The sequence below is a fragment of the Neopsephotus bourkii genome, unplaced genomic scaffold (genome assembly GCF_033783945.1).
Source record: "Neopsephotus bourkii isolate Nb327-2 ecotype Australia unplaced genomic scaffold, CSIRO-AGI_Nbou_v1 NB_1279, whole genome shotgun sequence".
Lineage (NCBI taxonomy): Eukaryota > Metazoa > Chordata > Aves > Psittaciformes > Psittacidae > Neopsephotus > Neopsephotus bourkii.
Window position 1 is genome coordinate 857,646 of NW_026901764.1, and position 72,089 is coordinate 929,734.

The window sequence follows — 72,089 nt, forward strand, 5'->3', positions numbered from 1 at the left end:
CCTGATCATCCTCATGGCCCTCCTCTGGACTTGTTCCAACAGTTCCATGTCCTTTTTATGTTGAGGACACCAGAACTGCACACAATACTCCAAGTGAGGTCTCACAAGAGCAGAGTAGACGGGCAGGATCACCTCCTTTGACCTGCTGGTCTGATTTCTGACCAACAGCTTCTGTTTTAAAAGTAGTTGTATCTGGTGCCAAGTCTCCTATGTCTCCTGCATGTAGAAGTGTCAGAATTTTATGTATGCACAGATCAGGCACTGTACTGTGTCTGTCATTTATTGTGGCAAATGTCTCATTTTAAATCCTCCTATATCTACTCCTCATTAATAAACAAACCCAAAAAAAAGGTGCCGCAGATTTGGCAGTAGACAGCAAGAATTTAAAACTCCTGAACAGAGAAAAAATACATATTAATGGATAGCATTTATTATTATTATTATATTATTATTATTACTATATTATTATTATTATGGGTTTATATCATCTTTTACATCAGTAGTTCTCAAAGCACTTTTTATAAAGAAGTTTGTCATTACTGTACTGTCTTGGCAGTGGGAAAACCTATGGACACCATAAGATCTGACACCAAGATCACATAATAGCTGGGTTGCAATTAGGGCCTAGCACCCTCTTCAAGATTAAAATGTTTTTCTGCTTTTCTTTCTCTTGTTAACTTACTTGGACTGGTTAACGTGGAGATGGTAACCTGACTTCACTGACATTAGTGTCCAAATGCCCAGAGCAGGTGATTATTTTTGGAGTTAAGTCCACTTGTATCTGGAGATGCCAAGACATTTGCAGGCTAAAGAGTTCATTCAACCATTTAAGTGAAAATGTGGAGGCTGGTTTTATGCAGCATTGTGAGAATTAACTGTGTTGCTGTTCTCAGCTGGAGCTGCTTATTGCTACCATCTCTAAAGAGCAAGCTTACCTTTAAGCATCAGAGACATTCTGAAGGGAACTGTGCTTTTGAAAATTTGGTCTGGCTTAATAAATATTTGAGCACTAAGGGTGAGAGCGAGGAAGCTGATAGAGGTGGATCTATCATAATTGCTTTCATAAAATATGGAGACAAGCAGTCCTTTTAATCCATTATTTACTCAGCAGAGTGTATCTAATTATTTAGGCAATTTTTGAAGTCAGTAAAAAGGTTAAACTAATTCCAAACTATGTTTTGACTGATGCCAAACTCTCTTTTGTCTGGGTAAAATATGAGAAACTTTGATTCTTTATGGGTAAAATACCTCCTTCTTCTTCAGTGAGAGCTTTCCTAATTTAGCCAATAGTAATTAAAAATAGTGCTCTTTACAATGGTCTTCTTACTGGTTCATTCTATGCTGTTTCTACCTACTTCTAGAAGGTGTGTAGGGAAACCAAAGATTCAGAAGCCTATAAGGCTGTTTTGTGTCCTAACATTTCTTCTTTCAGTTAAGAAATTATTTACATAAGCCATAAGCGATCGTACTCTATTACTACTAATAAAACACAGTTATCAGTATAGTGACTTGGGCACAAATAATTAACTCTTGTTTCCCTTGAGATTCTTTGTGCATATAAAAGTAGGCTGTAGGCTGATCTTTCAAATATGTCAAATAGACTAGATGTACTTTTGAGCAAGAGCAGTCTTGTAGCCCTTGTAGCTGCTGAGATTAGTCTCAGGACTGCCTGAAATTGCTCTAGCTAGTAGCTTAATTGTTTCCATATAGAACAATTCCTCATATCAAAGGAATTTTGAATTAGGGTAAATTTGTTGTGTGATAGAATAACAGATTTAATGATAAGTGTGTTCTGCTGCATATCCATATAAAGACAAACATTTATCCTAGCAATGAGCTTAGGTCTGTGTTTTTCCCTTGTTTTCAAACGTTCGGATTTTTACTTCCAGATTTGACCTGTTAAAGCTGTGGTGGTTTGGCAGCTTTTGGCTACAAGATTTGGGCCGTAGAGTCATACACATTGCACATCAGGATTGTTAGAAACCAGAGCTTTGTTTCAGACCTGTTGCTGTTTGTTAGTTTATTGAGTGCATAAGATGGATCTGTGCTGAACCTAGACAACTGCTAAGCATTACAGTTTGGTCAGACTAATATAATTGCAACTACCTGAAAATACTTTTCAGGATTCTACAGTAAGAAAATATTTTGGCCAGTTAGTTTTGCCTCCTTTTTTTTTTTTTTTTTTTTAATATGGAACATGCAAGTGGCATGATGAGTTTTATTTCAACTGTAACCCCGTATGACTGAAAAAAAGCTGAGATATATACCTCTAGTGATTGCTTTTAGAGTGAAAATCTTGACAGAACTTAAAGTCTGGTATAGTGGTACTAGGAGAATGCTGCTATAGCTGTCTTTATTATATGGTAAAGAATAACTAAATTCAGATTACAAAAAGTTTTTATGAAAGGATCTTCCCTACTGCTGGTCTAAAAAGCCAGGAGCATCATGTTCACCAGGATTTCTTTGTATTCCAAAACAATTCTGTGGATCAGGAGCTAGGATGAAAGTAACAGGAGCAACTGAAGAGCCTAACCTACATTAGGTTATTCATGATACATGTGCACATATCCGTCATCCAGAGGATTCTTTCATCACCATAAAAGCAAGGAGAATTTGGTGCAAAATCAGTTTCTTTTCTTCTGCCTTCTTTTCCTTACCATCCTAGTGTTCATTGGGAACATTTAAAATCAGTTCTGCACATCAACAGCATAGAGCAATAATAATCCTGATCTGGGCCCCAGATTTGTAGTCATTTAGAAAAGGACAGCCCCCTCCCCCCGAAACTATAGAAAAAAAAAAGAAGAAATATTTATTTGGTGGGTAGAGGATAGTGTTGCATAAAGTTGTCACTAGACGTCCCTAACATTTAGTGAATAAGCAGAAGTTGTATCATTGTGATGACTGAATGCAACAGTGAGTTTGCCAGCCTTCTCCTCCTTTGTTTGGACTTGAAATGGTAAAGATTCCCCCTCATCACTAGGAAAATGGTTCCAATGCCTAGTTTTTTTCAAATGCTAATTTGAAAAGACTCATTTCTAGGGAAACCTGTCTCACTTCAGCTCTCAGCTTTAATTTCTTCCTGTTGTGATTGAAGAAGCACCTGGTATTGGACTTTCTTCTGTTATTACATGCTCTTAACTACCTTCTGATTAATGACATACATGAAATTTGTCAAATTTCTCACTGTGAGATAAAAACTTTGTATTTTTTTAATGTCATTTTTATTAAATGAATACTGGAACAGACATATTTTCTTGATAGGTCTCTCCCTGTATTGAACATCCAGGACTTGAAAACCTGTAATCTGTAGTGGTCTAGGATGTGCAAGTTGTAAATGTGTCATGCTAACCACTAAAATCTTGAATGCAGACACTGAAGAAAGCTTACTACAAAATTTCCTTACATAATCTCTGAATGATGTGCTGAAAAGAGCAAAGCAAATTTGGAAAGAAAACCCTCTGAATTGAAAAACCAAGCAGTCAGAAGTCTTGTCAGAGCTGTACACAGCAGTTAAAGATAGCTTCAATTTTAATTCATAAGCATTATTAGCCAGCAAAAAGGAGATAGTCAGAGGTTAGCCTAACTTCTGACAACAGTAGATTCTTAGGCAGCTTCAAATCTGCAATATATTTTGCTAATTCTGGTAGAGTTAACTAATTAAGAAACCATATGGGAGACATCGGAATGCTGTGTTACACATATATTTGACATGGAGTGATGTATTTTAAACAGAAAAAAAAATCTCTGAAATTTCAGAAGACTTCATTGCATCAATCATAGATCATCTCAGTGTGTGTGGTAAAATGGGAAGAGATGTCCGTAACCTAAAAAAAGAAAATAGACTGCATCTGCGCTCTCAAAGACACTACTGAAAGACTTCCCAGTAAGGAGTCAGTCGGTAGACTTTGATCAGGAAAGGAAATAATTCAGTCATGACTCAAGTGTGTGGCAGTAGGAGAGTTGCTCAGCTAGGTTAGTGAAGGACTCAAATTTTAAAGAAATAAATGCTCATGCTGGATGATGTGTTATTCATTAGTTGGTTTTAGTGTGTGGGTTTCTTTTTGTTTGGATTTTTTTGTTTGTTTTGTTAAGTTCACCTCACCACTCCTACCAGGCTCTCAAGAATAAGTTAATTAGTGTTTTGTAATTTTAGCAGAAATTACAATGATATATCCCACTAATTTTAGCTGAAAGTTGTGAAGCACTTCACAGTAGCTATAATTTCTCAACCAATAGTTAATGAAAAGACAGGTCTGACCAAGGAATGGAGCTATAAAGCTACATTTGTTGACATTATGAATCTTTAATTATTTTTCACTTGCATTTATTTACAGCTTTTTTGTGATTTTGCTGAGGGATCATGTCTACCCACATCAAATTGTTATTTGTACTTTCTCCATTTGGTTACCATTCCAAAATATTTTGGTCACTCTCTTCCTCTCTCTCTCTTTTCTTCCCATTCTCTGGAATCTCTCATGTTCCAAAAATTGCCAAATTTCACAGTAATGCTTTAGACTTCCACAGGTTATTCTGTTATTTTTCATCTGAGTGTAAATTATCTAATTTTGAGGAGTTAAGAACACTGAATAACTTTTCTTAATAACACTTTTCTTATACACCAGCAAAATAGAAAAAAATGCTTAGCAAGTAAGTGGGAGTATACTGCCTCAGCTTTACCCTTATACTAATAGAAATATTTGCCTGTTTTTAATCTTGACTTCTGTTTGGTTTTCTGTACCAATGTCAGATCAGTACCTTTAAGGGTAACTGCGGTAATAAGGGGAAGATCACCAATATGAAAAAATCCAGGATATTTTTGCAAATCATTCCAGTGTGTGATCATATTAATGACTGTTTTCCAAACTTGAAGAGCTAACATTATTGACAATAATATTGCTCCAGGGTAAACAGCATAAGTGAACTCAAAATTGAGCCCTATTCAAATGACTGTCACATGACAATGAATGTTTTGAAATACTCTAAGTGAATTCCTAATCACTGTATGCGTTTTTTTAACAGAGTTTAAAACTATAAACTGTGAGAACTATGGTTTCAGATTTCACTGTGTCTAACAGCTGGATAAAGTTCTTCGACTGACACACAAAATCGTGTTTTATAACCTATAAGCTGAAACAAAGTATAATTAACTTTTTTTCCTGTTACTTATAACTTGTCTGAGACTTCCTATAAGTACGGTATGGCATGTTTTGGTATTTTGAGTAATGGAGATACAGGTGTAGCAGCTTTTAGGAACCTTTGGGGTTTTATTAGGACAAAGGAGCTTCACAAGGCCCTTCAAACAACTATCATTCACATCATCCTTGTTGTCTTTAAGTTCTGATAACATTCCTTCTTGTCACATCACACAGATCATAATGAAAGGGAAAGATTATCCACCTGGTTTACCAAGGTCCATTTACTACTAAACGATGATAACTGCTAATCAAAGTGAAAGGCATTGCTCACTTTAGCATGGTACATCACAGCAGTGACTTCACTTAACAGATATGCCCATTATCACCTTAATCCTCAATAGAGTGTAAGCATGAAAAAGTTTGTTCAATTCATAGTTAAGCAGTATTGGTCATTATGGTATTTTCTCATTGCAGTGTATGTTTTCTTTAACATTCTTGATTGATTTCCTCCCCTCTCTCCCATTGTGCCTACTGTTGTTTGATTGGCAACAGCTTTGTAGTTTCTCAGAAGATGGGTTATATCTAAGCATTAAATTTTGCCCTTCAAATGGTTCCTTCTTTCCTTTTCTTTTTTTTTAATTAAATACAACTTTTTGAAAGTTGATGTTTCTTTTCTGTCGTATTTTCTGAGACTTAAAGCTTTAAGACCAACAATATTATTACATCTGTCAAGTGCCAGCAGGAAAGACTCTTAAAAAAGGCAAAAAAAAAAAAATCTTTAATCCACCTTGACTAATGTTTGTCAGACCAAAGAAAAGGAAAATTTAGCAAATAGAATTTTTAAGGACTTGGAAGGGGGGTTAAGGGAGGAAGGGGGATATTTAATAAAGATCAGGAAATTCAGAAGAGCTTGGAAAAGAGGTTTTTTCCAGATGTTGTAATGTGAGGAGGCCACATGGAAAGTTTATTTGCAGAAATCCTCTCGCACTGATTTCTGTGTTTTGGAAAGAGATTTAGTATTTGTTTCCATAAACATCGCGATTTAAATATTTCACATATATCAACTGCAAATGTGTTGAAACAAGTATAACATACAGGCAGTTATGAAAAGTAATTGGAGTGTTATATGAAACATGACATTTTCCCTTCTATCCTGCCCTTTTATAGAGGTGGGCAGATGCCCTCAAAGTCTATGCTTTTTGTCAGGGCTGTGGATAAAACAAAAGGTGGGGCTGAATCTTCAGGTGAATCCTTTCAGGTGCTCTATGGGAAAGGGACCATTAGCTCTTCTGATGCAGAATGCAGGAGTAGCCACATCCCCTGGCCTTTTGGGAAGTTTTGTAGAATTAAGAGCAGATGAGGGGAGGCAGAAAAGGATAGGAAGACCAGGCCCTGCACAGACCTAAGGATGACAAAGTGAAATGGCTTTGGCTGGTATTAAGGCTCTTTAACTCTGTAGTTGAGAGCGTTCCTGGATTGGGAAATTTAGATAATCATAGTTGCCATCTGCTCTAAGTATCGCTTCAGAAACTTTGTTTAATAAACAGGGCTGCAGGCAAAAGGTGCATGTTGTGGGTCTGGCTGTAGAACATAACGATGAAAGAATTGTGGGCAGCTCTGCCAGACATCCCTGACCTGTACAGCCAGTATATTCTGCCCAAATTATCCCTAGGATGTTCTCAGCAGTGCAATTCCAGGTTGTTGCCTGTTCCCTATGAGGCTTGTAGTACATAGGTATCAGGCTGTGCCTCAAATCAAGAAATGGAAAATTCCACAAATTTTGCATGCTGCAGAAATGTTAAATTGTATATTACATTGTCAAATATTTTAACACAGCAAAATTAAGCAAAAGATTATATAATATCAGTTTTATAGAAATTAAGATACCACATCTTGTAATTTTTCTCCAAATCCTGTAATTTTATCACTTACATTATAATAGTCCAGAGTACTTTTATTAAGTTAAGCATTTTACACTATCTCTATTCTCCAAGGTATATATTTTCATAATTAATCAGCAGTCATTTGGTGAAATTATTTTCAACTAGCAGCAGAGCCACTTTAATTTAGAATTCAGAGCTAACTTAGCTCCAAAATAAGGTGGCTGACAAAAGGCTACAAGTTTCCACACCTTTTGCTTTGTTTATTCTGTAGGTAAAAAAATGATCTCTCTGCTGTTTGTTTAAACAATTCAAATGAATTCTGTTTGTCTGGAATAAGTAGCATAGTACCCAGCAGTAGGTACTGTGCTTTTATCTAAGAGTGTCGAAAGGCATGCACTGTGGGTTTTTATTTGAAAAATGGTGTGTAATTATAGAAATAAAGGAGACATTACAGCAGATGAGGCAGTGTCATGTACACCTTCAGCCTTCGTTTTCTGAGAAATTGTTTGGGTTTCTCAGAGCATACATTCTGTACTTTTAAAATTGTGAGGCTTCTTCAGAAGGATGATCCAGTTTTCTTTTTTTTTTTTCCCAAAGAAAACAAAAATGGAGGAAACTTCCTTATAAGGTAGGCTTTCCAGCATGTTCAGTACTGCATACCTTACAGGTTGTCTAAAAAAACACCAAACCTCCAAACAAGCCAAAATTAAACCCCTCAACAGCTTGTGCAGTTTCCTGCTTCCATGATATTTATTTCTGTAAGATGTCACATTTTTATGAAACAGGACAAGTTTTTCTATATATATCCTTCACTAGTCTTGGCCTTGAAGGCATATTGTGGCATAAGATGTATTTGATCGGTATTACTTTATGCAGCTTGCTCAGTGCTCACAATAAATGTGCTTGGGCACATTTATTAGTAGTTAGGCAGCAATTAATTGAAAATTCAGTTCTTAGGAGCCTGTGTATTCCTCCAGGAGGCACTGTGCTTTTAAATCAAATGTCCCTAACATCTGTGGCTGGCTTAATTTACGACAAGATGGTGTCATACTTCTCTTTTTGAAGAGGCCTGAATAGCTGTAGGAAGCATGATTTAGTCAACTTCTGTTTATTTATGGATAAAGACGCCATAATCCTAAGTATTCTGAGAGGTATGGGGACTAAGAAGACTTTAATCAGCGTGTTTCAAGGAATTAGACAAAACAAACTCTGAGTTTAATTTTGAATTCCTATTGAGAGCTGTAATTCTAAGAGATGAAACGTCATTGTGGGAAATAATCATGTAAACTATGGGGAAAGCACACAAAAATTTAAAACTCAGAACTGAAACCAGTTTGTGAATCCAGGAAGACAGTTGCTTTTGAATAAACAGTTGTGAAATAACTCATCAGGAGGCCTTACGGTTTTAAAAGTCTTAGATGCTGAAGCTTAGAAATCATGTATCAGTCTTCTCATATTGTGTTCTGTACCCTCTGATAATTAATGTGGTCCAGCATAGATGTCATTAAATTATACATAATTTATGAAACATGCAAAGGATTTTTACTTGCTCAGTTTGAAAATCCTACATAGGTTCATCCTAACTACAGATACTGTGTCCACATTTCAGTGTTCCTTAGAATTAATTTCTTAAAATGCTACTAAGAAGTTGGGCATCTTTTTCTGTTTGTACTCCAGCAGCATCTGGAGGCCCTTGGGAAGACACTGGGCAAGCACATAATAACAGAGCTGATTTTAAAAAGGTTCATCTTAGTGCTTTCTCACTGAATAGTACTGCTTTGCTGAAACAGAACTGTTTCTCAGTATTAAGATAGGATGTTGGTGCTGCGAAAGGGAGGCAGAATAACCCAGGATACAGTTATTAAGATATTTTCTAGAGCTGTGTTATAAACTAAGCTCAAGTTTCAAGGCTCAAATCAAATGTTACTTAAACTTCTATCTTCCATATGCTCTCTTGAGTGCCATGACCACTAGGCTGTTATGGGACATATGGGTGTGTCTTTCTGACCTTTATACAATTTTGCTATTATCTCATTTCTATCCTGACAGAGCAAAAGAAGTGCTAAATTGTCACTATTCCCCTTGCCTCCCCCATGAACAGAACTGTTGTTTCCTAGCCAGCCAATTCCCCAGTTACTCTCCTGCTGAGAGATTCAGTAACTTGTCAAAGGTCTCTTGTATAGGCAGGAACTGAGCCAGGTTCTGTTGTCAGTGCAGAGTATTACGCCCACAGCAATTCCTCATTTGTTCCTGTTTGTCTTTCACCATATGATGTAGTGTGTCTGATTGTGTAAGGTATACAGAATTGTCTGTATTTTCTAAATTAGTAAGTAAAACTTTTGAATTAAGAACTATTATTTTTACAGTTTTTATATTCTCCGCTCCCCCTGTAAGTATAGCAGCATCAAATCCATTTTTGTAGAACAGATAATACTGTGCACATTAGTGAAATTGTGTTCCTGAAAACTCATAATAGTTTTTTGTATTGGTAGACATTTGCAGTACCTGTTCTTCAGAAGAAAACTAGACGCCAGACTTCAGTCACGAAACAGTCATATTTAAATGGAAGACAGGGTTTAAAATGCTCCCATCTCATCAATACTTCTCAGTACAATTTGTACTTTTGCTGTTTGTTCTTTTTAATAAGAACCTTCCTAAATCCTGAGACTTGAATAAATGAATATTTAAGTAGAGTGGTAAACTATCCAAGAGTTTGTGTATGCCTGGGGTTATCCTTTGGTTACTACATCTCTGAAAGTTCACTGTGAAGCACAGATTAAACTGTCAAGCATTTCTTTAAATGTTATGGCCTGCCAGATAGGCTCATCAGGCAGCTGGAGGGGTAGATTTTGATGTCTTTAGCTTCTGCCTTAGAAACACAGCACAGATCTGCATAGCAGTTCTTTACCAGTAGATAGAAGTGGAAGCTTAGAATTTGTATTTTCAGATAGAAATGATCATATGCAATTCTCCCTCTAGGTACCTTAGCTTCTTCTTTTACAGTAAAAGCAGCATATATAATCAAGGAGGAATATTATCTGTCTCAGTCAAAATGGTTGGGGTAAGAGGTTTCTTTGGGAGAGATGTAGAATGAGAGCATGTTGCACTTTAGTTCCTCCATGAACATAATTGCAGGCCTGTTCCGAAAGCAGCCTTTCCAAGAGGGTGCCAAAAATACTTCACCAATTCCTTCAGCCTTGCTGAATAGAAGAGCTGGAAAGTGAAGATGGACCCATGCATAGGGCTGGAGAATGTTATTATTCACAGAAAGGGCCAGACTGACAAAATCTTGAATAAGTTACAGCTTGATTCTGGGAAGGTAAAACAGCAGGGGGAAGGTAAAACAGTGGGCTGCCTCTGGGACAGGTGTCGTTGAACACCACAATGACAATCCAGCTGAAATGCAGCTACTTATTGTTTCTTCTGAACATTTAGATAGAAGTTATTAGTAATTACAAACTATGGGGTGGAGAACTCATTTTGGAATTCCTGGTGGAATTTGATAATGAAAAAAGTTATTATCCAAATTGCATTTAGGTAACCCATCAGAATGTCTTTGTAAGCCAACTTTTGACCTCATTTTCCTTAAACACTGCGCTGGTATGTGCTTCAAACAGTCACCACTCTGTAGTGCCTTTTGTTTTCTTTCTTTATATGTCACAACAATCTATGAATACCAGTGTGATGCTATACTTTCTAGTTGTTCATCTGGTCACATGAATTTTAAAGATTTTTTTTCACAGTTAAAATATTACCTAATTTTGAAATAACATTCTTGCAGGGATTTTGATAATGCTTCTTATAGGCATTTATAAAACCAGATACTTAAGAACAGTTTTTGAATAACTGAGATCTTTATACAAAATTCCTTCTCAATGCATCAGTATTAATTAAAACATGTTTAGAAGAAAATGAACATTTTTATAATGATAAAAGATTTTCTTATTTTTACTAGGAGACATCTCAGAGGTAGAGGGGATAATGCTTTCTAGGAATACATATTTCAAATGCTTATGTTTACAACTGGATAAGGTCTTCAGTTTTCCTTGCTTTCTATTCTGTGTGGTATCATTTGTCCAGCCAGAGATAGAGATGATATACAATTTAAGCAGTAATCTGACTGTAGGATTTAATCTTCACCTGAGGATCATTTTTAGTTTTAGTGGGCTTGGTTAGCCCATATATTTAAAGACTTTGTATTTCAGACCAAAGTTTGCCTCTTGCTTCGTATGATTTTATTTTATATTTCCTTTTTTTTTTTTTTTTTTTGGTGGGAATTGTGAAAGCAAAACAAACTCCTTTTGCAGATATTATTTATAGAAGGGTTACAAAAGCCTGTCTGGATGCTGCGTGGATTCATCTTTTATGGTTTCTATTCACACGTAAAATAGTGTAATTACAATCTCCCTAGAATAATTCCCCTGATTTAAAATGTAACATTTCATTTTTATCTTTTGTAATTCAGATTAACCTGCAAATGAAACATTCTTCTGAAACAAAAGCTCTGAGGTTTGTTGTGAAATTTTTCTGGTGGAATGAATCTGATCTAAGAAAAAAAAAAATTGTTTGAAATTCTTAGAATTTACAGAATTTATTGTTTAGGGATCTCAAACTCCTTTTGAATAAACTTGTTAGTAATAAAGGAAAACATGCCCACTTTTCTCCAGATCAGTTGACAGAGTCTGGATTCTGTGCACAAAGTATATAATCTTAAATCATACATTAGTACCTTAATTTTGAATTATAAGGGACTTTATCTTGTGAAGGATGAACAGGTCCTGTGCACTCCTGTAAATGGGGAAACTGCTGTAAAGCTCAGGACTTTGACAGTAAGAAAACTTGATCCCTGTTGATGCTGGTTTTGTTGGGCTTTATAATTGACTTTTCTTTTTCCTTTCTTTTAACTTAGTAATAATGTCACTTACTTCAGAAATCTTTCTACTCCACTCCTCAGTCTCTGCGGTCTTATGATTAAAGTCTCTACTCTGATTTTGTTTTCTTGTGTGTGAAGCAAGGGTGGCACAGAAGCCCTGTAATCAGCAGAACCTGGCTGGGAGGTAAATCCTCTTCAAGGACTGCCATCTTTGTACTGTCACTGCTTCTCAGTGAGATTACAGGAGAATGATGTTTTGGATGGTTAGTCAACCTTGACAGGTCTGTGGCAGAGCTGGTTACAGAATCTATTGTAGAACTTGAGCATTTCTGCTTAATTCTAAACGCGGAGATGAACCAGAGGTACTCCATCTGCGGCTTGATTTTAACTTGTTATGGTTTCATGCATGTGTCAATATTCTCTGCTCTGTAATGGTAACTGATATCTAAGGTATATTTATTTGGAAAATTATTTATCAAAATGTTTGCTGTAGAAAGTGTTTTTTTCCTAGGCTTGCATAATCAAATTTAATTTATTTGCTTCAATTAGATATGATTGCCTACTGCAATCTAGACAGAATTGGTTTTTGCTACTATCTGCCCTGTATTTGCTTTTCAAATTCATTTTTCTATACCAACGGGAGTGAGGAGGCTATTTAACACAATGATAGTTATTCAGAGTACTGGTTCTGTAACATTATCTGCCCCCTCCTATCTTTGAGACATTTTATCCCCTTACAAACTATACCGGTAATAAAAATCATAAACTGTGTCAGTAATAGACAGCTGATTGGCTTCATATGTGAAGAAATACCCTCTAAATTCTTTCATCATGATAGACACAGAAATTAAGATTGGAATAAAAAGAACCCCCAACTTGGGGATCTTTTATTTTAAATGCCTCCTTGAATGTCTAGCACTAAAAGATAAGCGTATTGTCTGTTTTAAATAGCATATTAATGTTCATAGGAAAAAACTGTATTGAAAATAGTTTTCCCTGTGGTAATAATTCAACATCTACCCTCCAGATACAAAATTTATTGGTGCACTGGACCAGCATTATACACTCAAATGTTGGTTGTTACTTCAACTACAGACACTGAAAACGGGGATGTGAAAGTGTGCAGGGTTTTTCATTCCCTGATACTCTAAGCAAATACTTCTCTAACTATATTTAACACTACCAGGAAATGCTGCTAAAATGCAAGATTGTTGCAGAAAGTATAATTTTCCATTTATGCTGACACTGTCCTCTACAGTGGACAGTGTCACAGGAAAGTAAGATTAGTTCAACAGCATCTAACAGCTGGCTCCAATGCAGGCTGAAAATCCTGCCAATATGATAGAGGCCTTTTCCTGCAGAAACAACTTTTTCATTCCCCCTCTAAAAAAATGTTATCATGAAAGGTTGGTTCCTTCCAGCTTTTTCATGGGTGTAGAAGAGGAGAGAGTGTGTAAAGGTCTCATGACCTAGCAGCCAATTTATTGCTCTGACAGCAGTGGAAGTCTTAAGGTGCACATGGATTCTTTCCTCCATATTTACTGGAAGGATTATATTGTCCATTGCAGTGATTTTGAAAAGGGCAGAACAGTAATTTCACTATAACTTCCTCCTGAGCTGGGATGACAAACCTGCAACTGAATAAAAGTCTGAAGTTGACTTTTAATGTTCTCTTACACTCTGAGAAGTGGTCCTGCTATATCCACAGTTCTCACTCTTCCATACAGATGTATACTTCATAGTTTTTTTATTTGCTCAGTCCAGATTCATGGAATTTACTCTTTGAGAGGCAACAGATGTTTGTATGCTTCATGGAGAATTCCAGGATGTTTCTGCAAGCAAATAATGGCCTGCTCAGGCAGGGATTTGTCTATTGAAGGTAGTGCCAAGTTCTTCCTGAAAAGAGCGGTGGTGATGGAAAGGTTAACTGCTTCCAGAACTCACCACCCTGTCTTCTGGATGCACAGCAGCTGTTTCTTGATTTAGACTTCTATCTTTGGAAAGTTTTCCGCACTTGGCTCTGCTGCACCATAATATGGAAAGCACAAATTCTGATCCTATTAGAAAAACACTGCCAGGGTACGATTCTGTGGTACAGTCGCATGGTTACACAGTAGTTTATAGCTGAACATTCAATATCTTTTTTTTTTTTTACCTAGGTCAGATTCATTATTTGGAAATAGAACATAATTTATACTATCAAAGACTGGGTTTATATATTCTGTTAATCATAGAATCACAGAATGGTTAAGGTTGAAAAGGACCTTAAAACCACCTAGTTCCGTCCCCTCACCCTCTGCCATGGGAAGGGACACCTCACACTAAACCATGTCACCCAAAGCTCTGTCCAACCTGGCCTTGAACACTGCCAGGGATGGAGCATTTGCCACTTCTTTGGGAAGCCTGTTCCACTGCCTGTCAAACTCACAGTAAAGAACTTCTTCCTTATATCTGACCTGGACTTCCCCTCTTTTAAGTTTAAACCATTACCCCTTGTCTTATCACTACAGTCCCTAATGAAGAGTCCCTCTCCAGTATCCTTATAAGCCCCCTTCAGATACTGAAAGGCTGCTATGAAGTCTCCATGCAGCCTTCCCTTCTCCAGGTTGAATAGCCCCAGCTTTCTCAGCCTATCTTCATATGGGAGGTGTTCCAGTCCCCTGATCGTCCTCGTGGCCCTCCTCTGGACTTGTTCCAACAGTTCCATGTCCTTTTTATGTTGAGGACACCAGAACTGCATGCAATACTCCAGATGAGGTCTCAAGGGAACACAGTAGAGGGGCAGGATCACCTTCTTCGACCTGCTGGTCATGCTCCTTTTAATGGAGCCCAGGATATGCTTGGCTTTCTGGGCTGCAAGTGCGCACTGCCGGCTCATGTTCATTTTCTCATTGACCAACACACACAAGTCCCTCTCTGCTCTGAATCTAGAACTTAATGTTGGTTTACATAGTTCTGTATTTCCCAGTGCTGGTGTAATATGTGAATTCAGGATGTTTCCAACAGGGAAAAATAACATAATTATTATTTTATTAACTCCTTTAGATTTATTATATATTTAGTTTCTATTGTTTTCAAGCTACTATTGCCCTGTTTGTTTTTTGGGTGTTTGGTTGGGTTTTTTTGCGTACTTACAGTATGATAAAAACAAAGTAGCAGCATTGCAAATCTTGACCTTTAAGCCTTAATTATGGTGCATATTATTTTATGTATTTAAGCTCTTCTATTTAGGGATGAGATTAACTGTGGTGGAGAAAGCTTGTGCCAAATGCACTTGACAGCTTAATAATTTTCAGTTGATGTCCTCAGTTTCTGATGTGCATTTTCGTTCTGCTAATTATAGCACTGGAAGAAGAGTGCATGATGTTTTGCATGCTATCTTCCAGCAGTACAGTAAAGAGTATTTTGCCACAGTACTTTGATGATGGAGGAGAATACCCTTGCTTTTTGAGCAAAATAGAAAAAGCTCCATTGTATATTGTCATAGAAAAGAATCTTTGTCTCTATTTTAATAGTTGATAAGGAACTTCTCTCAAATAAGGAAATAATTTAATCTTGGTTATAGTTTCTTACTATAGAGTTGCTTCATATCTTATACAGTGTTTTTCCTAGCTGCAGGCTTATTGACTTAAGTGTACACATCCTCTGCACTACCGTCTTAGGTTACAGACAAATACTATTTTTCATTCAGTTAGCTTTTAGTTAACAAATCCATAAACACACCAAATACCATTAGATTTCACAGCTTCTTCACTTTTGTTCTTATGCTTTATAAGTACAACCCAAGGAGAAAATGTAAGTAAATGATTCAATTCCTGTGCAGAAATTAAGATGGAAAGGGTGCTTGAAGGATGATTGTCAAATCTTCTTTTTAACTGTTTAGTTTACTCTTCAGCTACTGATGAGTTGAAGAGCAGAAACATAGCTGGAACTAAAGGATGTCAGAGTTTAAGTAGTGTCTGGACAATGCTCTTAGTCACATGATTTAGTTTTAGGTATTCTCATGAGGAGCCAGGGTTGGACTTAATGATCCTTATGGGCCCTTTCCAACTTGAGATATTCTGGTTCTATGGTGACGAACAAAATACTCACCTGCTAAGGGTCATGTAAGAAAAAGTTTAGACAGAAGCATTTTGTTTAATACAAAATATATCTATCCAAAGTAATCCGTGTGGCAACACGTTTAGATTTCTCACTGACAGGAGGTCATACACCATCTGTATTTGATTGAATAATAGTGTATCAAAGTCAACGTGCACAGGGCCTACCAGAAGTTATCAGAATTATCATTTCAATTAAACAGATGGCTGAGGAATCAAATGAAGAGCCTTTGAATGATGGCTACAGAATCAATAATGTCTTTCTGAGCTTTATTGATTTATCTTTGTCCAGGCGGCAGAATTGATTTACGTCTCCAGCTTTTATTTTGATAAGTCAATGATAGCTCAACTATTTCTAAATTAATGTCTTCTTTTTGTGGGGCTTACATTTTTTTCCCTCCTGGTGAAGAGAGAGAATTTTACATCAAGCCAAACTGATTTTGCTAAGTAATTCTGTAGCTAACAGGGCATCATAAATCAAGCAGAAGTATACGTGGGATGGATGACTTAGAATTGTGGAAAAGGCATTTATTTATTTAACCATTCAGATGGTATTGCATTTTTCCTCTTTATGCTAACAGACCAGTTCATGTTTGTAAGCAGTCAGGATTCTTGCTGTGCAGAATACAGTAGTGTGAGGATTGTAATGTCTTTTCACAAATTACAGATGAAAGAGAGAAGAAAAATGTATCTGTGTGTGAGAGAAGAAGAAAAGGGCAGTCCAACTCCACAAATAATCTACTTCTACCATATGGTGCATTCCAAATGTATGTGAAATGGCATAACATGTGGAACTCATAGTCTCGTGTGTTGTGGTTAACAGAGCTTGGTGTGGGACCAGCTTGCTTTATGCAAATCTAGATTCTAGTCTTGGTTTTGCTGCTGTAAGAAATGTCCATATTAGTAAAAGTTTTGTTTTCCAGGTCATTGAAATATTCTTAGCAGTTTTACAAGCAATGTGAAGAATGTTAAGAGCTGCTTGCTTGCTTTTTTCTTTTAGGGTATGTACCCTTGAAATTTTCTAGGAATAGTTATGTTTTTTTCTTTTGAAAAAATGGATAAATTAAAGTTAATAGCATTAACTAACCCCTCCCCCTCATGATATCCTGCCTCCCATTTTTCAGGACCAAATCCAGGTGGGTTGCTCAGTGAAATGTGAGTAAGTGGAACTTTTGACCAGATCTGGTGCTAAATCAACCTGGAGGCTGCTTAGGTAACAAATTGGTGGTGGAGAATTAGATTTTTATTAGTCTAATAGTTAGACTGTAGTAGCTTTTACAGGACCTAGCTAAGCTATTGTTCCCTTTTAATACACGCTTTAAAAGAAACTTGTCATAGCCTTATACAATGTCATATATTATGTGGATCCTCCTATAATTTGTTTTTTTTGTGGATCTTCATATATCGAAAAGACCATGGCTGCAAGTTGCTTTAACTATTCTAATGTGTATATATTTTTTAGAAATGGAGAGGACAAATTAGTATTTGAATTTCAGTGTGTTTGAAAGGAATGTCAGAAGACCTGGGTCACAATCTAGTGCTGGCTGTGCTTGAACACACAGGTTCAAGACTTTATTTCTCTTGTCTTCATAAGTGATTCAAAGATTAGTATATAGGTCCATATCTTTAATTACCTGTATCAGGGACAGCTTTGTGGTATAATTTCTTGAAGGTCATAAATTCAAAGCACTGTTATTTCTGGCATAGGTAGAATAGACAGTTTACATTAAGAAAATCAAGCTAATTATTTGATCTTAAAAAGCATAATAAATGAGAGAACAGTACATGAACAAACTAAAAAAAAATAAAAAACTTCATTGGAATTGTGAGATCAGAAGAAAAAGCACTTTTTCAAACAAAATGCATAATTTTTCATGAAAGTAAAACCACTGTATCTTTTGATTGATTAGTTATCATAATTATCATTATGAAGTAGCATTTGAGATTTGTGTAACTCAATATTCCAGATTAGCTTTGCAATGAAAATATAAACAGATAACTCTAATCAGAAGCATCTAAAGTCAATATAAACATTGTAAATCAACCCACATTTTTCTTTAGCATTTAGTGCTCTGTTACTGTTGAATGTTTATATACTGGATACATAATTTCTTTGCTATTTGGGGCAGTAAATATGTATATACATACAAGCCCATGACTTTAAATATTTGGTCTGAAGAGACTAAATTTATGATAGTACAGAGATTCTTTAATGGGAGACATTACCTAAAGGTGGAACATATCTTGCTAGATTTTTGGTTTTATCTGTATTTTCATGTATTTACTGCCTAGCCAAGTCCACCATCTGAAAATAATGTCTTCTTTTGTTGTCTCAGAATGTTAAGTCATAAAAGGCATGTGAACATCAGTTTGAAAAATCTTCGGAGTTTTCAAAAGGTACACTGAAGAGTTTTACAATGGAGGTAAAACAATTGTGTAGGAACACTTTTTTATTACAGCACTAGAGGATGGTCAGTCATTTTTAACTTAGGTGATCTAATAAAGTTATGTAGAAACACAAAAAGAAAAGGATATAAAAACATTTCGTCATACCAAAATTATCACTTCAGTGAGATTTCAAGCACAATGTAACAATGCTGAACTATGGTTCAGCATGTCAAGCCATTGTCTGGCATTAGCATCTGCATAGCTACTATTGTTTTACTGAAGCAGCTGCCATTCAAACCTGTGATGGAGTGGGTGGCAGGCATTCCATAGTTACAGTTGAATTGTGCTACACAAAAGAGACCTACTGGGATAACTCCCCCCCACGGCTTTTTTAACTTTGCATTACTTTAATACAAGAAATCTTTTATTTGAAGTATTGGACAGGCTGATAAGCAGGATCCTGGAGATGAAAATTACAATACAGAAATGTCTATAGACAAAGATCTGTGTGACAGAGTGTAGATGTACAAGTTGTACTTATCATTTCTATTGGTGGGTGGACATAAGCCATCTAAACTGGAATTCTCCTCTTGTTCTTTATAGAGGTATTTCATTCATATGTGAGTGTTGGGTTATGCATGAAGGAAATTAAATTTGTTCACCTCAAGAGAGAATAAATATATTTTTTGTATTCATACTATCAGAGAGAAAGACAATACAGATAGTTCAAAGGATGGCAGATGTAGATCTGAATTGCGCTTGATGGTCAGTATTTAGTAATCAGCATGGAGTAGCTGTTAAGCTAATGGGAAATAAGTTGGTGATCTCAACTGAATCCTTAAAATGTTGGAGTTTTAATTGCAATATTCATTAGAATTAAAAGGAAACTAGAAACTCCAGAGATAAAAGGACTGAACAGAGAAAAGTGTTTCTACACAATTCCCCCCATGTATCTCTTTCTCCCAGAAAAGATGGATTTTGTTTATCAAGACTAAGGTTACTGGACTACTCATGAAGATCTGAGATCTTTTCACTGTTAGTGCTTGTTGACGGTAGTTTGCATGACCTGACTGAGTGGTGATATGGACACTTAGAACCTCTCTGAAAATGTCAGAGAATAGCTGATACAAGTTTTCTGTCACAGTTTTAGCATGAAGTTACTAGTACAGCTTGTTGAGAGGCATCTACATCTCTAGGACATGTATCTGTGTCTCTATGCAGCCTTCCTAAACTACCAGGCAGCTCAGTTTGCCCTAGGAAAAGTCTCAGAAAAATAGCCAACTTGTGATGGCTCAGCATCTTTGTTGACAGTCTGTGAACCTACTTAACCTTATATTGCTCAGGTAGCCTTTAATATAGTCCTTAAAACTTCCTGTAGGAAGGATGTGGAGGCAGTGTTCTCACAGGAGAATGGATAATTGGTACATAAACTCTGAATAATCCTGAAAGATACAGCAAGGCCATGAGAGGCCCGAGGAAGCCTAAGCAAGCAAGATAAGAAGAAGCTGGAATTCACTGAGTTAATGAGAACTGTGGACTGTTGGCAAGCTTTCGAGGTCAAGTTCTCACACCTGTGCTTAAGCAATTATATGTTAGTCACTAAGGGTCTTCAAGATGTATCCAATCATAATATGCAAAATCACTGTAAGTGCACGTAAGAAATAGTATATAAGGAGTTAAGGCTTTGTAATAAGTGGCTTTTATCCGATCATATTGATCTCTGACTGGGTCCATATAATTTCTGCATCAGAAGGATAAATACTGAAAAGGTAAAAATTCTCTTGTATGCCTACTGTAATTTTAAAATGGCATTTAGGATGATAATGCTAGTGTGAGCTAAAGCAGGGCCAGGATGATGGTGGAAGTGCTACAGTCCAGGTTAGCAAAGAAGGTGGGGAGCAGCAAGATGGTTGTTTGCCAAACTGTCTGTCAAGCTTTTTGCATTCTGCTGCTCTTGTTTTATCTGGAATTCTTAGTAGCACTTTTGGTTTAGCACTATCTTCTGTTTTTCTAATTGCTTTTTATCTTTGCAATCTAAAAAAAGGCACAGCCTTTCCTTATCTCCAAGCACTCTGCCTTTATATATATATTTTTTTTCACTGTCATATTTGCAAAACTGTTGCTTTTACTATAGTAGAAAATACACAGTAAAAACTGCAAAATAAAAAATGCAAAACAACCCAAGCTGCATGACTCTGACCGTGGACAAATTATAGTTTTACAATAGTAAAATCCTGAAGTATGTGACTTTGTAATGGGATTAACAGTACTTGCTCCTGTGTGAGTACAACATGGCTTCAAAATCTCACCATAGTTACATTTGCCAGACCTGGTGTAGAATGGGCCTCCTTCTCCTTGCACATATAAGTAAAGACTGGGTCCAAGGCCATGTTTTGCAGTGACCTGAAGGTAAAGGGGTCCACTTTTTTTTTTTTTTTTTTTTAAGTTTGCACCTAATAATTGTTTTTCCAGTGTAAACCATTCCTACTTCTGTGATTCTCTGACAAGGAGAACCAGGAAGGTTTTTCACGTTCCATGCTGCAGGATCCATTTATGCCAACTTTATTTTTCCATTGACTTTAGTGCTTTTATGAACTAAGCTTCCAGTTTAACTTACTGCCTAGCTGACCACAGTGGACTACTAGGTAGTATTTATTTCCTTTTATGTCCTCCAGAAGTGGAAGGGACAGATAATATCTGCAAATAATCACCAATAACATATCATAGTGCCTAAACAATTTTATTTTTCTCTGAAAAATGAAATAACTTGCAAGGCAGGGTTGTTTTTATTTTTGTTGTTGCTTTGTTTTTTTGTTTATTAACACCACAGTGCTCTTCTGTGTCTCCTGAATAAATCCTTTGTAGGAGTTTAGCTGGAAAAGAATGGTTCGTTAGCAATGACTGTGAGATAGCAAAGTATGCATTGAAGTGCTTCTTTAGGCCAACTGTTGTAAAAAGCAGAATGTTGAGGATTTTCATTTTGGAAAGAAAAGGCTGCAATGCATTTCAAGTTGAAGTCCAGGCTTTGCATTATCAGAACTGTTCTTGATAAAAGGGTAATTATTTGAAAGGGCAACCTTTCAAACAAAAAAAAAAGAGTTGCCTGTCATTACAGGATCTCTTTCTGGATTGATATCGTCATATAGTTCAAATATTGCACAAATTCCTATTTAAACATATAGCTGCAACAATATGCTCAGTTAGGTAGCATAACAAGGGACCTCTTGAATTGATAAGAGATTTTTTTAATGAGTTCTGTTTCGTTTGGATCATATGAAGATAATCAGAAGTAGACAGGAGCGATTACATTATACCTAAGCCTTGTTATTAAGTTTACAATGAGATAAATGGAATATTGAGATTTTATTTTCCAGTCCTTTCTATCCTGTTTCCTTCTTCTCCATCCTTTCACTTCCTAAACAAAGTGAAAGGTGCATGTGGCTTAAATTTGATTTTTTTAATGGAAAGTGATCTGTGCAGAACTTCTAGCATCAAGGGTTTGCTGCCTTTACCATAAGTGAAAGATTAAGTCAAAGACACTGAAAAAGTTGTTGCCAAATCACTTCTGTGGGAATAGAGTCATATTCTCAGTTCTAAGCAGCTCAATGTTATATGCAGTACTAACAAGGTGACCAGCAATGGGCCCAGCAACTAAAACTCTGCTATAGATGGGCTGTACTAAGGAACTGTGGTGCTGCTACAGCACCACTTGCATAATTCCTTAATTTTTATGTATCACACTGTTACATTTTGGAACATTTTAATATTTCTTTTTAGTCCGGATGGAAAGAGTGATGTTTAGTTCATTTCTTTCTCCCCTGCTAGTGATACTTTTGTCCTTTAGTTCCTATCATTTCTGGCATTTAGAGCATTCTGTCACTTCTAAAGTGATAGATCACCTGTTTGCAGAGGTATCATGGCAATGCAGAGATCTTTATAGAAGTCTACAAGCTGGTATGTGCCAGTATTTAGATTATTGCCATTTTGGCAATATTGGCTCACTAAAGAAGAATATTAGAAAGGTTAATTATATCAGCTATAATCATTAGCTAATGTTACTTTAGTCTGAAGACAGTGCAGAGATATGAGGCACTGAAAACAATATTGGCATTCACTGAAAGGAATTGTATTGCCCCATTTATGGTAAAGTCTTAATTTTTAAGGTTGTGTATTCTGTCAGCTTCTTGAAATACTCACATGCACATGCACACAGACAAGCTATAAATATGTATCATTATGACTGCTGCAGTAATATTTGTAATGTGGGGATTTCTTTATTTATATAAGGTGTCACCAAGCTGACACTGAGGAATACTGCCCTAGTCCAGTGCACATAATTAACTGGCATGCCAAATGATCTGCATGCAGAAATACAGCGCAAATTAAAATCTGACAGGTCCTGTGTTGTGAAGGCTGCATACCTTTAATTAGGTTGAAAGGCATGCATCAGCACATGAGCTGATATTCTAATTGTTAGCATGTGCTAATTGTTGATTAGTAATGTAAAGTCATTGTTAGATTGGAAACTGGTTAAAATATAATGCTGCTATTTATATTTATCAAATATCTGAAGAAAACCAAGGACATTGAGAAGGCCCTAATAAAATATGTATTCTAAGGTGCTACCTCTACTTCAGTTTCACTGGGAAAGTTAAAAGTAAAAACCCACAACGGAACCTTTGGCAGTGAGATGTAATGTGGGCTAATGCAGGAGAATGCATATAAGAAAGTACCATTTGTACAAATACAGTATTGAATCAATATTAACTTCATGTGGGAAAGACATAAGTACTTTTATAGGCAACTCATTGTACTATAGGGACTATAAAAACCCAATAAGAGTCTTGGCTGATATAAAAACATAGAGATAAGAGCATAAAATATGATGGCAGTACGTACATGGCAGTCTCCTAGATCTTGCTCTGAATAATGTGCTCAGTGATGCATCCTTTGCAAAGACTGAGGTGGAAGGTGGAGAAAAGAATGGATCTGAATGGAAATGAAAATTTCTCTGTTGCTGCTGGTTTCTCAGTTACCTGTTCCTGTACAGAGCAGGGATGCACAGGTGTGGTCCACCCACTGAATCATCATAGAGCCATTGCACAGCTGTATTACCCTGACAGGAAGTGTCGTATCTCGCTTGTTCCTTCTGCTTTTACAGAATCTTGAAACAGTTAACAGATGTGGGGTCAGAGTGCAGCAGAGAGCTCCTCCAAAAAGTAGTGGTGGTGGTAGTGGGAAGATAGTGAAGGACAGCGAGGGGAAAACATGATAGAGAATTGTATGAACGGTGAAGGTCACCTGGCAGGTCTTTTTGCAGTGTTCTGTAGTGGAATAGTGGAGGAATACCAGACACAGTGGAAGGGAACCAGCAGTACTTGCTTACTCTTTGGAGCATACTTGGTGTGCTTTTGAGACAGGTCCAGGAAGGATTTATGTCTCCATAGGAATTGTGGGGTTTTTGTGGCTTAGCTGACATTAGGAATGCAGCTTTCTTGCATTGGAATGGTGAGCTTACTTCTTTCAGAAGTATTTGTAGAAACACCCAGGCCTGAAGTGGTTGAATGATTCATGTTCTGCTACAGACAGTACTGCAGTTCTGTGCATTGTCATTGAACTAATGCACTTTTCCCACTCTGCCTGTGTCTGGACATATAACCCAGTGAACTGCTGAAATTCTTTCTCATCATATAAGAAACAGACAAAAAACCCCAAAGCTGAAGAATTGTTTGTTAAATGGATGTTATCAAAGCAGGGCAGGGGAAGAAATTCCATGAGCTGAGAGTTCTCTTCCTGCTGCCCACTAACTGTTTTAATGTAGTGGTGTGGTGTGGAAGATAAATACAGAGGGAATCCAGGTATTTTTATAACTGATAGAATTGCTGTTGGTAGCTAGTCACCAGGTGGCAAGCACTACTGGTTTTATAAGTGCAGCTGGGCTTTCAGACCTTACCATAAGCCTAGGCTCAGACATCTATTTCAGTACCTGAATCAGATGTACAAGGGGGGGGGGGGTGTATATGTGTGTATATACATATATGAAAATATTTAATTTGTAAGAATTCTTTAGCTTTACTGAATGAAATCTGGTCAGGTGTTTGGGGAAATATTTTGAGGGTGGCTCCTTTTTTGATCTCTAGTCCTTGTTCTTACAAAGTCATTCAGATAGACTTAAAAACATCAGCTTTTTTTTTTTTTTTTAACAGTGAATGATGTATTTTGAAAGGGTTAATACAAGCTGCTGTACCAAGGCTTTCCACAGCAAGATAGATTCATTGCTGTAAGTGTATTTTTGGTGACTTGCAGGCAAGTAACTGATCAGGGATTATACTTCTGATTATCCTCTTGATTTAGTTAGAATAAAAGCACCAGTGACATTGCCAATGACCCAGATGTTTGAAAAAGCTGTAGATTAAGCTATTGAGGCCTGTACCTCCAAATCCCACAATATTACATTAACGCACGTTCAGAAACTGCAGAATTGGATTTAAATCCAGCTCTTAAACCCTCTTTATAATCTCATTTTGTACTTTGAGTGGTGAAAATAACAGTAATGCAGCTGCCTCAAGAGTGACTGTGTGAGCATTTTTCACATTAAAAAGGCTTTTAATAAAGTAGAAGTGCTTTAAGTGCAGAAGCATCTTTCCTTACTTTCTTGCAGCCTTAGTAACAATGAAAAAATTCCAAGTATTGTAACTCACTGTGGCTGGCGATTGGTGGAAAAGGGGTATGGTCTCTGACTCACAGTGTAGTACAAGCTTCACATATTAAGGCCTCATTAAAGATTGATGATGTTTACATCATTCATGGATACTTTCAGCTTTTGTTGCACATATGACTGTCAGATGGCATTACAGATGAAGATTAAGAGTGAGAGCAGTGGTTGCGTCAATTTCAATTTTGATCCTAGATGCTTATTTTAAAAGAAAGAAGAAGGAAGAATAAAGGTGGGGGGGATAACAACTACATGTATTTATAAAGAAATCCTGAAGTGGGTTAGTATATCATGTATTGAAGTTCCTCGCAAGGGTCATTAATAAATGTAAATGCAATGGCTGACATCCAAGTTCATTTTGCCATGATGCAGGCTTGGCACTCTTCTTGTAAGTTTGATGAATAGGCACCAGTGTAAGAGAATGGATGCTTAGCACTATGCACTACAGGCATGCTTCTGGAGCAAAAGCAAGTGCTAAATCAGATAGCACTTCATTGTGACTTACATTGCTGATTTACCTCCTGATGGTAGAATTAGAAAATGGGGTTTCCAGTACAGGTGATCCTTTTAATGTTAATTTACCATCTGCTAGGAACAGGTGGTGTTTCCCTTTGAACATGTTTCTTTTGTACGTAAATGAAGCAATGAATTTCCATTCCAGGACATTTTGTTCAAAGAAAAGTTAATACTCCGCATATTTTTCAATGGGTACAGGAACCTGCCAGAGAATTACAGCCTAAAGTGGAGAAATAGTTCATTTACAGTAGTTGAATCACTTGGAATACTAGTTTTGAGAATCTGGAAGGGGAATTTCGCATTGGTTTCCTCCCTTGCCCATGCTCCAGATTTGGTAGTTATAGAAAAGATTTTTTTTTCAGTTCTGTATCCTGAAATAAAATGCTGAGAACAAGACCATGTTTTAGGCCATTTTATTTCTGAGACAGAAGAAAAAATAAAGCAAAAGAGGCAGCTCTTTTACAGGCTGTTGTTTTGCTGGTAGAGGATATATGGAAGGCAGAAGTGAGGATTAAAGATCAGCTGTGTAGTTCTGTGTTACCAAGCCTGTAAGCCCAGGAAGAATTATCCATGAACTGTGGACAGCTGAGGCCAACTGTCCAAAGACAGATCTTGCTAAACCCAGCAGGTTTTTGAACAGATTATCTTTTTACTATGGTATGTCTATTATGGATCATTTCCAATAGCTACTGAAGGGACTGTTTCTTCCTCTCTTTGGAAGACATTGGAAAGAACAAAAGAAAACAAACAAACAAGCAATAGACATTGCTGTACTAACTTGTGCTTCATTTATGAGCCCTTTTCTCTGTTTGAAATAGAGGGCTAATCTAATGTGTTCAACAGAGAGAAATTGGAAAGAGTTTGTGTATAGGCAGGAGTTAAATGAAGGCTTCCTGCTTCTCCTGAATGAGAAGAAAATATCCAGAAGTTAAAATATAAATTATTTTAAGGACCGCTTTTTATTTTGTGTCACCCTTAACAACATTACAGTAGCTAGTGATGGTACATTACAGTAACCAAGTTTTTGGTTAATAACTACAGATAGTAGGTGTTAGGGAACTGTGTTTATAGCACCACCAGAAACCCCATCCTTTTAAAAACACTTTTTACCCATTCTGTCAGCAGTCAGTGTGATCTAGAAGGCTTCTTCTAGCCTCAACTCCACTTCTGTGAGCTGATGTGAAGGGACAATGGATTATTTAGCACATGTTATAACTCTGGTCTTCTCACTTTGGAAGAAATGAGCTTCAGAGACTGTGCTGCCACAAAGGTAGGAACTGCATTCTTCTGCCTGCTCAAGGGCAAACAATCACATTGTAAAACAACTATATCCAAAATGAAACCTCTATTGATGACGTTGCCTAAGCATTTAAATTCATATCTGAATTAAAATTGCAGCACCCATGGTTTACATTAGTATCTTTTTTTTTTTTCTTTTTTTTTCCTAATTTGGATTTTTTTTTTCTTCATGTAGGGAGCCCAATGAGACTCATTGCACTTTTTACAGGACCACTGGTGCAGACGGGAATAGTATTGTGTGGTTTAGTTGCAAATGTTTAATCCTCTGTATACAGGAGGGATTTGGTTTTAATAAAAATGTCAGACTTTTACACTTTCCCTTCCTTTAACTTTTTTCAGCATTACAGATGGTTTTAGTACTGTTACTTTCTGACTTGACAATTAATTAAATCTTTAATAGCCTACCAAGCTCGCTTTTAATTCTTTCAGTCTGGATATTTGTCCTACACTACTTATCCAACTTTGCTTCATCAAAGCATTTTAATTTCTTTCATTTTAATACATTGGCAGAGAATTTACTTTGGTGTTTACATCAGTTTATTAAATAAAATACTACATAATGATTAAAAATAATTTAACTGTTTCTTACCTGAGTTGGAAGTACAAAAGCCCCACTATGTGTGGAAAGCTCCAGAACACTTCAAGTATGTTTTTCCAGACTTGTTGCTTATTCTTCAGAATGTATTGCTCTGTCTGTAGTTGTATTATATCTACTGAATACATTGTGTAATCCCAGACAATGCTTTCAGGGTGAAGATGAAAGTCTCCCATCATGATGGAGATATTGTAGCTGTGCATACAAAATGCAATTCATAAATTAAAAGGCTGTAAACACATAACGCCCTACTGTGCCTTTTGCTAAATAGTATGGCAAAATTAATTTTTTTAATTCATTACCTTCATCCAAGGTGTAATGCTTCCTGTTGTGGAAAAAGCTTGTCTCAAAGAATATATTTTAGAGCTACTGTTACCAGGATACTAAGGGAAATACATACACTCATTCAGGGTAGCATCAATAAGTCTGATGAGACCTCATGATCAAGTGCAGTTAGACTTCTAACCATTTATAAATACTGTTCTACATCTTCAGAATGTTCACTATTGATTAATTAAGTAAATGTAAAGCAAACTCCTTTGCTGTCAGATTTTTTAAATAGAAATCAGTGGTGCAGCTGAAATGCTCAACGGCTGCTCTTGCCTAAGGCAATATACGCTTATGTCTTTACCTGGGCATTTTGGATCACTTTCTTGCACAATATAGTGGCATCAGACGGAAAACATGTTTTGAAGGGGTCTGAAATTCTGTGAAGGCTTCATCAGACTTTTTCTGATGTGGCTTATGTTATATGAGAAGTCACAGAAGTAGATGACTTGTGAAACCCAGGGCATGAATTCCTTCTGTCTTGGAACCACACTTTTTATTTAATTCATGTAATTTGTGATCTTGGAGAGATGTTCTCAAACTTAGTGCTTTGGAGCTGTACAAACTTTGGGAGAGCAGCAGTGAACTAAGATGTTAAGTGATAGCTAAGATGAATGATTAAATTCCGTTTATGTATATCTTCACAGGAATTTTGTTGGAAGTTAAAATCGTGAGCAAGAAAACTAGTGGAATCACAAGCCTGGGCTTCAGGAGAGCAGATTTCAGCTTTTTCAAAGATCTGCTTGTCACTACCTGAAGAGAAGGCTCTGGGCAGACCTTCTAGCAACCTTCCAGTAATCAAAAGGGGCCTAAAAGAAAGCTGGAGAGGGACTTTTTACAAGGGTATAGAGGGATAGGACAAAGGGGAATGGCTTTAAAGTGAAAGAAGGTAAATGTGGGTTAGATATTAGGAAGAAGTTCTTAACTGTGAAGATGGCGAGACATTGGAACAGGTTGTTCAGAGAAGTTGTGGCTGCCCCATCCCTGGAAGTGTTCAAGGCTGTGTTGGGTGGTGCATTTACAGCTGCTGAACTGTATATATTGCTCTTTCTTATTTATTCTTTTTATAGAAAAATATTAATATCTTTAAGAAGAAGAAAAATTAAGAAAAATGGAAACAAGTTGTCCTGGGTTCAGCAGTACTAGTCATTATTCTGCGTCTTAGCAGCTGGTGCAGTGCTGTTTTTTTACTTTTGGCCTGGGAACAGTGCTGATAACACCGATGTTTTTACTTGTTGCTAAGTCATGTTTACTCTGACCAAGGACTTTGTGAGTCTCATGCTCTGCCAGAGAGGAGGGGAAGTCGGGAGGAAGCAAAAACAGGACACCTGACCCAAACTAACCAAAGAGGTATTCCATACCACAGCACATCACGCCCAGGATGTAAGACTGGGGGCAGTTACCCGGAAGGGCTAGATCACTGCTCAGTTGGGCTGGGTATCAGTCGACGGGTGGTGAGTGGTTGTATTCTCTTCCCTTGTTATTTCCTTTATCATTATTATTATTGGTGGTAGCAGCAGTGGTTTGTGTTACACCTTAGTTACTGGACTGTCCTTATCTCAACTTGTGGGAATTACATTCCTTCGATTCTCCTCCCCATCCCTTCAGAAGCAGGGATGGGGGAAGGGGGGGAGTGAGACAGAGACTGCGTGGTCTGATTTATGGCTGTGCTTAACCATGACACAAGTTTATTGAAAAATATATGTTTGGATAAAAAGTTTGAATGTATAGCTACTGCTTGCAAAATATATACTTATAGTAGTAAGGATAGGTGCGCATCTATGAAAAGCTTAATATATGCAGAAAATTCAGTGCAAGCCTACACCAGAGACTGCTGAATTTAGTAGGCATTCTCCATCAGTTCCAGTGCGGTTTGAATCAAGCCATTGGTGTTTCTTGGATTCCATTGCAAGGCTGGTTAAAGTCATGTGCTCGTAAATTGACATTATTTCTTTTTCTTGCTTTGCTTTGCTTTTTGTTTTTATTTCATCCTGTGTTATTCCTTCTGCCTGGATATATCCTAAGCTTGTAGTGGTGGAGTATAGTTTCAGCAGTTGTGTTGTTAATCTCATTTTAGGTGTTGCATAGGGCAGTTGCATGAGTCAGGTCACAGATGATCTCTTCATTTGCCATGTTTGACAGATACTGCCATTTCTTTTTCATGGGGATCTATATGTGGTCTTTATTCATTGCAGAGATTTATTCTTTGGAAGATGCTCATTTAAACACTGTCTTGTACTTTTGGTATTTGAAGTGGAGCTGTACCAACTGAAGCCCTAAGAGGATTCAATTAAAAGGCTTTGTTGTATTTTTTTTTTTTTCTGTGTAGAAAATATTACTGATGAAGGACTCAACTTCCTGGCTTGCTGCTGACAGCATTTATTAAATCCTTAGGTACCTGAAGAAAATACCATTGCTTCAGTGCTGTTGTACTATGCTGCCATGGGTGCAGAAAGCATCACAGAAAGTACTTAACACAAGGCCATTTTATTTTTCTGGCTATTTGCCCTTTCTCTTCAGCTTTAAAGCACAGGTCTGGGTTTTGGGGTTTTTTCAGTTCCAGAAAGTGTGTTAATACAGGTCTGAAAGCTCTGTTATGTTACATGCAGTGTATTATATTGTTAACAAGCAGAGATGTAGTAAACGAAAGATGGAATCCTTTCCTATTTCACCAGAAGGTTTGGTTCGCTCTGAAATCCATAATACAGTGCGTTAAAATGAATGTCTAAATTTAAACATTCACCTAACTCCCTTATGTAGTTGCACTCCTTACTATAGTTCAGAAAATGAAGGAGTCAGGGGGCTTTTTACATGCTGCAATTAGGAAAAACTGAGGTTAAGTGACTTTGTCACATGCATGCAATTCATCTAGACAAGATACTTTAATCTGTCATTGCAACATCAATGAAAATAGTGTGTGTTAGCCAAGACACTGAGATTAGCTCAGAGAATTTAAATGGAACACATGGAAGAGTCGGTCAGTCCATGTCAAGTAAATAAACAGGTTAAAAGAAAGGCAACAGTTCCAGTCAGTTTGGAGTTGCAACTGAGAGGAGTGCAATTGGTAACTGCTACAGTCAGTGGTAGTGGTTCAACACAGCAGTGTGTTGAGTTCTTCCACACCAACACTTGACAATTGTGAATCGTGGAGCTGGTTTCTGAGGTGTTAGTTTCCAATTACAGTGGTAATTTCTAGGTTATAAGGAAACTCTAGGTTATAAGGAAATGCTTCTGCTACTTACATGTATGTCTCTTAAAGTGACCAATAAAAAATAATGCAAGGAACGACGGTCTGATTCCCCTGTAATTGATTTAAGATACCACGAAAACAGAGGCTACAGAAAATTGTGCAGGGTCTTGTGAGGTTTGTAATTTAAAGCATGAGGGAAGAAACTCCTGCTGAACAGAAGAGGTCCTGGGGGAGACCGTGTTTAACGTACACGGTAAGTAGTCCCATGTCCTGTGCCTGAATTGCAGAGCAGAGTGAAAAGCTTCGTCTTCCACAGCGGTGATGTGTTTTGTCTTTGATGTCTTTCTTGTTGGAGAAATTATTTTCGAGATATATTATGAATGGGGCAGTGACAGACAGAATACCCAGTTGCAGTTATATTACTGTTTTCTGTTAATAGGTCAGGGTGTCACGAACTTGAGTCCAACGGGAAAAGTGGGGAGCCTAAGTGGTTTTCTCACTCCCTCTGGTGCTATAATCCACTACAGCCAGCCTGTCTGGGACTCGCCACCCCAGTTTCCAAACAGTACATGCAGTTCTCTGTAGCAAAGCAGAAGCTAGAGCAGACCAAAATCTGGACATTCAGACTTTCAGGAAGAGGACACATTTGCAGGAAATGCCTGAAAACTGGGTTTGGTCCAAATTGCTTTGGCAGCATTTCATACTAGCTCTTAATATCCCTTCACAGTAAATTGAACAGCACTGGTGGAGCAGGTGGTGGTGCTGGTATGGGATATATCAAAGCTGCCGCATCTTGTGTTGTAAGAGCCAGTGATTCTTCTCCATAAAACACTTTACACAGAGGGAAGTGAAATTATCAGACTGGCTAATTGCTCAGAGGGTATAGCAGTGGGGGGCACCAATCAAGGGGCAGTAATGCTGAACAGGCAGGCACTGGAGTACAATTAATGGAGCTCTCATTACTTCAGAGCACAGAAATTGGTTACTGACTGAGAGAGAAAGGGAGGAGAAATCTGAAGAGTATCTAGAAAAGAGAAACTCAGAGTAAAGACTAAGGAAATCCGTGGGTTTCCAAGTTCACCGGAGTCTGACCATCTCTGGTGGTTTTAAGCTTTGTCTTTATTTGTTAAGCCACTGTTTCAAGGAGGGAATGACGGTTCTTCTTCTGTTAAGGCTGTGTTCAGAATCTTTTATTCCTCCTGTCCCTCTCCATCCCATCACAAATGTATGTTTTTTAATAAGATCATTTTTTAATAAGAAATCATATTTCCCATCTCAACTGCACTTTTCTAGATTTGACTAAGAGTACCTTTGATTAGAAATCTGATAAATGAAGTTTAACAGTTGTGTAGCTCCTTTAAGTCAAATAAAAAGACTTCATTCAGACTTAGGAAATATGTCTATAGTGAATGAAATTCTAAATGAATGATGAAATAGATGAAATAAAGAGAATTAAAGCCTCTCTTTACCTCTAGAATGTATGTTACAAGCAAAAGGCTCATTCCTAAATAGGCAAAGGTGAACACCATCTCAAACTAGGATGATTAGGAAAAAACAACATTGTTACTCCTCTTTAGGTAGGTTAAGCTTTTGTCTTGCTTCTCTGCATACTTTTAGAGGCTAATAATTTCCACTAAATTAGCTATCCTATCAGTTAATGTACATTACCAAGATAAAGGTTTTTTTTTTTCTTCATAATAATTTGGCCGTGGAATCAGCTGCCAGGTTTTAATGGATTGATCTAACAGTAAAAGAGGAATACACTGAAAATGTTTGACCCATTCATGTTGTTTAATTTGATTGCTCTACTCTTTTTGTTTTCTTTCTCATTAATCTTATATGTCTCTGTGAAATTGCAATCTTGTCAAAAAAAGAAAAAAAAGAAAATGAAAGGGTAGTGCAGCAATCCTAGCTGTCATACACTGGATATACAAGTGCTTCAATACTTAAGTATACCATTCTCACTACAGGAAATAAGGAATCTGGGAAATGGGTATTATCTGAAAGAATAAGATCACTGCTGCCATAACATGTCAGTTTGTTGGCTTTAAATTGCTTAAAGTTTGCTTGGTTGATTTATAGGTAGTTCTTCATTACCTGTAGCCTTGGAGAAAGAACTGACTTCCTCCGATAATGTCCCATAAAGCTGCACTGAGGAACATATGCACTGCTTGTAAAGCTGGCTGAAAAAATCAAGTCATGGAAACTCGTCTTCCTCTTGGTTTTAGATCCATGACCTTCAGAACACGTAGACAGTGACATCTGTGATAAAACAGCAGTTTTGAGAAACTGAGAATTCAGAGCTCATAAACGTTTCTGAGCCTACATGTCCATTTAAGAAAAATATGTGGCTGGGGATAAGACCTTGGTTTCTGTTTACATACACAAACATCTAGTATAAAGATCCACTGATTTACATTTTGACAAAGAAATGACCTTTTTGGACAGGGAGTGCACATAAGGCTTTTTCCTGAAGCTGGTGTATCCTGATAGAAAATGAAGCTGAATCCAGTTAATAATGCTTCCAAGAAGAATCTAATCTTTTACTTAGAGTGAAGCATTAGACTACCTAATTAATGAATGCCAATTAATTACATACTATACAGACTTTTGAAATTTACTCTGCATGCCTGTGTCTTAGGGGAAAATTCTCAGGACATTCCTCCCACCATCAAAGGGGAGAGAATGGGAGAACTTGCAGCATGCCTGAGTCAGTTCTGTATATGGTCTGCTGCATAGAGTTTGCTTGGGAGAAAACACAAAAAGTAGAGACACTTATGTAAAGCACAGATGTCTCTTTACAGAAATGCAGTTCAGAGATACAGCTATTGAATAGCAGGGTCTATTAGCCTTCATCACTATAGAGAAAGGAAAAAGTGTGTTGGCAGAAGTAGGTGACGAACATGTCACTGTACAATACCCCATGAAGCTGCCTATTTTCTTTGGCTATTGTTTCAGGGAAGGTTAAACTTGAATCTCCTTTGATCAGAAAAAGAACAACTGCTGGGAAAACCAAGACCTGGGGGAATTTGCTAAATGGTAGAAGTCATATTTCTCATGTCATTTCGGTCTCTCCAAGTAGAATTGCAGTCAGTCATTTGATGTGTCTGAAAATAGAACACCTTCCTCCAAATGCATACAAATTTTCTTTGTACTATGAAAGAGAATTACTGCATATCAATCAGTGTTTCACTGCAGTGTCCATGTAGCTTCCTTAGTACTTCAGTCAGAAAGGCAGGAGAAAAACTTGTTAAAATCCAGTGGAAAGCCAAGGTATTTTGTTACCCTTTGGTTGAGGTAATGCATTGTAATGGAAAAGTGCAAATAGAGATATGGCGTTAAGCTAGCAATGAGTGCCAAAAAGAATAAAGTGATGCTAGTAGAACTTTGGTTTAAATATTGTCCCTGGATGTAATTTCAGTGACTTTCAGTGGGTACTGCGCCATTTCCTTGATAATTCCTTTTTATCAGTTGTGGAGTAGAAGCTCCTTTCACATGGGTACCAGTTAGATAGTATTTGACCTCATCATCAGGCTCCCAGCTGTATTCATAGTGCTGCTATTTGGAGTTTTTTGTAGCTGATCTGTAAACATGGCTGGAAGCAGTGTTTTGTGAATGGTAGAGAGTTACTGATGGCACTGAGGTGTTAGGGGGTGCAGATGTCAAAGTGACAGGTTTTTGGCATACAGGAAATTAATGTGGGTAAACGAAAGCAATTAAGAAGTTTAATCATAGAAGTAGCATTTTCTTCCCTTACTTTACTGATGAAAGACCTGTGTTTGTAACACTTGTACCTCATAATATGCTTGTCCTTAGTCTCAACACTAAAAAAATTTGTAGTCCACAAGCGAAGTAAGTGGCTCTGACTTAACACTGTTTTTACTTTAGTCCCTCGTCTGCTTGTAATGAACTTGTGCATCGCTTGCACATTCATTGACCTCTATGTCAGGTAAGGCATTTAAATCAATAGGTTTGCAATGGTGTAGTCTTGAATAAATATTCAACCAATAATGCTGAGGATAGATAATAAGAAGAATATACTGTCACTGTATATGACAATACAACAAATAATTTCAAAAAGCAAAGCTTAAATATTCAATAAAAGCCACGTGAGAAGCATAAATGAGTTACTAGGAAAAGCTTTTTTTTTTTTCTTTCTTTATTCTTGTTCACCTTGATGGTAGATTTTATCAGGTCTTCTAGCAAGCATGAGAGAAGGAAAAAAATGTTCAGAGTTGGCTGTTGTCCTTAGTTAAAATGAGCTGACACTGTTTCTTATCAGTATTCTGCTAAGGCACCCAAGCCTGTTCATTTCTTTCTTTAACAAATGATTGATCTGGACCTGAGAATTGAGGGAACCTTGTAAAAGCACTAAAGCAAACAAATGGAGATAGATGGATTGATTGTGCTCTGCTGCAGTGATTTTATGCAAGTGTTTTTTATCCTTAAGAGACTTATAGCTTTTGAATTGAAAAAAGGTTTATATAGGCTCAAATCATTAAAACTTTTATCTACTTTCAATTAGTGATGTGCTGAACTGTTCAAGGGAAAGATCGGGGATGGAAAAACTTGGTATATTTGCATATTGGGATGGTGGTAGCCAGCAGCTTATTTGCCAAGTTTTCATTGGACTTTTACGAGGACTAACTATACGAGATAAGATTTCTAGGTGGAGCATCTGGGTAGTGTACATGAAACTGTTGTGTTAATATCCCTAGTCCTGATAAAGTGCTGAATGCCACATCCTGCAGTTCATGGAGGCACTCACTGTAGCTAAACAGTATGTCCTGTTGCAATAACCTCTTATGCTTTGCTGCCAAAAGCAAAAGCTATTAGAGCTTTCAGACCTGTTAGTTTGCAAGACTTGCTTTAGGTGTTATGAAAGTTGGGAGCTACTGAGGGACAAGTGGTAGTGACCTAGCAACCTTTCCTACTCCTGGTAGTTATAAACCTGTATTGTCCTACAAAAGCTGGCCTGCAGTTGTGGCCAAAATAGGCGGGGGAAGGAGGGAGACTGAGCAGTCTTTTGAAAGATCTGGCATGGCTTTCCTAAGATGTTCAATCTATATTACAGTAAGGGTCAAAACCAGAATTCTATGGTTCTGTGTAAAGTTTCGAGGAAAATTCTTGGGTTTTCTGCCTCTATGCTATGTAGTATCTATGAGAGACTTCACAAACACATAGCACAGATATGGTCAACTTGTCCGAAGGTGAAATTAAGAATTGGGTGGGTAAGCTTGTCTTTACCTCATTGGTTTAATCTTTCATTGTAGCCTGTGAAAATGCCTGACATCTTTTGAAAATTTTGAAAATTCCTTTTCTTTCTTGGTAATTCCTTACAGAGATTTGTCTGTTGTTGCTGACCTTGGACAGCAATTGTCACAGAGTTCAGTTGTGGACTTAGGCTTTATGGAATTAAAGCAGTAGAGGAAAATGTGAACTGGGAAGTCAAGGGACAGGTCAGGTTTAAACACAAACGACTATTTCATTTTACTACAGTGAATGATACAATTGGAACTGGAGAGAGGCAAGACCTTTACCCATAACTTCAAGGAAAGTGAGATTAATCCTCTTCTGTGGACATAGCAGCTTCTTGAAAACAGATGACTCATAGTTGCTGTTTGCACCAGAATAATCTGGATTGGTGTCATGGCTGGCAATTAAGCAACCACACAGTTGCTCACTTTGTCTCTCCTGGCAGGATGGGGCAAAGATTTGGAAGGTTATATGTGAGAAAACTTGCAGGTTGAGATAAAGACAGAGTAAAAATTCACATGTGCAGGCAAAGCAAAACAAGGGTTTTATTTTCCCTCTGTGTTCTTATAATGATTTCAGTTGTATCTAGAAAGTACATCCTTTCAATATGTTTAATATAAATGCCAAAACAATGAAATATACATTGACAACCACAGTAAAGCATCCGATCTTACTTATGTGTGGCATAAAAGAAGTCCTTCCACAGTACTTGAACTGCAGTTTAGGTAAACTGTGTGAAGTTGGGTACAAAAGCATTTTGGAGTTTTCATTCTTAAAAAGGAGCATTTGCAATACAGCAGTTGACTGATTTGTTTATGCACTTCATATGCATCTTGATGTATTGTAAATAAACAAATAATTGATACTCATGGATTTCATCCTGAAATGTGGATCTTCCAACTAAATCTTCAGTCTGATTTCCTCTGCTTTGACAACTGTTATGAATACGTATTTCTCAAGTGATCTTATGATCTCTCCATCACTAAACACTAAAAATAAAGGGGCTAAATCAGTGCTTTCATTGGGATTTTAATTTCTGCATATTCTGACATGAGGTTCTCCGGTATCATGCCTGTCTGTAGTGAATTCTGAGACTTAAGAACTTGAAGGTAAAATTATTTTACCCCAAACCTTTTTTTTTTTTTCTTTTTTAGTGCTTAGCATATAAAAAAGCAGCATAATAAGTAGTTGGTGTCAAACTTATTCTTGAATTTAAAGGGTGGTTTTTCTTCCACTGCTAAGCATCAGTCCAGTCTTGTTAGACCACTTGGATGAGAGAGGTATTTTAGGAAAAAATTGATTTAACTACAGTTAACAGTCAAGTTAATGAACTCAGATGACTAATCTCAGTGTGAAGAGATCACTGCAGATGTTTTTCTAATAGTTGCATTCATGTTTTGTAGAGCAACAGATATGCTGGCAGAACAAAACTGTAACTTACAGTATTGGCGGTGTTTTCCAGTGAGGACAAGAAGAATTTATCATGTGTCCACTAAGCTACCTAGCCAAATAAACATACTTAATTTTGCTGTTCAGGGTGTCATTCATCATCTTAATGATGGGGGAATTGAATTCTATAGATTCACATTTTTCTCTGAAAAATGTTAATTCAGGGAGCATTTTCATTCAACGGATATTCTTTCATTGAGAACTATACCTAGCAGTCATACCAACTGCAACAAGAATTTAAGCTGACAGTTATTTTGCCTGCCTCCTTTTTACATTTTTTGAAATAACTTCAAAAATCTGATGATACTAAAGTTTTACTTATAAAGTCAGTAACTTTTTTCCTATTACAGTTAAAGCAGTAAATGTAAGCTCTCTGAATTTATTTGCCAGAAAAAGCAGAGATATGACTGAGAACTGTTTCCTAAGACATATGCTAATATAGTAGCAAGAAGTGACAAAGCTGGCAAGCTATTATGATTGTAGGTTTTTTTTCAAACACAGATTTGTTTATTAGATTGGCTGGATCCTTCCCCTCCTATAGTCTTAAACATTTGTGCTTTAAATTGTTTTATCTTCCCTTCATGAGAAGTCTGAAAGTTTTCACAAGCACTAGTGACACAAGCCTCAGCAGACTTCTGCCACTGTAGTACTGTTCACAGAAAGCATGAAAGTGTAAGCTGAAGTCAGAGCTGTAATGAGAAGCCGAATTGTTTTACTCTTCCTGCAAAGCTTTTGTCTCTTGATATTATAGTTTTGAGTTTAGTTCTTGAGATTATAGTTTTGCTAATTACTTCCTATTAAAAAGGAAGAAATTATTGATACTATCGGAGCTTTTTTCCTTTCTACGTTCCATTTCTTTCTCTTCTGTTATCCTTTCATTTGCAAAGTCTTAACACCTTGTCATCCAAATTTCTTTTTCTTCCAAAATCCACCCTAATCACTAGACATACGAAAATGCTGCAGAGCTTTTCTCCATAGCAGATTGAAAAAAATCATTACTTTCCAGTCTTCTTCATAACAAGTGTTGCTATTTGTGATGTAGTTTTCTGTCTGCTTTTGTAGCATAAACTGTAGGCCTTGCTCAGGTGGCACTCACTCATCACTTCCAAAGCCCTTCAAAATACCAGCTCAAACTGACCGTTTTGTCTTACTCATCTGTCACATTCAAATCTCATAGCTGGCTCTTGTATTTGGGCTCTGTTATGAATCTATATAACTATGTCTTGTCTGAATCTTTTTCTTAAATGTTTGATTGCTCTCTGTTCTTTCTTCATTGCTTTGTTTGGTGACATGCCCCACTCTGGACACCACGCTGTAATTCATACTCCTGCATTTCTCTGGAAGGCACTCCTTTGCTGCTACTGTCCTCCTGCAAACTCACTCCTTTAGATAATTTATTTCTCTAGTCTTTTCTGGTGACAACCTTTCCCCATCTGTCCCTTAAATTATTTTTGGTTTGATAACGAAGGGTGGATTTATCTGTTTTTCACTCATGCAATAATACATGAGGAAACCTGTTCATCTGTTGTCCAATATGCTCCTCAGCAGGAGTCAGCTCGGGCCTGCAGGACACAAACACCGCATGCAATATACGGTAAAGACTATTTTGCAATGTGCTGCACAATCCCATGCTATTTTCCATACAGCTTCTAAGAAACATAAAAACATGACAAGGGAGTTATGCGTACATAGTTGAAGTTTCATGGTTTTTATGAGATTGGTGTTTGAAAGTTCCAGGATGAGAATGTCATGAATATATGTCTGCACAGTAGTCATCCTGGTAACATCTCTTGAGCTGTTACTTGTGTGACTCCAAATCTGAAAACATGTACCAGTCCCAAGAAATGGTGTACACTATTGGTAGATGGGCTCTTCTTAAGACTCTAAGTCAAAAAAATCCCAGAATTAATTCACTTAATTAGTAATAATGTGGTCCTGGTCATGAATGATGGATGTAACAATGAGTAAATTAATACTGACCTCCTGCTGGAAATGACAGTATAAGTCAGATTCATCATATACAGTGATGAATCTTTGAGAACTGCATTTGTTGGAGAGTCAGTACATGTATTTTGATATCATTTAATGAGTGGAGGAGTTTTATGTATTGTTTTATACTTACATGTATATCGTGTTACATTTTAAGCTGTTCACATGACTTTGCAATAAAAAAAAAAGATATTACAGCAACTAGTAGATTTTTGAACCACCAGTAGGAAAAACTATGTTGAACTGTTAGCAAAGAAGGGAGACCAACTTATTAGTGCTAGGTATCCTGGAGGTTTTACTTCACTGTTCATGGCACAAGAAACATCTAAGAAAACAAGTCTGATGATCATAAATAAATAAACATAAAGAAACATTCTAAAGCTAAGAGCACTGGAACAGGTTGCCCAGGGGGGTTGTGGAGTCTCCCACATTGGAGATATTCAAGGCCCGCCTGGACAAGTTCCTGTGTGATGTACTCTAGGTTACCCTGCTCTTGCAGGGGGGTTGGACTAGATGATCTCTTGAGGTCCCTTGGGACCTTGGGATTCTGGGATTCTGTGATTCTGTAATAATCAGTTATTAGAAGGATTCCTGGGAATAAGACGCTTAGATATAGCCAATTAAAGAAAACACAAAAATAAACCAAAAGGAGAGTAATAAATAAAAGGGAAAGCTTGAATATAACTGAGGAACCTGTCATAAATGACTGAGAAAACCAAAGAAGGAGAGGTTTCAAGCAATCTTGCCGATGCAGGATATCTCTTATTGTTGCACAAGTGAAGTTGTATTTCTAAATTAGTAAGGGTTCCGCATGTTGTCAACAGGGATTATATAAACGTACTGTAACATTAAATACTGTATTTTGTGTAAAATTACATTTTACATATTTCATATATTTATGTTTTATGTAAATATGTCTTCGTAATTTTACAGTTTTGCCTCAAGTTTAGCAATGCAGATGGATTGTATTATTCATGATTTACCTAGTATGTAGCAGAAATTAAAGAGCAGGGGAATTCTCACCTGACTGAAACTTGGTGTGGACAAAGTGGGAAGGTATGTTGATGCTGCAGAGGAGAGGACAGTGTTTTTACTTCCAAAGAAGTGTTTTCGTGGGGAGTATCAGCCAGTTGAGCCTGTAAGGTCCAGGATGGTGTGCTATGTGCTGCTTCCTGGAAAGTAACAAAGTATTTCTTGAGCTGCCCTGTTTTGGTTTGTGTAGTAGTTAATGGCCTGTTCTTTGGCTGTACACAGGTCACTGCTTGCTTGATCAGTTACCAAGCTGTCTCTGCACAGCACTGTGTTTTGCTCCTCAGGCATTAACTATTTTAGAATTTTTCATAGAATCATTGAATGGTTTGGGTTGGGAGGGACCTTAAGTTCCAACCCCCTGCCATGGGCAGGGACACCTGCCACTAGATCAGGTTGCTCAAAGCCCACTCCAACCTGGCCTTGAACACTGCCAGGGGATGAGGCAGCCACAGCTTCTCTGAGCAACCTGTGCCAGTGCCTCAGCACCCTCTCAGTAGAGAAATTCTTAATGTCTAATCTAAGTCTACTTTTTTTCAGTTTAAAGACATTCCCCTTGACCTATTCCTACATGCCCTTCAAAGGACTCTATCTCCAGCTTTCTTGTAGCCCCCCTCTTTCAGTTACTGGCAGCTGCTTTAAGGTCTCCCTGTACTGTACTGCTTTCATTTTCCATATAGCATCAAGTCATGTCTTTATAAGGTAGTATTTAAACAAACAAAACCCACTGTGTCCCTCAAGCCCTTGGCCAACAATAACACCTAGTTATCTTCTAATTTGAGGGTAAAACCACATAAATATTAACCATAAGGAATATTTGAATCCTCTTCAGTATGACAATATGACAGTACGTTTATGGATCCATTAGTTTTGTTTCAGCTGGAGTAATCTTTCCTGTGCAGTTTTTAAACCAGCTTCTCTTTCCACATTTTGTGCAGTGTCTGCTTTAAGTCTGCTTTAATCTTCTTAAGAGATTAAAGTTGCATTTCAGTAAATTCTTACTGGCAGTACAGAACTGTTAAAGCAGCCAGCATGCTGAATTGTGGGACTACCATTTTAACTATTTGTTACAGAGAGCTGGAAGTGGCCAGAAATTTAGTTTGATCATTCTTTTTGTGTTATCAAAAATAATAGCACTGCTGTTGCAAGTGGGTTTAGGTTGTTCAAAGAACTGATTTAATGAAGAAACACTGAGTGAAGTTTTACAAATTACCAGGAACGTCTTGAAAATGCAGTTATATTCCACATACTTTTACTAGACTAACTCAATGAAATTAGAATAGCTTTCTGACTATGAGACTCACTTCTTCAAGTCAATACCATGGTAAATAGAGGGGATCTCCTGATAAAAAGAGGCAGGTGATCTCCAGAGGTTGTTTCAGACAGATGCAGTTCCACAGGCATGTGGTTGCTATATATACTGTATGATTCTGTTTCAGTTTTTCATTATAGTTGTTCTTTGGGGTGAGTGGGTCAGGAATTTCAATCCTTTGGTTTGGATCAGGTTCAGGTCAGTGAAAACTTTAAGTGACCTGACCCAGCGATGAACCAAAGATAGTCCCAGAAGTTTCCCTTGAGAAGGAAACTGGACTCCCAATGATGTTTATCAACTGGTGACACAATATGGCTTTCTAGATAACATATGACATTGTGGGGTGCATGATCCCAAACCTTCTTTTGGATAGAAAAAGAAATGGACCTTTTACTGAATTTGATAAAGTTTGTACTCACATTGTCATTTGCTTTTAGTTCACATTAATGGGTCTGGGAATCTGTAATTTTTACAATGTGTTCCAAGGCTTTTATCTCTGCTTCATCTATTTTTAAATGTTTTTTATTTTCACAGCTAATTTGCAGATTCTCAGAGTATAAACTTACCATTCAGGACCACAATACCATATGGCTTTATGGTTTCATTGATTAGTTTCACCTTATTACCTTTAATTTATTAGGAAAAAAAAGGAAAGTTCCTATATGCCATAGGTCATATAATTGGGATTAAAACAGCAAGGATAAGAGCTGCTGCCGCCTTATGAGAAAAGCTGGTCCAATGATGATGTGAGCATATATCGTGTGCATTATCATGTGGTCTAGCTTAGCCCGAATAGAATTAGCTTCTTCACTTCTTGCTCCCTCTTGAGTTTTTTTCTGCCTACCTTGATTCACACCTGGGCACTAAGATTATCTTCAAGAATGTCCTGAAATATTCCACATATGCTATGACATAGAAGGATGAGTGAAAAGCTAGTAAAAATGAAGGTAATATTATTCTATTACCTGCATATTACCTAGACATCAAGAGATTTCATACCTGTAAAGCTTCTCCTTGCCAAAGAGATTTTTGTGCCTGGAAGGCTGAGTAATCTTTATCCTCTTGATACCTTTGACTATCACTACCAAAATTATTATGATAAAATGAAAAATGTGGCAAAATGTTTAACCATCCCCCCCCTCCCCCCCCCGCCCCCCCGCCAGTTAATCCCTGATCCTTGTTTCTTATTTTCTATTAATAACAGCTACAGTGTGTCTGGCAGCATATGCTGGTGCAGGTTTTGGGCAGTTTTATGGTTGTGTGATCATTTGATTGTTTTTTTGTGTTTTTTTTTTTTTTTAGGATAACTATTTGTTTGCAGCTGTTTAGTATAGCCAGTTAAATTGGTTTACTAACACAATTTGCCTTGTTGAGGTAGCACTGACCTACAGATCATTGCACTCCGTATGCTGAGTGCTGAGTGTCATTGGCAAACTTCACTGGAATTCTCCAGTTGCCTCCCATTGGAAAGGATATTGCCTTTTATTCCCCAACTTAGAGATGTTGCATGAGATGAGCCTTCATCCTGCCTGTGCACCTTCTCTCTTCCTTTTCATTCCCACCCATCTGTGTATGCTTAGTTGTCAGTGAAAGGCTGGTGACACAGATTTCTCTGATGTGGGAGATGTTTCCATCTCTTAATTCAAAACAGTGAAGAAGCAGAGGTTGCTGTTACATCATTCACACTTCATCTTCATTTATGGCTTTAGAGAGTGGCAAATGCAGCCTTCATCACCCGTACCCCACCCCCCACCTGGAGCCCACTGCAAAGAATTCCACACACACACACTAGTGAGAGCTGTAACAGCCTGTGAGGGAGAAAAATCAAGGTAAAACATGACACCAAGGTTCCCCAGTGTTTAAAGAAATGAAGAGAAGCACAAGGGCATAAGGGGGTATGTTTTATTTCTTAACAGGATTATTTTTTGCAAAGCTTGCGTTACCATGAAGTCCAAAGATTGATAGGCGTTATCATGGTTAACCTAGTTTGCAACCTCTTTCCCTTTAAATTCATCCAGATCAGACATTTATAATGAGACCTCTAAGATAAATAGAGATGGATGTTTTATTAAGATAAATAAGATGGATGTTTCAGGGCATAGCACTGCAGAACAAGTTTCATTTTGGAATGTAACATAGTTTGAATCTGTTCTTTCAAATGGATGCTCTCTTTAGTTTATTGTCAGAGTGGTTTAGTAAGCACTAAATTAAGGAATTAAGGCACTTTGGGTGATAAATAGGAAGAGGTGATGGCTCTGATAGGAGAAACATGAAACTGTGCCTTCTTGAAATGTATATTATTTAATAGGCCAAAGACAAGCCAGTAAAGCATGCAGTGAAATGAGAGGTGTCTTGAGAAATGCTCCTTCCTGCCCTGGGTGCTTAGCAGTAGTCCTGCTAATAGGCTCTTCTGCTTGTGCTTATAACTAATAAATTAAACTCAGAAGTATTGGATTGCTAAACTAATTTCAGGTCATTCATTTTGCGGAAAACATGTCTAGGAATGTGTAAGTGAAGAATTAGTTATATAAATATCTGTTGGGATTCTGTAGATTTCCTTTATGATATTTCTGAACAGCTATAAGTATGATACTGTTCGGAGGCTAGTCTTTCCTGCTCTACTACTAAGCCTGCTTCAACTCACCATGCAAATACTGTGTTTTATGTCCTCTTAACTCCTTTCTGTCTGTTTGGGCAGTACAGTTAATAGATCTTCAGGGCTTTTTAAGGCCCTACAAGAACTCTGAGTGTGGTCTCTTATGTGCTGTGCACTGGTTGGTTTATCCACTTAAGATCTAAAATATAAATTTTTCCTGAAATACACTTCTCAGAAAGACATCCAGTCATAGGTGGAGGACATCAAACAGTGGAGGATCTCTTGGTAGTTTCTCCTATTAATTTCCCGCTCAAACTGTTAACAATGTGTGTTTTTAATACTGAATTTTTTCTTCTGCTCCCACCCATTTGCTTCCGTATTATGCATTTCTACTAGATTAAAGAACCCCTAAAACTAGGATCTTATCCACCTGTCACCTCTCAGTCTTTTAGGTAAACTAAATAAATGGAGCAGCTCTTTGTATCTTTTACTGTGAGGTACTCTGCTTTTTGCCAGCCTCTTACCTCTGGCTTTCTTGACATTTCTTTCTTTGCAGTGCTTATTCATCTTATTATCATGGTTACTGCTCAGAGCAACTTGATATGTTTTTTATTTTTTTAAAATACACTGATCTGTCAAAATTACATAATCAAATGCATACATCATATATCCAAACCAGAGAAATGACGATGTTCTGGATGTATAGAGTTACCAGAATTGTGCAGCCATGAATTTCCCGGTTAATGTGTTTGAACCTGGAGGCTCGTGTTCTTGGAAATGATACAGCCTTTCTGTGTTCCAGAGCAAGGGCAATGAATCTCTTTCTCAAATTCTTCAGAATCTTTTGCAGCCATCACTTTGTGAGCCAGATTTTCAAGTGAGGTAAGTCAGTGCAGGTCTGAGGTCAGTAACTCTGACTTCAGGCCTCAGCTGAAAACCTGATTGTAAGAGGCAAAAACCTAATATATGTAGGAAGTTTTTAAAGATAATTATTATGAGACTGTTTCTTTATTATTATTATTATTATTAATTTTTTTTTGTTTTCAGTGACATTTAATACTGACTGATTCCTGTTCCAGAAACAGAGATTATATCAGTAAAATGCCTGGTAGCCAGTCTCAAACAGATCTATCTTGTAAGAGGCTTGATCTTTGATGGGGCTACCCAGCCAGCTAGAGCAAACTGATGGTCACCTGACTTGTGAGTTGCTTAAATGTGAAAATGTTCAAAGCTGAACTATATATATACTCTTGTATGTAAACTGAACCCATGTAGATAGCAGTCTCCCACTGAAAGAAAAGCTTTTGTGATATTCCAGTGATCTACCTCATAACGTCGCATGCTATTTGCTGCAAAGCAACAGTTTCTAAGGGGAAGTATTCTGTATACCACTGTTGTATATGCTATCCAATATTATTTCCACGTGTGGTGAATGTGTGATATAGTTGTTGGTGCACTTTCCATACATATGGCTCGTTAGAAAATGTATTGTAATATGAAATTACAAAGGGAGCTTTTGGTGTTAGCTTTATTTTTTTTGAAGTGAGACCGAAGGGATTTTTGTGTGTGTTCTGTAAGCATTTTTTAGCATTGTTTGAAGCCCTGAGTGCTTTTAGATTTAAGCTATTAAAAGTGTATTTTCTTCAGCTAATTGCACTGACCTAAAACCTCTTTGTATAGAGTGACTGAATTTGGCATGTGGTTTTTCCCCTAAAATGTGCCTAGGCTGACTTGGACAATTTAGTAGCCTCATATTTAAGTTTTAGAAGAGGTAAGATTGAAAATTAGTGTGTTTTTGGTTACTGTCCATGATCAGTAAATGAGACTTCATGAACCTCTGGGATATGCTCTAGGCTGGGTGAGAATTAATAAAATGACTCTGTGTTTGTATAGCTTGTTTGACTTAGCCTCATCAGCAACTTGAAGTTTAAATTTAATCATTCTACACTAAATTCATTATCATTAGGTAACCTAACAAAACAGAAAAAGTCAGTCAAGTTTGATACCTTTCCCCAGGGGACCTACAACAAAAGTCTCAGGGCAGTAGACTATATTAGATCATAGCTTGTTGTTCTGAAAGTGAACTTCTCTAGGGAGCAACAGTCCCAATTCCAAATTCAAGCACAGGAATTTCCATTTCAGGGTGGATTTGGTGTTCTTTTCTGACATTATCTTGTGCTCAATTTCCTAATTAATTCTTATTAGGAGAGGCAGGGTTTGGGTTGTGTGGTATGTATTAATAGATTAGGGTTTCAGTTAAAGCCCTCTGGAGTAAATAAAAAAAAAATTACCTCATTTTGCATGATTCCTTGATGTCTACACAACTGGAGCAGAAGAAAGTTAAGAAAATACTATTTTAATGTAAATGTAAAGAATATTATTCCTTGGCTAGCATAATAGCAGGTCATGTAGGATAGGTCTGTTTGTGTATGTGGCCCGTCAGGTATAGGGTCAGTTTAACTGAAGATAATTTGAAATCTGAAACTAACAAAGTTCAGAAGAAGATCTAGATGTTTTTTCTGATAGATTTTTGTGGTACTGACCTTCCAAATTCTCTCAGTCTGTATAGCCTGTCGATGATACCTGTCATCCAGTGGGGATTACACTGAAGATCTCCAGAGTTAAAACCACAAATTAAAAGTCTATACCACAGATGTAGAAGTACTGAATGCTCTGGAAACTCAGCAAAGTAAGGGAAGATGTGATAATATACAATCTAAAAGAATGCATAAATTTTTTGTTTTGAATACCATTGTGTTGCATGTATGTAAATAACTTCCAAAACTTTTACCTTCTGCATAAAAACAAACAAACAAAAATCTTCTCTTTAAAAGTTCTGATCTTGGTGATCCACAAGTGCTGGGAAAAATTAGTCCAAATTTGAGCTGGATAACATTTTCAGTAATAAAACTCAGTTTTGTAGTTCTGTATTATAAATTCAGCAATTCTAACAGCTTGTAAAAAATTACGTGATTTGTCCACTTTTAATGTGGGTTTGGTGGCTCATTTTTTAAGTGCTCTTTTCAAAAGTTTTTAGTTTAGTAATACAATTTGGGATGAGCTTTAAGTTCCTTGAAAAAAGAAAATGTGTGGTGTTGTTTTTAAAGAAGAAACAAACCATGCGGTATATATAAAGATGTTAGAGTACATGGAGCCTGTTTGTTACATTATTTATAATGAGGTTGACCAGCTGAGTCATGGTTCTCCGCCCTTATTGAGACACTTCAAACAGGAATAAAAAGGGGTACCTGATAAGTGCTATAAAGTGATATGTGATAAGTTAATGTAGTTTCAAAAATTTTTTGCCTCCTCTTGGCATGCTAATGGCTGTATTTTTAAGCGGTACATTCATTTGAGTATTTGTGAAGAGGGAATTCATAAAAGAATTCTTGGATTTAGAAAAAAAATGGGCAGGAATTAATTCAGGAAAGGATCCTTGAACCTGATCAAGATGAACAGCTGTTTGAATGAACAAGACTTTGTACTGTAGCGGAGCAGGAATGTTTTTGTCCATCTGCCTACTCATTTTGAGGTGGAAGAAGTAATGCTGTAACCCAGCAGCCTTAGTCCCAGCTATGATGCTGCTTTTATCCATTTTGTTTGATGTATCTCTCTTTCTTCACTACACATTCTAATTAAGAAAGCTTTACTATGTGTTAGTCACCATAACATACTGGTTGCTCTCAAATTAAAGAAACCAACCTTTGACCTTATGGATAACAAAGGTAATGCATAAGTTAATGCCTTGAACATCCAGTTTCTGGAGATGTGTTTTTGCACTGCTGGCTGCAGGTCAGGGTCAGTGTAAGGAGGGATTGGAAGGCTGCTGATTATAGTTATCTGAACAATGCAGACTCTGTCCGTAAGGCTGCAAATCCATCCCCAGAGAGTGACATGTATCAATGAAATACTCCTGTTGTTATGCAGTTCTTTTACATTCTCTGGCTTATTTTTCTGGAAGATATGTGCCTCTCCCTTTTACCATAGAACCTTATAACCTCCATAGCCTTCACAAAAGGCAGAATCTCAGTGAAGTGATGATGAGTAACAAATGTCATATGTTTGATTACCTTTTTACAACTTTACTTTTTCACTGCTGAATATGAAAGAATAATACAATATATGTCTTCAAAATCTGGAATGCCATATGTCTAAATTGTGTGAAAAATATTTTTTTTTAAAGTGTTTCAGCAATACTGTTTTATTGGAAATATTTTTTGTGATATTTATAGAGAACATGGGTATAGAGAAATACTATTGGAACTCCTGAAATTCAGTAAGAATTCACTTACTGCTAGTATCTCCACTAAAGCATTTCAGTAAGAGCAACAAACGTGTCAAAAGTGTTAAGAGTCAGTTCAGCAACGCATTGTGGTAGACAGTACCACCGCTAGAGGATGGTTTTATGTTACATTATTGAGCCTGAAGTCAATAGAACAGTACTAGAACGAGTCAACAGTTTCATTCTGTTACTCTTCCAGAATCATTATAGTTTGAGGATAGATTTCATGTACCATTAGCTATTTTCATAGTTAGGTGTAATTGATGCCAGCATAAAAAAGAGGTAGGCTTAAGATTGGTCTTCTGTTCTTAGACCCATTCTTTCTTTTCCTAAATTAAGAAAAATTGGTGAGTGACAGCCTGGAGCTGTTGCTCCATAGTCCTATACACATACTATATGATATATGTCTAATGTACTTAAGCATAGATTATGATTTTTCCAGAAAAATACTTTTATGTATATGCTAGAAAAAATAATTGCTGAAATTAATTCCTCTGTTTGAATTATGTATAAAATCAATTTTTCGCAAATTAGTTCCTACAAAATACTTTACGCACAGGTGATATTTAATTTACCCCTGTATTTAAGGCATCTGTGACAAAAAGAAAGTCTTCTGGTTTTCTAAATGAAGAAAAGTAAGATAGTCTTGTAAGTAAGGCTAGAACAAGACTAGAACTCAGACCTTTTGCATTTAAATCCCTGAGTGTGTCGTATAATCATGTTTAATTTCAGTCCTTTTGGCTTTTAAGATCCTAAGCTTTCTGGTGAAAAGGCTGTTTCTGCTCTGCCAGGTACAGTGAGGCCTACTGTAGTTTTCAGATGCCCTTGTAAAAGTACTGAATAAGAATTGTCTAGAGCTCAGAACTCAGGGGAAAATATTAAAATCAACCAAAAGCAGTGATTGTTGCAGACAGTTGATATCAGGTGAATGTCTGTATTTTTGCCTTGTTACTCAGCTTGACCTGAGGGATTCAGAAAGCACGCCAATGAGAACCTCAGTGACTTTTGAGCACAAAGGGTACTCACACGTGGAATATTTGTTAAAACAGCCTCTCTGGTTGCTACAAAAGTTGGCTGACCATTTTACAACCAGGCAGGTGAACTTTAATGTATATGTGTGTGATCCTATGTTGTGCTTTTTTTGGTTTGGCTTTTTTTTTTGTCTTGTTTTGTTTTAAATTAGAGAATCTTATAACTTTTTTCCAGCCTATACCATAGATGCAAATTTGCCTTTCTGACACACAGAAATATTGAAATGGCTGGCAGCAGTGCAAGAAAGCCATAGAGAGATGATATGGTATGGGAAGTGGCTTTCATCTCTGAAGCAAGGGGATGGATATAGTTAACTACATTCCTCCAGGTCCAACTCAAAGTCTAAGTTTCCTGCCCATCAACATGAACTAGTGGTGTGAAGGTTTTAAAGTACTTTAATTACACGCAGATCAAACATTCCCTTGTTCAAAAATCTAGCCTTTTCTGTGTCTTTTCATTTCCCTCTAAACATAGATTAAGCATATTTGGTATAACTTTTTTTTTTTTTTGCTAAGGATATTACTAGATCAGCATATGTATTTTTACTTACTACAAAGAAAACACATTTTTTCCTTCAAAGAAAAATGCTTTTTAAAAATATGCATAGTTTTTGCAAACTCACCAAAAATATATATGTGCTAGTGGATATATACCACAATTGTATCTAGAAAATGTGTGCAAACTAGTTGGTGCTCACATAGAAATGCTTCCCATACCTCCAGGAAAAACAAAGGCATTTTCAATTTGCTGTACTGCATGATGTAGAAATATGAGTTCGTAATTAGGCACAATAAAAAAAGAAAATCAGCTGACGTAGAGGATAACATGTTAAGCTGTATATATTGAGGTAGAAACGATTCAGAAGGAAGTAAAAGATTTGAAGCTTCATCATAAATATTGCACCCATGTAGTGCATTGCAATTTTTTTACAGTTCAACATGCACCTATTGATAATGTATTAATTATGTGCAATTTACATTCTGGAGCTTCCTCATGGAATAGCTGAAGTTACTGACTAACTTCTGCTTACAGTCATGGGAGTTTGCAATGCTCACACAAAGCAGGTGTGAGGCTCCACTGACTGCAGGATTTGCTGTGTATTACTGTTCACTCCCACTTAGGACTCCCAAGGTCTTTTCTGTGGGTCATGCAATAGAGTTCATTATCAACATAGAGTACAAAGGTCTCTCCAGGATAAATGGAAATTTTATCTATTTGCAGTAAAGTAAAAAGGTATTATGTTTTTAAATTATTCACCATGAATGGTGTTAATTGAATTTGTGATTCCTTATGTTTGTGGTGTTTTGATTTGGGGGGATTGGAAAGGCCTGACATTAAGTATTTGAATGATTTGTTTACAAAATTATGCCTTTCCTTTTAATGGATGCTTGCAATGGAGGAGGCTGAAAAAATGTTGCCTTTAAAAGGATAAAGTTTTCTGTCTACTGAGAATACTTTTCCCCAAATTTGTTTTAAGAAAGAAGGTCTTTGTTACTGATGAGGTTTATGTGCAGTCTGTGCACAGACCGCCTTGTCTTTGAACAATCAAGACTGCAATAATATTTCTGAGATTGTAAACTGTAGCTGTGGTAACAAATGTGAGGTTACTACTAGGTCATGAAAGCTCTCAGAAACCTCATAGCTGAGACATGTAACTAACTGAACAGCATTAGGCAGGTGTCATATTAAGTAACCTTGTCTAAACAGTGGTGAAGTACACTTAGGAGAAATGTTGTCAGAAGTACACATGCCAGAAATGGTTACATGATTTCATAAATGCTGTGAAAGCCCTGAAATACTACATTTCACTTCCGTTTTCTTTCATTATCCTGTGGTAAAAACTCTTTTATTAAGACTTCTTCAACAGGGAGTAGGGGAAAGAGCTGTTTTGTTATGAAGGAGAAGAGTTAATTCACTTTCTTTTTACATCTCCTGCTATGAAATGTTAATTCTAGTGTTGAAGTCCTTTAAGAACCCTGCACTGTAACTGTTAATTAATTGGAACAGACCAAATTCAATCAGTTAAATTTCAGTTAAATTTGATATCTGCAAGGACTGGGGGATAGACTGACTTGGATCGAGCCATGGTTGATATGTGGTGGCTAATAGAATGAATATTAGGAGAGCTTTGGAAAAACAAATGAAAACCTTTTTAACTCAAAGGTAGGGAAAATTACTGGCTTTTGGTTGATACCATCAGGCCACATATTGAACAAAGAAATAAAACAACTATTTTTGAAGAAAAGTTTAAAGTTACTCATTTGGAAGTATGAAAGAGATGCATGCAGTCTGGTAAAAAACTGTGTATTTCATCTTTTCTGATACTGTTGCATGACTGCTGTTGGTAGAGGCCCTGTGTCAGAGCCAGGTGTGTGCTGTTTGTGCTTATGTTGCCACAACCGTAATCACTAATCACTGTGATCTCTTGTGTTGGGAGGAGTAATTATGAAAATAATCTGAAATTTTGCATTGTTTAGACAACTGAGATCAAAGAGTTGGAGTCAGCTGCATGGTAGAAAACAATTCTCCCTGGTATCCAGTGACAGGATGTGTGGGAATGGTTCAAGTTGCACCAGGGTAGGTTTAGACTGGAGATCAGGAAACATTTCTTTACTGGGAGGGTGGTCAGATGCTGGAACAGGCTTCCTAGAGAGGTATTTGATGCCCCAAGACTGGCAATCTTCAAGAGGCATTTGAACAATGTCCTTAATAACATACTTTAACTTGGTGAAACCTGAACTGGCCAGGCAGTTGGACTAGATTATCACTGAAAATCCCTTACAACTGAAATAGTTGTTAAGATCTGTTCTGTTCTGTTTTATTCAAAACAGTGAATGTTGCTGAAACAGAAAATTGTAGCAGTCTCTGTGTGTAACTTCTTCACTCGTTGGAAAACATACTCCTGAAGTTGGACCTGAGGCTGCATGGACTTCATACAGCAGCCTGTCAACTTGATGAGTATCTTCTGTATTAATAAGGAGTCTGCTAGCATTAATGTTAGCTGCGAATGTGCTTTGGTGAAATATTACCCCATCACCCTTACAATAATCTGCTCCATGAAGAGTTTTCTGAATTACAACACAGCAAGTGTTTATTTCTTGCCATTTTTTTCAGAATGTCTCAGGCTAGTGTTCTGATGTGAGCCATTAATACTGCTGTCCCAGAACTGCTGCTTAGACCTGTTCTCATTTGTGACTACGACTGCTTTGTTAGGAAGTGCGTCCTCTGTCCATTCAGAACACCCAGACTGTGTTTTGAATTCCTGATGAACGGAGGGTGTGAAAGAGTTGAAAGATCTTACTAAATTTTTTTGATCTTTCGCTGGTGTAGATCGATGCACCTATGCTTTTGTTATTTGCTTGTCTGTATACTAGTGTTGTTGGTGGCCAGGTTGCTGGTCCTGATTAGGAAGCATCCCTTTGTGCTAAATATGTTAAATTTGCAAATGATTAGAGAGAATGTCTTTGGGAAATGCATATAGTCTTGTGTTTCATAAATTACAGAATACATATGGTGGCAAAAGCAATACATTAAAAACTTTAATAAATCCAAGCCATACAAAACTCGCAATTAATAAAAGCTGCTCTCATGAGATACTGTTACAATGCTTCCTTCAAAATACAATGCTTCCTTCAAAACATAGTGCTTCCTCCAAAATGATAAGTCATGCACTTACTACACTTTCATCAACAGTTCCCAAGAGGTTTTAACACAGACTTTCAGCTAATTGTAAAGATGTAAGCCTCATTCTCCTTTAACTATGTCAGAATAAAAAACAGGAATAACTCCACCTGAAGTCAAGGGATTACACTTTAAAAATTACTGTGGAGGAAGAAGAAATTCAAGTAAAATGCAGACATAAATATAGATTAATTGAGATAGCACTCAGTGTAACTAAACAAGAAACCACTGCCTTGTGATATACAATCAAATGGAGCTGTGATTGACTAGCTTTGATTGGTTCATATGCAGTTGAGACCAGAGAAGTGCTAAAAACTCTTACACCAAAAAAATTAAAAGCAAATAACAACGATTAGGCATATGTATCATATCTATATGTGGTAAAAATAGGTTGTGGTAAAAATAGCTTGTAGTAAAAATGGGTTGTGTTTTTTTCAGTTAAGCCAATACTAAACAGTTTGTGCGACAGTACTTTTAGATAGGAAAAACACCATTTCTGCTGGGCACAATAAAGTGTAAATGAATGAAAGAGTTGGTTTAAGTAATCCTTTGTCTTACAAATGTGCATATATTAAGGCATGATGAAATATTTTGTAATTTGTTCTAGCCATAAAAATGTTTCTCTCGGTTGCTTTCTGGAGAGAGATCAGAAAACAGTTATTTCACAGGAATAAGGATTTCATATTGGACCACACAGTAAACTGAGAACTGTATGAAAACAAATCAACATGTAGACCAATTTGTGTTTCCATATAAAGACATCAGATTTTTGTTTGCCCTGCATATGTGGAAGGCATCCGTTGGACATTTTGTTGCTGTTGAAATGGATAGAGCCTTGTCTGCTGGACACTGTAAGGAGTACTTTGCTGAGAATTCTGCACAAACATTTGTAGTCATCTGGTCAAACTTTTGAAGAAGAAGCCAGAGGAATCAGAGCCATTCTTGCCCCACATTCTTGTGGGTATGTGTAGATGTTCTTGCTATGGATACTATGTTCTGGCTTCCTGAGTGCTCTGAAAATCTCATTATTATACCCAAAGAAGAGTAGATAAAGTTACCATTCCTACACTTTCCCGTGAAAAAACCCTAGTTCATTTGCTGTTAGGGGGCAGATGAGTTTTGGGGTTTTTTCACTTTTTTTTCTTTCTTTTTAATTTCTTTAAAAAACCAACGAGTCCTCTATGGTCTTGAACTGCTAAGACAAAAATTTTGTATCATAATTCCTGTTGGCTTGGAGATATGAGCCAAACTCAAGCTATGATTGACTGTGAACCTCAGACTGGAGGAAAAGATAAAAGAACATGTTGTAAATGAGCAAAAATAAATAGTACTGGTAAATACTGTTTTGTGCCTGCTTTCTCTAGTCCCTAAATATGTTTTTGTACAATATGGTAAAATGTGGGATTGAGTGTCAATTTTTTCCAGGTTCAGTAATCTTCGATTGCCAGTACAAAAATCAAAATAACACAAACAAAACACGTGATGGTTTTGATATTTTTCTCTGTAAATACCATTTGTGACATGAAAATCCAGGCTAGTTCCATGTTTTTCTTCATGTTAAAACAGAGAATTAAAGGCTTAGGTATTGTCCAGTCTTCATGATTTGCAAAGATTACCAAAATGAAGATAACACTTTCAGTTGCTGATGAGAGGCACTGAGGAGGAGCAGTGTTGAGGGTGTACATATGTGAGGTTATGCTAATGTTTCAATTTGATTTTTCCAAAGTTTCTTTTCTTAAAATTCATCAGAAGCAATATTTTTTTCAAGATGAAAATATTTTAAATTCTTTTTAGTTCTAACAACCACAAAATAAATACATTCCTTCATCTAGTTCAGATGCTGCACTTATTCCATATTCTACTGTCTCTGTCTTGAGCTGCAACCAGTTATTTGCTTTGAGCAAGACTTTTCAATAGATCCCCAACATCTGCTCTTCCCATGCCTCTGTCTCTAGCTAGTCTGCAGTATGAGTTTGTGTCTCAATTGCCAAACACACATAAATCATGTCTTAAGGTCATTATTACTTGCTTCTGCTTTCTTAGGAAGTGCATCATCAATCAGTGTTTGTGAGCCTGCATCCCTGTCATCCTTGTGGCTGGCTTGTGTGACTAGTGTTAATGCTGTAGGCAGAGAACAAGGGAGCCTGGGTTTAGAAACACAAAGGGTAAAGCCGTGAAGGAGAAATGGTACAGATTCTGCTGATGGAGTGGAAAGAAACTTAAGCAAGTAGCAGGAGTGTTGTCAGATCAATGATGTCCTTGCAGTTTTTTCAGTATCTCACTGCTAAAGATACTGTACTCTAAATATGCCTGAGGCAAAGTGACAGTAGTACTGTGGAAGCATGTTGTGCTAATGAGCATTTTACACTGCTTTTGTTTATGCCTGGTTTTTTGTATGCTATGACTCTGTATATAAGTATTTCTTAGATTCTGTACAGTTCCTAATACAATATTGATTTACTCCAGTGATTAAACATCACATAGGTGATAACCAATGTGTGAATATTCCGTGCACAGTTACTTGTTAAATTGCCCAAAAGCCAATAAGAAATTTGATTCCTTTTTACTTTTAGGTTTATAAAATTTGGGGAAGCATCCTTATTGTAGAGGTCTCTAACAGCATTAGTCTCATTCCTGGAGTACGGAACTGGTGTAAGAGAGGTAACTGGTTGCATCTGATTCTGTCAGCGATCACTCTCCATCTTGACAAAATGTATAGTGTCATTGAATCATGGAAAAATAGTTTGCTTTTGAAAAATGTGCTTGTGTGGATAAAATTGCAGTACTTGCCTTCCTCTCAGTCTTGTATCACCTTAGGCTATGTTCTGTCATATATTATTAAGTCTACAGTAATTTGGACTCAGTTTTATGCTAAGAGGTGGTAGAAGAAAATTCATATAGGTGATTTTGAGACTTTTTCTCTGAATCAGTTCATTCCCACTTACAGTGATGCTAACTAGCACTTTGCTATTAATTTTCTAAAACATAAACCACATCTGGAATATTGCAACAATTTTCAATTAATATTTTCTTTACATTCCAATTTATTTTTTTTTAGTGGCACCCATTCCTGTTTTTTGTTTGTTTACTGTGAGTTGTCTGTTAAAACCTGTTTGCATTGGTTTTTGCAAAGCAAGAATTATACTACATTTCTATTGCATGAATGCTTGTGGAAATTCAAAACAATTAATTTTGGTTAGTCCGTAGGACTTGGAAAATCTTCTAAATCTTATTTAACTTGGTGAAGATTCTTGTGCCCAGTTGAATTTTTACACAGTGGAAAAATATTGTTATGAAAGAGCGAGGTAGAAAAATCTCAAGAGAAGCAGCTTCTCTGCGATTTTTCTTTTAGATCTTGTTCCCAATCAAGTAGTATATACAAACTTTTCAAAGTATTTTGGCAGTGGACATCATGATCCTTGCCAGAGCCCAGCAGTGCATGAAAACAAATAGCAAAAATAAACTGTGTTAATTGAACAAATCAGAGTTTTCAAATTGGTCTGGTTTTTGGGCCTCTCTTACTCTTCTGAGATTTATTTACAGAGATGGTTTTAACTTTTCTATCATAGATAACAGTCATGTTGATTCAGTTGTCATGTATTTTGATAGATTAATCCCCCAGTGTTCATCAAAGTGATTTGGGCCATCTTTAAGTGTCAAAAAAGAGTACTTATGGAGGTAGCACTTGTGGATCTACTGAGAGTGGCTGAGTAGTAGTCATTGTACTGTTTGAATAATGAGTTCTTGCTTCCTGACTCACTAGCATTCATATTTTAGCCGTGAAGAGAGATATCTGAATTCTCAATAGAGCCTTTGGCTGACATTTCTCTCAAAGCTTATTCTACTTTTAGTGCATTTTTGTGACTGCATTGAACATGGAAAGAGAAACTGTGTAAGGCTTGATGTCACATTTTATTCAGCATCAGTTCATGAGCATAGAGAATGAATTCTTGAAGTGCAGAAGTCTCAGTGTGTAGTTCCTAACAATAATAAAACAACCAAGGTAAAAGAAAGCTGATACTGAGGAAGAATGTCAAACTAAACCAGAAAAGGTAAACCCCCACATTTCTGCATTAACTATGCTGTGAAGTGTTTGTTACTAACTGGGAAGGGTTCATTTTGGGGTCCATCAATTTAACTCAATAAAAATTTTCCTTAAAAGATTATGCAGAAAAAATACAAACTATAAGTAAGATATCACTTATTTTTACGTTAGCTGTACTTATTCTGATCCTGCGTAGGAAAGTTAAAACTGAAGAACATTTTGCTTTAATAGGATGTAAATCTTATGTTAGCATTTAGATTAATTATTCTTTGTAAAATAATACAATATGTGTTTTAATGTGTCTAAGTGAAATAGTTTAAGGTTGTTAACTTGTTTCAGTAATCCAGAATTAAACATTACTGAAACTATGTTAAGGATTCTGAATTTCATGGTTTTAATTTACATGGGTAAAGGCTTGTGCTGGCAGAAAGGGAATTCCTTTTCTTACCAGACTCTAAAACACTGGTCATTTGAACTCAGAGACAGCAGCTGAAAATACTACTAAAGTGTCAATTTTAACATCAGAATTAAGGAGTATGTAGGTGGGCAGATATTCTGCAAGACCACTCCATTCTCATTGTGCCATGTAAAATGAAGAGTACAGTTTACCATAAAATGGTTTTAAAATTTGCGGATCTGTTCCTTACAGAAATTACATAATAACAAATACAGTAACCTAACAGTATAATTCTTCAATGAATTTTTGAAGGAAATTTTAAATACGATTGGAAAGAATATTTCTTAACAAAATTGTGCAAAAAAGTATCTGACCTGTTTAAAAATTAAAAGTTACCTTTGAAATACACCTAATCATGACTGTTTTGGGTTTTTTAATAAGTGAAATTCTGATCAGATTTGCTTACGAGGCATAAAGGCAAGATACTGACTTGCTGTCATGAAACTGTCATTGAAGTTGCCTACTCTCATTTTCAGCATCTGAGCCTCTTGGTCTATGTTTTCACCTTAAGATTTAACTTTATATTTAAGGGCGCTTTTTTTTTTTTTTTCCGTTTCAATGAGATAGACTTAAATATAGCCTTCAGCAATCATTGGAAATTATGGTTTTTTGCACTTTTTATTGCTCTTTCTGGTTTTGAGCTTGTTGTCATTTTCTTCCCTTCTTTAGTCAAGATGCTGTGACTTTCAGTAACATTGACCTTCCACAGCCAAAAATATGCCAGGTTGCTAGTATGTATGCTTGTTGTTAACTTACCTGTTGCCCAAGTAACCAACATGCCTTGTCTCCAATGCCCAGCAGGGCAGAGTTAGAAGAAGGAAAGTATTCAGCTCCCAACTGTGTCCTGATTGCAATTTCCGTTGTAATATTCCCTCTTTTTTAAATCCCTTATCAAAGTTGTTTAGTCTCTTACGAAATTTGTTCCTGGGCCTGTAAGCACTTAAGCACCTGAGTATCATTAACATACAACTAGCACTGCTGACTCAGATCAACATGACTGCAGTGGGAGTGCTTAGAGAGGAAGAAAGAGCACATGTATTCAATTGCTGGCAGACTCATAATTTATAGAGTCAGCATTTATGCTCCATATTATACAAGGCACAGATGATGAATGTGAAGTCCTTTAGGTACCTACACGTGGTACCAAATGTGCAGTCCTCTAGAGAAAGCTGACTCCCCATATCAGTCTCCCAAAAGCACTGTTTCCATCTTCAGACACTTTTCAAAATCTGACAGTGCCTCCTTTCTTTAAAGAGCTCAAAATGTCAAAAAGAGCAGGGAAGTGCCAGGCTGAGTGAAGGGATGGGACACAGTGCATGTGAGTTACTTTGTGTACAAAGGTGATGAACTGCAGATGTTTAAACCTGACATCAGGGCAGTATTACAGCCATCTTCCTTCCCCTGAACCAGCCAGATGCTATATCCTTCTCTCTCTTTTTCTCCCAATCCACAGCTCAGATTTTTCTACTGTCTAGTTCTATGCTTGGATGGGAGCACTGTATTCTTGTGTCCTATTTAACAGTGATAATATTTTCTCATAATTAGGAATATTGTGGTAGAGGGGTTTGGTTTTTGTTGTTGCACTTTGATTGCTGCACATTGTGCAAAGGAAACCTTACCATTACGCCTTTGAGACTAATTCAGGAGAATTCCTTAAGCTAGCAGGATGTCAGGAAAGCTTACATTTGCTAATACAGGAGAAACTACTCAACCAAATTTGGTGGTGTCTATATGCCCAAGTCTTCTGCGATGATGTGGAAATAACAACACATATAAAATACAAGAAGATCAGAATTAAATTTCTAGGTTTAATTTGGAACTTTTATATACTTTTCAAGCAACTTAGGTGGAATTCAGAATCAGCACCAGCCATTATAGTTGTATTGATAATATGGATTGTGATCCCCCAGTTATTATATTAATCTTTATTCCATCAGCACACTTCTAAGCTGTCTTCTGTCTTTAATATTCGTTAGGAATACATTTTACTGGTTACATTGTAGAAGCACTTAAATTCTGTGTGTGTCCCAAATTTTCCTGGACCTGTTTTATTCATCAGAACTTATTTACTCTTGGTGCCTTTTTCACAACGTATTATGAAGCCATCTATTCAGGATGCTCTACACTTCACCTGTGTATTCTAATGACATCTGTAATTAACATTCTCTAATGCTGTTGGGAAGGGTTCACTTGGTGCTGGACTTGTCTTATAAGGCCTGATGGAGAGCTACTTGTTCCTTTTGCAGAGGAAGTTTTTCCCCTCACTACTGCTGCTTCTAGTGGGCTCATAATCAGATACAGAAAAATGAGTAAAATTACATGAACAGGAAAATATGTCTGCATGTCTATGAGGGTAACAGAAACTGGCCCCAGGAGGCAATAAGAATGCTAATCTCCAGTTGTTTTTAAAGTTATGTTTGTCAGGCCCTTTTATAATTAAAAATTTCTTTTAGGCCAGTCACATCAGTTCGCAAAGGGATGCCAGCAGTTCCACTGCAGCAGTAGTAAAAAACAGTTCTTACCCACTCAGATTTTTAGTTGGCACATCTCCATCCTTAAACTAGGAAGCCACCTTGTCTAGGGCTGTACAAAGTCCTCACCATACCGGACAGTGTGAATCTAGTGGAAACATTTTTTAGGGTTGAATTTTTAATGTATTTTCTTAAAATTATTTCAGATGCCACTGGGATGTGACCATCTAGTGGTTTTCATAGAATCATAGAATAGTTAGGGTTGGAAAGGACCTTAAGATCATCAAGTTCCAAAGTCCCTGCCATGGGCAGGAACACCTCGCTCTAAACCATATCACCCAAGGCCTCATCCAACCTGGTCTTGAACACTGCCAGGGATGGAGCATTCACAGCCTCCCTGGGCAACCCATTCCAGTGCCTCACTACCCTAACAGGAAAGAATTTCCTCCTTAGATCCAATCTAAACTTCCCCTGTTTAAGTTTTAACCCATTACCCCTTGTCCTATCACTATAGTCCCTAATGAAGAGTCCCTCCCCAGCATCCCTATAGGCCCCCTTCAGATACAGGAAGACTGCTATGAGGTCTCCACACAGCCTTCTCTTCTCCAGGCTGAACAGCCCCAACTTTCTCAGCCTATCTTCATATGGGAGGTGCTCCAGTCCCCTGATCATCCTTATGGCCCTTCTCTGGATTTGTTCCAACAGTTCTGTATCCTTTTCATGTTGAGGACACCAGAACTGCACACAATATTCCAACTGAGGTCCTACGAGAGCAGAATAAAGGGGCAGGATCACCTCCTTCGACCTGCTGGTCACGCTCCTTTTGATACAGCCCAGGATACGGTTGGCTTTCTGGGCTGCAAGAGCACACTGAAGTTGGCTCATGTTCATTTTCTCATCGACCAGCACCCCCAAGTCCTTCTCTGCAGGGCTGCTCTGAATCTCTTCTCTGCCCAACCTGTAGCTGTGTCTGGGATTGCTCCGACCCAGGTGTAGGACCTTGCACTTGTCATGGTTAAACTTCATGAGGTTGGCATCAGCCCACCTCACAAGCGTGTCAAGGTCCCTCTGGATGGCATTCCTTCCCTCCAGCGTGTCAACTGAACCACACAGCTTGGTGTCATCGGCAAACTTACTGAGGGCGCACTCAATCCCACTGTCCATGTCAGTGATGAAGATGTTAAACAAGACCAGTCCCAACACCAATCCCTGAGGGCCACCACTCGTTACTAGTCTCCAGCTGGACACTGAACCACTGATCACAACTCTTTGTGTGCAGCCATCCAGCCAGTTCTTTATCCACTGAGTGGTCCACCTATCAAATTGATGTCTCTTCAATTTAGAGACAAGGATGTCACGTGAATCAGTGTCAAATGCTTTACACAGTTCTGCATCTGTAGAACTGGTTTTTCCCAGAATTATTTTCAGACTTCAAATATACATTTGATGTTCTTTTATAGATGTGTATGTGATTTTTATAAAAATCAGTTTATCATCTTCATTGCACGTTCTTTCCTGAAATCCAGTTAAAAGCATGCAATGATACAAGAGCATATTTGAGATCAGTGATGGATTCCTAAAATATTTTTGTCTTTAGATTTTGAAACATAACTGATTGCTTGAAAATATCTGAAACCTACTTAAAGGATGTCCTACACCTGTGAGAAAAGGCAATTTGAATTTGTAAAGCCTCCCACTTCCTCCATACATAACTTTCACTAAACTACAATTAATGCTGTTTTGTCTTTTGTTTCCTTCTGAAGGTAAACCTAAGATTTGAGGTAAGAAAACACAGAGATACTTTTCTCTGTTGCAAGGGAAAATTCCCACTCTGTACAGCCGTGATATTACCGTGTTACTGATTCCTAAGTTCATCAAAGTGTAGCAGCCTATGAGAAGCAGAGAAATGAGGAGTGGAAGATAGAGTGCTTAGTGTGCTGACAGTGTAGTTAAGGATGTGCTTGCATCATCAGCTAAAGATAGTCGTACACTTCTTCCACCCGTGTTAGTCTGAACTAATAAAACAGTAAGTACAGATAATGTTAGTTCACAGGAATGTGGCCTAGCGATATTCCAGTGTGGTTTCATTCCTTTAGTGCAGGCATGTTGTTTGCCAGCTGTGGCAGAGCTTGCATATGCTACATGTGATGATGTGTAGCTGACCACACGCACATGTCCTAAAGTTGGTGGAAAATAACATCATTTTTGGGGTCCGTCACTTTAGGATTGCATCTGTGTGAGAAGCCTGCAAGAGTTAGTTTAAAAATTCAGTTTAGTTTCCCATTTCATTTATCCTGATAGGTGATGGGGAATATATACATTTATGCATGAATGGGAAATGTCAAGGAGTAAGAAAACAATATTTTAAAGCTCTGTTTTTGGTAATAAATATGCAATGTTAAAGAAAACAGAATCAGTTAGGAACCACCACTTGCACTCTGAAGTTGCATTGAAGACAGGACTTGATGAACACTCAGACTGACTTGAACTTTGTAGGTGAGTTTTTCTTTAAAGTGAGATTCCCTCTCCCCATGTCAAGGTTATCTTAGTGATAGCCTTTGAAACAGTCAGACCACTTACCAATCGATGGATGTTTAGAAGTTTGACAGTCTCTGCATTAATCCTACTCTTGCATGAAAATGGCTTTATCAAGCCTGTAATTAGAAATGAAATAGTTTTAAATGGTTTCCACACAGCTTGACTTTCAAAGAGGTTCCAGTTTCACATAACTTCATATAAACAGAGAATCAGAAGATATAACCAGATACCACGGTTCCTGCTTACTAATTGCCATAAAGCAGAGCCATCTGCTTTATACAAAGCCTAGGTCAGGTAATCCTTCAAAATTGTGACCTTTGAGGCTCCATGGAACTTGTTCTTGATTAAATAAAACCTTCTTAGGAAGTTATTGGGAAACTTGGTGCAGGTTCAGTCTGAGCAGAGAATGCAACTGATTGGGTTTCTGTATAATCTTAAGCAGACGGTTCTAAACCAGTCTGGTTTGAACTTTTTGGTTGTTTTTTTTTCTTGGTAGTGTTAATTTTTAATAGCAATTCAAGGTACAAATGAATTATTTCAGTTTTTAAATTGATTCCTCATAAAAGATAAATTAGATGACAAACAAATGATTTAAACAAATTCGTGACATTAGAAGACAAAGTGAAGTGACTGAATGTTTCATCAGCCTAAACTAAGCTCAGAATCTGGACTGGGGAAAACAGCGAGCATCCTCCATTTTGTGAGGTTGCCTGGTCTTTTCTTAGAGAGCATGTGCCACAGCACACTGGGGTGATAGACATGAATGGAGCAAAAGAAATATAATTGCAGCTCAGCACATAGAGTAGAATATTTGTAATTTCTCACAACTATTTCATTGCTAGCAAGGCTTATATCATGGATGCTTTTAAGTTTTTCTCTTTTCCATTATATACTTTATTTAAATATTTAATCCATTATATGAAAATAGTTACTGTGATTAAATAATCAGTTATTCTGCTCTAGTTTTCTTTTGGCATTGGTGACTATTATTTTTGGCTGACTATCTTTGGCAAGCAGTTGCCAATTATTCACTGCCAGATTAAAAATAGAAGTATTATTGCCAAATCAAACAATACATGATTTTGCAGTTACACAGAGCTTTCCAGTTGAGGATAACAACATATTTTGTAACCACTAATGAATTTAGCCACTTACCACCCACTGAATGTTCGCATTCTTGCGTTAGGGATGAGAAAGATAAGGTATATACTGCAGCAAGACATGGTCTACCTTTTCCAGGGGCTGGTGTAGGTTAAAACTGATGGAAGACTCTAGAATGTGCCACTCATTAGAAATGGGTCTTCACACTGAGAGATCCTGGTCTACCCATCCAGCCATCTGGGTAAGGGTTGGAGTTGCTTTGCCTGGTCCTTGATGTGCGGATCTTACAAGAAACAAAGAAAAGCTGAATTATAGCTGCCTTCTCAAAATAAAATGTATCCATTCACAGGTGTTGCATTAATGAAATAGATTAATATTTTGAGACTAAGTGATTTTGAACTTTGAGAGCTCCCCTCTGATGGGGTGGAAGATCAAGACAGGAAGTCAATCATGGCAGATGACCTGATTATCTTGCCTGTTTAAACTTCATTATGGTATAACTTTTCCTCTCAACAGTTGCTGCAGTCAGATGCCCTATTATTGAAGTGGTCTGCGCAGCTACTTTGCATTCTTAACAAAATTTTGTGAAGAAGTACTGCAGTGGAGAAGAGTTTCTCACTGAACTAGATGATCCCTTCATATATGAGGACAACTGTTTTCCATTTTTAACACATCTCTTTGAAAATGGCTCTCTGGAATCAGGATCATAAGTCTGATCATGATTCCCAAAGTTTGTGGCATTTTCACACCCTTGATTATGCTCCTCAGAATTGTGCTGGCGCAAAAGTCTAACTCTGTACTCCACATTTTTGTCCAGGTGATGGTTTTGACTTTCCCAGGTGCAGTGATAGGACCTCTCCAAATCCTGAAGAGATATTGGTATTTGGTAAGTATGACTGGTTCCAGGTTTTGTTCCTCATTTGCAGCCCCAGAGAAGGAGGTGATGACAGTGTACCTTTCCAGGTTCTCAGTTGCTGCAGGGACTGATGACTGGTGATATAATAGCCTTCTCTTGGCTGCAAAGTGAGAAGTTCTTCATCTCTGTACATTTTTCAAATAGCAGAGACGGTTTTTACTGTAAAAATCACCTTACATACACCTAATCACTTTGTGAGAAGCACTGAATACTTAAAGTGGCCATTAAGTGCAGAATTTTGCTGGAATGGACTGTCTGTGTCATTTTATTAAATAAAGAGGCATCTGAAATCTGATACTTAATATATTCTGTGAGCAGCATTTGGAAGCAAACAGAGGCAGTTTTCCTTGAAATTCAAAGTGCAGTAGCTCAGAGACAGCCATCTGTATGTATTTAGGGAATCTAGAATTACCCGAATGCCTGGCAAATTTTTTGTCATTATCTGAGAAATGAATTATGATATTTCACAGATAATGTTCTAGCCCTTTCATTTCTACTTTGATAAAACCTACTAAAAATCTCTTGCCTCTTTTATTCCTTTCTGGGATTGAAAAAAATCCCACAAACAGACAAACAAAAAAAGCTTACTTTGAGCAATCTTATTGGAAAGAATGTGTGTGTGTTTTAAAGATTCTGCATTTTAAATACAAACAAGGGAGGGCTGAAATTTGCCACAATAGCTTCACTGAAAAATAAATATCCCATCGTTCAAATCAAAAGTAAGCAAAACCCACAGAAACATTTGGAAGGAAAAACAGTGCCAGAGCATGATTTCAGGTATTTGGGAAAGCAGTGTCTTCTCTCTGATGAACTCAAAATTTAGGATATTCTGTAAAGTGGATCTTCCCATTCAGATCTCTTCCATATAGTGACTTGTTTTATGGGAACATTGACTAGCTTAGTTATTTAGGAGAAATATTTATTTTGAGCTAATGAGAAACCTCTTTCCTAGGCAGTCAGATGATTGTCAAATAACAGTTAACTTTAACTCCTGAACGCTTTTCTCCAAATAATGAGTGTAGAATGGGAAGAAAAATATGGGAACATAAGTTAATATAGTGATATGTTAATTTTGTGTAACTAAAGACATTCAGAACACTAAATTGACAGTAAAAACAAGGCTGAACAGTAGCTTCTGCTTTGAAAATCTCTCTTCAGTTACAGAGAAGAGAAAAAGCTGAATAGCACATTATCAGAATACGGTCTTCAAATTTCAGAAATGAGAAAATTGGATAAGTACCAAGCATCCCTTACTCCTCTAGCCTTAACTTTTGTTCTGGCAACTGCATTACAGGGATGATCTTCCCCCATCCGTCCTGGATCTCAGTGCTGTAGGAATCACAGCTGGTTTCAGCACACAACTCTCCATTAGAACTTTCTCTTCTTGATAGTCTTTATTTGGCAGCATGAAAGTAATATGGTTTCTTTATTTGATTTTCCATTTTGTTGGTTGCTTTCAGTGGAATTTATTCTCTTTCTTGTGGTTTAGCTATAGTTCTTGCTGATAGCAGCAATATCAGTCTGTACCTCTTGTCAGCTATGGCTGGTTTATATAATTTTTTTAACAGTTTTTGAATGAATGCTGATTGCTGTGTCCATATTCTTTAGGTTGAATGGTGTATTCGTTTTTATTTTCTAGCAACTCTGAAAAACAAGGTAAAATATTGGTAGCTGGCCCAAGGTGCAGTTGCAGACAGAAGACTGCACAGTCTTGGGATTAACCATATAGTCAGATGACTTTTGCAACTGCAATTACTTCTCTGTGCAACACTGCATAATGGGATGTAGTGCAATACCTGACTTGGTCAGAGCTTTCCCTTGTGTTCTGTTGCTTGCTGTGGGCCCTGCCTGGGTTTCTGTTACCCACAAGGCAGGGTAGGTTTTGCTGTACATGCAGAGATTGATTACTTCTTAGTGAATCCTTATACCTCAGCCATCTAGGATCTGCAGGTGTTTGCTACTTGTGTTGTTTTGAATGCTGGCTTTCTTAGCTCCAGGCAGTAGAACACCTAAATAATTTGTGTTAAGGGAATTTCCTCAATTGGAACATTGAAGTTCTGTGACCCTGGTTCATGATCTAAACTAAGAGGTTCATGATGTGACAGGAAAATTTTGTAAAAATTTCTTAGTGTTACACATTTTTGTTTCACAGTATTTTTCCAGTGGGTGTTTAATATTCTTCTCTAATGGAAAAATTGTACCTTCATACCCCTTTTTCTTGTTTCCTTTTGGCCTCCTTTCCCTGTTCCTGTTAAAAATCAAGATCACTGGCCCCAGAGATAATTTTGAAGGCAAGAATTACTTGTGGGAAAACATAGTCACAGGAATCCAAGTGCATCCATTTTAAACAGCCTGATTTTCCTTCTTTGTGCTTTTGGCAAAATTCTGTGCCTTCCTGTCTACCTAGAATAGTAACTTTTTTTTCTGGTGGTATTCTTGAAGAGTATAAAAATTTTGTTCTGAATAGCTTTTTGATCATTGTCGTGGTTTAATCCCAAATGTTAGCTAAGCCTCACTCAGCTGCTCACTCAGTTCCCTCTGGTGGGATGAGGAAGAGAATCAGAAGAGTAAAAGTGAGAAAGCTCATGGGTTGAGATAAAAATAGTTTAATAGATAAAGCAAAAGCCACGAGTGCAAGCAGAGCAAAACAAGGAATTTATTCACCACTTCCCATCAGCAGGCAGGTGTTTAGGCATCTCCAGGAAAACTAGGCTTCATCACACATAATGGCATCATTTCAAATGTGTTGTGTCCCACTCTTCCTTTTTTCATCTCCCAGCTATTATTGCTGGGCACAACATCATATGGTATGGAATATCCCTTGGATCAGCTGGGTTCAGCTGTCCCAGCTGTGTCCGCTCCCAACTCCTTGTGCACCTCCAGTGTGCTCGTACCAGCAGGGGTGGAGTAAGAAGCAGAAAAACCTTGGCTGAAGATGGTAAGAGACTTTTTCTCAGAACATTGAATCGTTGCAGAAATACACAAACTCAGTGAAATAAATGTGAAAGTCACTTCCTCTAGGACAAAACAGGATTTATGAGAGGCTGGTTGAGATCGTGGAGGTTGAAACGTAGTCATGGCTTCTTCAAAAGTTACATTACCACTTCTTTCTAATAACATATGTGCATATATGTTTGCCCAGCCTTAGAAAAAGAAAGAAAAAGTAGTTTATTGAACTGAATCAGCTTCTTTCTCTAGCAAATTTGTGAGGAAAAAGGCTTCAGATCCAATCTCCACAGCTTCTTCCATTGTCAAGTTCTTGCTGTTACGCTGTGAAGTAAACTGGGTCATAGAATAGTTAAGGTTGGAAAGGTCCTTAAGATCATGAAGTTCCAAACGCCCTGCCATGGGCAGGGACACCTCACACTAAACCATATCACCTAAGGCCTCGTCCAACATGGCCTTTAACACTGGCAGGGATGGAGCATTCACAACGTCCCTGGGCAGCCCATTCCAGTGCCTCACCACCCTTATAGTAAAGAGCTTCCTCCTTATATCCAGTCTAAACTTCCCCTGTTTAAATTTTAACCCATTACTCCTTGTCCTACCACTACAGTCCCTAACGAAGAGTCCCTCCACAGCATCCCTATAGGCTCCCTTCAGATACTGGAAGGCTGCTATGAGGTCTCCACACAGCCTTCTCTTCTCCAGGCTGAACAGCCCCAACTTTCTCAGCCTGTCTTCATATGGGAGGTGCTCCAGTCCCCTGATCATCCTCATGGTCCTCCTCTGGACTTGCTCCAACAGTTCCGTGTCCTTTTTATGTTGAGGACACCAGAACTGCACATAATACTCCAGGTGGGGTCTCAAGTCCTCTAGACAACCTGCGAATCTTGGAGCAGTAACACAATTACAGTGCCGAACACATTAAGGAAACCTGAATGACTGAACCAGGGAGTCAAGATCTTATGTAGCATACATATATTCTATTCTTTTAATTGACTCTAATATTGATTCAGTTAATTATTGTTTAACTTAGCAGAGATGCCATATATGTTACTGTATGGAAGCTGATAAAAGAAATATGAAAATTTTATTGTATATGGCCCCGTATTATCACTGAACCCAGAGAAATTAAGGCACTTTGATAAGATCCCGACATCAATAAGTTTAACAAAGAACAGAGCATTATTACCTGTCTGTAATCTTTCAAGCACTTTTGACTTAAAAGGCGTTGTCTATTACTTGTGTGCCAACTTTCCTACCTGTAAAATGTCTGCCCCTGCTGCTTTGTAAATTGGCTCCGGGGAAGAGAATTCTTTCTAATGGTTATGGGAGTCTTTTGGATGTTCATGCTACAGCTTTATTTGTTCTAATTATATTTGACATTTCACAAGCTGCACATTTACTATTTGATGGGCAAAGCATCAAAAAATAATTAGGCCAAATGATCACACAAAGCCCAACAGAAAACTTTTTCTGGGCATGTTAGCTGCTTTTTATTAATAATTATCATCATTAAACTCTACCAAACTATATTATAATCTCATTGCCTGCTCATCATTGCTGAACTCCCAAATTCATGTGAGGATTTGAATTTTCATGTGAGATGAACAGTGTTTACATTTGAAAAAAACTGAAACTTGTTCAAATGTAACTCCTTCCTTCCTTCCTTCCTTTTGTTTCTGTTAGAAAACAGCTATAGATTTACTATTTGCCGGGAGAGGTCACTCTTTCTCCTTGTCGTGCCTTGTTGAGGCTATAGTACCATCGGAAACCCTCTTTCCTTACTAGAACACATTGGCATATTCTTTGAAGTACTGTTTGGATGCTGTCTGATGTAACTGAAGAGCGCGGTACTGGAAGGAGTAGAAGCATTTGCTTGATATCAATATGGAAAAGTCTAAAGGAATTTTGTGGCAAATGATGTTATCTCCAGGTTTCCATCAACCATCTGCCCATAATTCTCTCAAGTTCTATCATAGAATTATAAATGGAGGTCTCAAAAAGCAGAAACAAGAATATTTCACTTCATAAAACTGTACAATATTTAAAGGAATTTTGAAACCCCACAATGTTTTAAATTCATGTGTTAGTGACAGAGTCTTCCATGGTGTTCAACATTGGAAAGATAATACATCTCAGTAGAAATTAGTACGTTATTCAACCAAGTGCAGTTTGAGCAAACCCAAGCCAAATTTGAATCCTCTAGAATACCCTATCATTAAATTTATGAGAAAAAGAATCCTCATGACTGAGTTCTCACTAAAGGAAGAGCTAGAAAATCCTCAGGATATGTTTTTTGATTAACAATCTGAGCAGGTATGAAAAACAAAACACATTGATAATTTCTGTTTCATACATGTCTTTAATTCCTATGTAAAATTAAGTTCAGTGGCTCGGATAAAATAAGATTATACCCAGGGCCTCATGCCCCGTTTCAAACCTAGTGTGAACCAGTGTCTGAAGTTTAAAAAAAGTGTTTGATATCATTGCTTTTATTTCACTTATTTTCCCCCCATTTTTGCACTCCAGTGATGTAGAAGCAAGGAAAAAACTCCCAGTAGCCCTGAACCAGAACACTGTAAAACTGGTTAGTTGCACAGTATTGCATGTTTTCTGCTGTGTTGGCAATTTCCCAAATCCAGGCTGCCTCATAAGGTTACTGGTTCAGTTTTGCCGACTTGGGAAATTTAGAACTGCATCCAACTGACAGAGTTCTTATTTGCTCTCAGCTGCATGCATGAGATATATGTAACTCTCCTATCCCTGTTTGTGTACATTTATTATGTAAAAGATGGAAGGAAAGAGCAACAGAACCCATTGCAAGCATCTCTGTATGCACATCTGGCTTCTTCTCATCTAAAAAATTCTAAAACAAATAGAAAAACTAGACTTTATTCAGATTGTTTTTCTAAAGGAATTTCTACTTGTATTTCTTTTTAGTTATTGTTCCTCAATGTTGACAGCTTTCATGCTATGATGTGTTCTGGGACTGAAAGGATCTGATGGTTGAGACCCACTAGTAACACGTGTTTACCACAGAATGCTACTGCGCAATGCATTTCTATGTATCTGCCTCAAAGTTTCCTGCTCAATGGAAGAAAATGAAGTGTGTATTAAAATGCTGGAAAAGGAAAAGGGATTTTGAAGCATATAGGAAACGTGCATGAACTGTAATTGAATTTGGATTCTTTGGGGAAAAGTTCAGTTTTGTTTTGTTGTTTGCAGCGATGGATGAAGTAAGAGCTATGTTCTTATGTGCCTTCAAGTACAATGACAACAAAAATAGTAAACAACAATAAATGCACTCTTCTCTCTCTGTGCTACCATTTTGTTCTCAAGGGAACAGATTATCAAAGGAAAAACTGAAAGTACTCCATCAAATCAAGTTCCTAGCAAACTAGAGCTGTAGCAAGCTGCCTCTTTGCCAGAGGTGTGAAAGACAGGATCATGTCCTCTGAGCACATAAACTCTCTGCTCTGTACTCAACAGGCAGGCTTCCTCACCATAAAAATCAAAGTGCCTATATTGTTACATCCCTTGCTCTCTACAAGGACATATAAATACTCAGCTTGAGAGTCAAAAGAATTCTGCACAGAAATGCATATTTGAACAGTGAACTGGCTTCTCTATTACCCTTTTGTTGACCTTTAGCTTTTGCTTTCCTGCTACCTATCGATAGGAAACAGATAGCTAGTTTGTGGCAAGATCTATATACTGTAATCCATATCTGTTTCATGAGACACAGAGGAACATATTTGGGGTTAACTTAGAGTAGAAAGCTGTGCAAGGAAGAATAGTGCCAAAGAAGTACTTATTTTTCAGTACATTTCATTGTATTCTCAAAAAACCCACCCTGTAATTGCTAGATAGAATTCATGGGAATATCCTACCTTTCCTAATGTAGGAAATGTTAGAATCATAGACTATCTTTACTAAATTTAGTGCTAAAGCCTAACAGGCTTCCTGTT